This window comes from Macaca mulatta, chromosome 1, assembly GCF_049350105.2.
Source record: "Macaca mulatta isolate MMU2019108-1 chromosome 1, T2T-MMU8v2.0, whole genome shotgun sequence".
Classification (NCBI taxonomy): Eukaryota; Metazoa; Chordata; class Mammalia; order Primates; family Cercopithecidae; genus Macaca; species Macaca mulatta.
The window spans coordinates 228,770,734-228,834,020 of record NC_133406.1 but is presented as its reverse complement, the minus strand read 5'-3'; the positions used below and the strand labels follow the sequence as shown (position 1 = coordinate 228,834,020).

The window sequence follows — 63,287 nt, the reverse complement described above, 5'->3', positions numbered from 1 at the left end:
CACAAGGACAGCACGGGAAAGACATGCTTCCATGATTCAATCATCTCCCAGCAGGTCCCTCCCACAACATGTGGGAATTATGGGAGCTACAAGATGAGATTTGGGTGGGGACACAGAGCCAAACCATATCATTCGGCTCCTGGCCCCTCCCAAATCTCTTATCTTCACATTTCAAAACCAATCATGCCTTCCCCACAGTCCCCCAAAGTTTCAACTCGTTTCAGCATTAACTCAAAAGTCAACAGTCCAAAGTCTCATCTGAGATGAGGCAAGTCCCTTCCACCTATAAGCCTGTAAAATCAAAAGCAAGTTAGTTACTTCCTAGATACAATGGGGGTATGGGCATTGGATAAATACAGCTGTTCCAAATGGGAGAAACTGGCCAAAATGAAGGGGCTAAAGGCCCCAAGCAAGTTTGAAATCCAGCAAGTCAGTCAAATCTTAAAGCTCCAAAATGATCTCCTTTGACTCTATGTCTCACATTCAGGTCACAGTGATGCAACAGGTAGGTTCCCATAGTCTTGGGCAGCTCCTCCCCTGGGACTTTGCAGGGCACAGCCTCCCTGGTGGCTGCTTTCACTGGGACTTATGGGCTGGCATTCAGTATCTGTGGCTTTTCCAGGTGCACTGTGCAAGCTGTTGGTGGATCTACCATTCTGGGGTCTGGAGGACGGTGGCCCTCTTCTCACAGCTCCCCTAGGCAGTGCCACAGTGGGGACTCTGTGTAGGGGCTCCCACCCCACATTTCCCTACCACACTGCCCTAGCAGAGATTCTCCATGAGGACCCCACCCCTACAGCAAACTTCTGCCTGGGCATCCAGGCATTTCCACACATCTTCTGAAATCTAGGCAGAGGTTCCCAAACCTCAATTCTTGACTTCTGTGCACTCCCAGGCTCAATGCCACATGGAAGCTACCAAGGCTTGAGGGTTGCACCCTCTGAAGCCACAGCCCAAGCTCTATGTTGGCCCCTTTCAATCATGGCTGGAGCAGCAGGGACACAGGGCACCAAATCTCTAGGCTGCACACAGCACAGGGACCCTGGGCCCAGCCCACAAAACCACTTTTTTCTTCTAGGCCTCCGGGCCTGTAATGGGAGACGCTGCCATGAAGACCTCTGACATGCCCTGGAGACATTTTCCCCATCGTCTTGGGGATTAACATTCTGCTCCTCGTTACTTATACACATTTCTGCAGCCAGCTTGAATTTCTCCTCAGAAAATGGGATTTTATTTTCTATCATGTTATCAGGCAACAAATTTTCTGAACTCTTATGCTCCTTCTCCCTTATAAAACTGAATACCTTGGCCAGATGCAGTGGCTCACACGTATAATCCCAGCACTTTGGGATCCCAAGGGGGATAGATCACCTGAGGTCAGAAGTTAGAGATCAGCCTGACCAACATGGTGAAATCCCATCTCCACTAAAAATACAAAATTAGCTGGGGGTGGTGGTGCATGCCTATAATCCCAGCAACTTGGGAGGCTGAGGCAGGAGAATCACTTGAACCCGGGAAGCAGAGGTTGCAGTGAGCCGAGATCATACCACTGTACTCCTGCCTGGGTGACAGAGCAAGACTCCATCTCAAAAAAAAAAAAGCCAGTAAACTGAATGCCCTTAACACTTTAACAGCACCCAAGTCACCTCTTGAATTCTTTGCTGCTTAGAAATTTCTTCTGCCAGATGCCCTAAATCATCTCTGTCAAGTTCAAAGTTCCACAAATTTCTAGGGCAGAGGCAAAATGCCACCAGTCTCTTTGCTGAAACATAACAAGAGTCACCTTTGCTCTAGTTCCCAATAAGTTCGTTCCTCATCTCCATCTAAGACCACCTCAGCCTGGATTTCATTGTCCATTTCATTAACACCATTTTAATCAAAGCCATCAGCAAGTCTCTAGGAAGTTCCCAACTTTCCCACATCGTCCTGTCTCCTTCTGAGCCCTCCAAACTGTTCCAATCTCTGCCTGTCACCTAGTTCCAAAGTCGCTTCCACATTTTCGGGCATCTTTTCAGCACAGCCCCCACTCTATTGGTACCAATTTACTGTATTAGTCCATTTTCACTCTGCTGATAAAGACATACCTGAGACTAGGCAATCTACAAAAGAAAGAGTTTATTGGACTTACAGTTCCACATGGCTGGGAGGCCTCACAATCATGGCAGAAGGAGGAGCAAGCCACATCTTACCCACATAAGACGACAGCAGGCAAAAAAAAAAAAAAAAAAAAAGCTTGTGGAGAGAAACTCTCATTTTTTTTTTGGCGGGGCGGGGCAGGGGTGGTGGTGGTTGTTTTGGAGACAGAGTCTTGCTCTGTCGCCCAGGCTGGAATGCAGTGGCATGATCTCAGCTCACTGCAGCCTCTGCCTCCAGTGTTCAAGCAATTCCCCTGCCTCAGCCTCCCAAGTAGCTGGGACTACAGGTCCGTGCTATCACACCCTGTTAATTTTTGTATTTTTAGTAGAGACGGGGTTTCACCATGTTGGCCAGGCTGGTCTCAAACGAAACTCCTCTTTTTAAAACCATCAGGTCTCGTGAGAACCGTTCACTGTCACAAGGACAACAGGGGAAAGATGCACCCCCATAATTCAATCATCTCCCACCAGGTCCCTCCCACAACATGTGGGAATTGGGGGAGCTACAATATGAGATGTGGGTGGGGACACAGAGCCAAATCATATCAAAAGCCCTTGGCCCATGGGAGGACCTCAGTAAATGGGAATCTTTAGATTATGAATAATGGAGGGTAATGTCATGGTTAAGGGCATGAACTCTGGAGAGAGACTTCCTGGGTTCAAATCTAGATTCTGGCATTTACTAACTGTGTGTCTTCACCAATCTGTGCCTCATTTCTTTGTCTGTAAAGTGGGATGGTAATAATAGAGCCTAACTCCTAGGGTCTTTTTGAGGATTAAAAGGAGTAAAAAATAGTTAACATTGATGTAGTAATCCCAGTATTAGCTTTTTTTTTTTCTTTTTTTTAAGATGGAGTCTCGCTCTGTCACCCAGGCAATGACACAATCTCAGCTCACTGCAACCTCTGCCTCCGAGGTTCAAACAATTCTCCTGCCTCAGCCTTGAGTAGCTGGGATTACAGGTGCCCGCCATCATGCCTGGCTAATTTTTGTATTTTTGTAGAGACAGGGTTTCACCATGTTGGCCAGGTTGGTCTCAAACTCCTGACCTCAGGTGATCCGCCCACCTCAGCCTCCCAAAGTGCTGGGATCACAGGCGTGAGCCACTGTGCCCAGCCTTTTTCATTCGCTTTTGATCTGGGGGTGGCTACCAGTAGCACAAGGCCTCCCCATAAGCACCTCTTTTTTTTTTTTTTTCCACATGCCATGTTTTTGTCAACCTTTCCCTCTCTTGAAGCGTCTTCTGAGAAATGCAGACTAGTTTTCTATGGCTAAACCAAATATAAATAGGAAAGTGCAGGGCATGGTGGTTCATGCCGGCAATCACAGCACTTTGGGAGGTGAGGCAGGAGGATCACTTGAGCCCAGGAGTTCAAGACCAGCCTGGGCAACATGGTGAAACCTCCTGTCTACTAAAAACACAAAACTTAGCAGGGCACCATGGTGCAGCTATTCAGGAAGCTAAGATCCCTTGAGCCCAGGCAGCGGAGGTCGCAGTGAGTCATGATCCCTCCAGTACACTCCAGCCTGAGTGACAGAGCCAGACCCTGTCTCAAAAAAAAAAAAAAAAAAAAAAAGGAAAAAAAGAAAGAAAAAAGGAACGTAAATCTATCGCGGAGTCACATGTGCACTCCCAAGCCAAGGGGAAAATGATGTAAATCATGCAGAAGCTTCCATGGAGCGGCGGGAGGGCCGAGTCCCAGCCGGGCACAGTTCAGGCCAGAGACGAATTCTGCCGGCGATTTAGAGGTCGCCTGGGGTGGGGGGCTGTATCGAATTTTCTGGAGCCGCTGGGCCATGGGAGGGCTGACTCGGGGATCTAGGCTGCCCTGGCTCATGTTCTGGCTCCCAGCGCCCTGGGGCGATGGAAGCTGGTCGGTTCGGGGCGTGGGGAGGGGTGGAGAGAGGCTGGTCCGGGCTGCGCTTGAGAAGGGGGTTGTCTCCGGAAGGGCCGGCCGTGCGCTTAGCGGGCGCGCAGGGACAACGTCCCGCACCTGTGCTGGCCCCGGCTTCTCCTTAGGGTGCCTCTGGCCTCCTCCCTGCTCTCACCTCGGCATTTTCCTCTTTGCACCATCCCCAGAGGGCAACACTCTGTCCAAGCTGAGCCAAGCGGGGGGACCTGGGGGGAGACTGGATACTCTCCTGCCCCTAACCCAGAGCGCAGACCCCTTCTTGGCTGCCGGGACCTGAGGGCGCTCTAGGTTGGCTCCCCCGGTCGCATCACCCGCCAAGTGCACGGGAGCTGCAGCACGGGCACCAGGGGGTCCAGGATGGAGGGGCCACGGAGGTCTTCAAGGGAACCGCCGGGGCTGAGATTGGCCAGGGAGGGGGCCAGGGACTAGCGGGGCCGTGGAACCGCCAGTGATCTGAGGACCCACCTGGATCCGAGGTTGGCCCCTGTCCCCTGTGCTGAAACGCGGGCGCCCGCGGGGTTCACGGCCAGGATTCAGCCATGGACTCCCTGAGACTTCCAGCCCCGCAACAATCCCCTACGTAGGATTTGTTTCAAGGGCTCAGATCGGCACAGAGCCCCCGAGCTCTTCCTTCCCTCAGTCTCTGTCCTTGGGTGATCAAATCCTGCTTTCTGTCTCCTAAAAATGTCTCTAGCACTTTCTCTAGGACCACTCTAGTGCCTCTGAGCAGGCATCACAGGCGGACCCATCTAATCACTATTTGTACTTTGGTCTTATGCTTTATCCCCTCCAACCCAACAGGTTCCCGATCTCAGCTGGGCTGCAGAATTTCCTATCCCCCTGCCTCTAACATTCCTAGGGGACTCTGTTCCTTTCCTCCCTCCTACCCCTTGCTTTCAAGTTAGTTAAAGCTAGACAATGAGGTCGGTGCAACGCGTCTGCATCTGGCAGGGGCAGCCACCTTCCTTGGAAATGGGAAGAGATGGCACAAGAGAGAAGAGAGCTGGGAGAATAGGGGTGGAGCCCCAGGGTTGAAGCATGCTGCAAACTGCAGCCCCAAAGACTCAGGTGACGTCATGAAGGGACCTTAGCAAGACCCCCTTCCACTTCTGGGCCCTTACCTTCCCCTCTCAGCTCCTGACCCCTCCCCAGTCGGATGCCCTTGTTTGTGAGCTCTTTCTGATCTCCGCATCTCTCCCCTTCCCTCTCTCTCTTTTCCTCCCTTTTCAATATCATTGTTCTTTTTACTCTTCTGATTATAAAAATTACTGTTGGCCGGGCGCTGTGGTTCACACCTATAATCCCAGCACTTTGGGAGGCCGAGGTGGGCGGATCATGGGGTCAGGAGATCAAGACCATACTGGCTAACACAGTGAAACCCCGTCTCTACTAAAAATACAAAAAAATGAGCTGGGCACGGTTCCTTGCGCTTGTAGTCCCAGCTACTCAGGAGGCTGAGGCAAGAGAATCGCTTGAACCCGGGAGGTGGAGGTTGCACTGAGCCGAGATGGCGCCACTGCACTCTAGTCTGGGCAACAGAGCAAGACTTCATCTCAAAAAACTCCTGGGCTCAAGTTATCTGCCCTCCTCAGCCTCCCAAAATTCTAGGATTACAAGCATGAGCCATCGCACCCAGCTTTATCTCATTAACTTGTAAGGCCTTTTGAGATAGTATAATTGTTAACCCTTTGGTGTATTGCAAGTATTATTCTGGTGGGAGGCTCACCTTTTTGCTTGATTATTTTTGACACACAGAATTTCAAAATGTCAAATATATTTACAGTAACTTTTTAAAGGCTCGGCAGGGTGGCTCATACCTGTAATCCCAGCACTTTAGGAGGCCGAGGCTAGCGGATGGCTTGAGCCCAGGAGTTCAAGACCAGCCTGAGCAACATGGAAAAACCCTGTCTCTGCAAAAAATACAAAAAATTAGCCAGTGTGGTGGCATGAGTGCCTGTAGTCCCAGCTACTCAGGAGGCTGTGGTGGGAGAATCACCTGAGCCAGCGAAGTTGAGGCTCCAGTGCGCTGTGATCACACCACTGCACTCCAGCCTGGGTGACAGAGCAAGACTCCATCTGAAAAAAAAAAAAAAAAAAAAAAAGGCTGGCCACAGTGACTCATGCCTATAATTGTACTGGAAGGCCAAGGCGGGAGGATCACCGGGGATCAGGAATTCGAGACCAGCCTGGCCAACATGGTGAAACCCCATCTCTACTAAAAATACAAAACTGAGCCGGGCGTGGTGGCTACTCAAGAGGCTGAGGCAGGAGAATCTCTTGAACCCGGGAGATGGAGGTTGCAGTGAGCCGAGATCACACCACTGCACTCCAACCTGGGCAATAGAGTGAGACTCCGTCTGAAAAAAAAAAAAAAAGGGCTGGGCACAACGGCTCACACCTGTAATCCCAGTACTTTGGGAGGCCGAGGTGGGCAGATCACAAGGTTAGGAGTTTGAGACCAGCCTGGTTAATATGGTGAAACCCCACCTCTATTAAAAATACAAAAATTAGCCAGACGTAGTGGCGGGTGCCTGTAGTCCGAGCTACTTGGGAGGGTAAGGCAGGAGAATCACTTGAACCTGGGAGGCGGAAGTTGCAGTGAGCCGAGATCACACCACTGCACTTCAGCCTGGGCGACAGAGCAAGACTCCATCTCAAAAAAAAAAAAAGAAAAAGGAAAAGAAAAATGCTATAATCCTGCAAAAAACTCCCCTGTCTCTGTCTACTGTGGAAGACTGACCATTCCTTTGGAGTTGGTATTTCCAGGTTGTCCATCCTCATGCTTTGTGCTTGAATAAACACTCTTTACATTAGATTCTAACCCTTTTGATGATTTTAGGTTGACATTTTGGCAACCCACAGATGGGACCCGAGGCAAGCCTCCCACAATCCATGCTGCTTTGCTGACATTCTGAGCTTTGGTACCCACAGGAACAGATTTCACTCATCCGACCTCATCAGAGCTGGCGGGGCTTCCTGGCATTTTCTCTTGGGTTTCAGATCTCCCTGGCTTTGGTTGAGATTCAGACTTTACTCAAGTACCCTGATTCCACAATTCCATGCTCTATGGAGCTAGAATTGAAGGTCTACTTTTAAAAGTAGAAGTTTCAGGCCAGGCACGGTGGCTTATGCCTATAAACCCAGCACTTTGGGAGGCTGAGGCAGGCAGATCACTTGTGGTCAGGAGTTTGAGAATAGCCTGGCCAACATGGTGAAACCCTGTCTCTCCTAAAAATACAAAAATTCGGCCGGGCGCGGTGGCTCAAGCCTGTAATCCCAGCACTTTGGTAGGCCGAGACGGGCAGATCATGAGGTCAGGAGATCGAAATCATCCTGGCTAACACGGTGAAACACCGTCTCTACTAAAAAATACGAAAAACTAGCCGGCGGGGTGGCGGGCGCCTGTAGTCCCAGCTACTCCGGAGGCTGAGGCAGGAGAATGGCGTAAACCCGGGAGGTGGAGCTTGCAGTGAGCCGAGATCGCGCCCCTGCACTCCAGGCTGGGTGACAGAGCGAGACTCCATCTCAAAAAAAAAAAAAAAAAAAAAAAATTCTCCAGGCGTGATGGCACACACCTGTAATCCTAGCTACTCAGCAGGCTGAGGCAGGAGAATCACTTGAACCTAGGGTGTTGGAGGTTGCAGTAACCCAAGATCTTGCCAATGCACCCCAGCCTGGGGAACAGAGTGAGACTCCATCTCAAAAAAAAAAAGTGTGGGCCTGGCGTGGTGGCTCACGCCTGTAATCCCAGCACTCTGGGAGGCCGAGGCAGGTGGATCACCTGAGGTCAGGAGCTCGAGACCAGTCTGGCCAACATGGCAAAACCCTGCCTCTACTAAAAATACAAAAATTAGCCACGTGTGGTGGCGGGTGCCTATAATCCCAGCTACTCAGGAGGCTGAGGCAGGAGAAATGCTTGAACCCAGGAGGCGGAGGTTGCAGTGAGCCGAGATCACACCACTGTACTCCTGCCTGGGCAACAGAGTGAGACTCTATCTAAAAAAAAAAAAAAAAAAAAAAGAAGAGGAAACAAACTGTGTGTGTGTGGTTATTGTTACAAAACACACACACACACACACACACACACGAAAATTTAAACTAGAAACTATTGAAAATGGGCTGGGTGCAGTGGTTCATGTCTGAAATCCCAGCACTTTGGGAGTTCGGAGGATCACTTAAGCCCAGGAGTTAGAGATCAGCCTGGGCAACATAGTGAGACCCCATCTCTATTACAAATAACAAAATGTAAACAAATTTTCTTAAAGAAACTATTGACAATGGGGATGAGTGGAAACTGGGTGAAGGGGCTAGGGACAAGAGTGGACTTCTCTGAGTATATGTTTTTACATAGTTTTGATCTTTGAGTCTTGCATTTTTCATTTTCAAAAAGAAAAAATCTTAGCCTGTATTCCCAGTGACTTGGGGGGCTGAGGGGGAAGGATTGCTTGAGTCTGGGAGGTTGAGGCTGCAGTGAGCTGAGATTGAGTCACTGCACTCCGGCCTTGGCGATGGAACAAGACACTGTCTCAAAAAAAGAAAAAGAAAGAATCAAATTATAAGGAAAAATGTGTTATGACTTAAATGGGCCTTATCTCAGGAATGCAAAAGTAATTAAAATTCAAAAATCTAGCAATGGCCCAGGAGCAGTGGCTCACGCCTGTAATCCCAGCACTTTGGGAGGCCAAGGTGGGTGGATCATCTGAGGTCAGGAGTTTGAAACCAGCCTGACCAACATGACGAAACCCCATCTCTACTAAAAACAGAAAAACTAGCCAGGCATGGTGGTGCACACCTGTAATCCCAGCTACTTAGGAAGCTGAGGCACAAGAATTGCATGAACCTGGGAGGCAGAGGTTATAGTGAGCCGAGATCCTGCCACTATACTACATCCTGGGCAACAGAGTGAGACTCTGTCTCAAACAAAACAAAACAGAACAGAACAAAAGTCTAGCAAGGTAATTCACCATATCGCTGAATTCAAAGGAGAAAATGTATACAACTATCTCAATAGATTCTGAAAAGCATTTGATAAAAAAAACTCAGCACAGAGAAAACTGATGATAGAAGGAAATTTCCCTAACATAACTAATACAGGCTATATGCTAAAATCTTACACCAGGCCAGGCGCAGTGACTCATGCCTGTAATCCCAGCACTTTGGGAGGCTAAGGCAGGCAGATCATGAGGTCAGGAGATCGAGACCATCCTGGCCAACATGGTGAAACCCCGTCTCTACTAAAAAAAATACAAAAAAACTAGCCGGGCAAGGTGGCGGGCGCCTGTAGTCCCAGCTACTCGGGAGGCTGAGGCAGGAGAATGGCGTAAACCTGGGAGGCGGAGCTTGCAGTGAGCTGAGATCCGGCCACTGCACTCCAGCCTGGGTGACAGAGCGAGACTCCGTCTCAACAACAACAACAACAAAAATTAGCTGAGCATGGTGGCGTGTGCCTGTAATTCCAACTACTTGGGAGACTGAGACAGGATAATCACTTGAACCAGGGAGTTGGAAGTTGCAGTGAGCTGAGACCACACCACTGCACTCCAGAGTCTGGCGACAGAGCGAGACTCCACCTAAAACAAACAAACAAACAAACAAACAAATCACACAAAATATCACACATAACAACGCATTGTCCCTGATCAGGGAAAATGGACCAGGCGTGGTGGCTCACACCTGTAATCCCAACACCTTGGGTGGCTGAGACAGGAGGATCACTTGAGGCCAGAAGTTTGAGACCAGCTTGAGCAACATAGCAAGATTCCAGGTCCACAAAAAATAAAAATAAACAAATTAAGCCTGGTCAATATAGTGAGATCTTGTTTCTATAAAAAATAAAAAATAAAAATTAACTGGGCAACAGAGCAAGACCTCATCTCTAAAAACTAAAAATAAATTAAACATTCACAATGTCATAATACCATCACTGCCATCCATTTCCAAAATTTTTCATCACCCCAAACAGAAACTCTATGCAATACCCAAGAACTCCTATTATCCCCTCTTCTGGATATTTCACCGAAGTACAGTCATACAATCTATGCCTTTTTGTGGCTGGCTTCTTTCATTTAGCATACATCCTCAGTTGATCTACAATGTAGTGTGTACCAGAATTTCCCTCTGTTTTACAGCTGAATAGTATTCCATTGTATGGATAAACCACATTTCGTTTATCCACTAATCAGCTGATAGACACTGGGATTGTTATCATCTTTGGGCTGTTATGAACAATGCTCATGTAGAGGCATCTGTTTGAGTCCCTGTTTGGAAATCTTTTTTTTTTTTTTTTTTTTTTTTTTTTGAGACGGAGTCTTGCTCTGTCCCCCAGGCTGGAATGCAGTGGCACAATCTCGGCTCATTGCAACCTCTGCCTCCTGGGTTCAAGCGATTCTTCTGCCTCAGCCTCCCAAGTAACCGGGACTATAGGCGCCCACCATGCCCAGGTAATTTTTGTGTTTTTAGTAGAGACGGGGTTTCACCATGTTGGCCAGGCTGGTCTCAAACTCCTGACCTCAGGGGATCCGCCCGCCTTGGCCTCCCAAAGTGCTGGGATTACAGGTCTGAGCCACTGCGCCCAGCCCCAAGTTTCTTTTTACTAAAGAGATTTCCACCAGATTTTTTTTTTTTAATAGAAATACAAAGTAAAAGTGCTTTGCTTTGTTGTGGCTGATGGTGATGAGGTTTAGGAAGTCTTTCTTCCTTCCCCACTTCCTCCTTCACCCCTCTCTCTCTCTCTCTCTCTCAGGTTAGGAGATAAGGAAGCCTACTTATCTGTCTAGAAGATGAGCCAGTGGGGGGGTGTCCTAGTTCAGGTGCTATGACAAAATACCTTAAACTGGGTAATTTATAAACAGCAGAAATTTATTTGTTGCTCACAGTTCTGGAGGCTGGGAAGTCCAATATCAAAGGCACCAGCAGATTTGTGGTCTAGTGAAGGCCTGTTCCTCATGGATGGCACCTTCCCTGTGTCCCCATTTGATGGGAGGGTAAAAGGCACAAACTTGCTCCCTCAAACCCTTTTATAAGGACACTGATCCCATCCATGACCCAATCACCTCCCAGAGGCCCCACATATCAATACCATCATCTTGGAGATTACATTTCAGCCTGTGGATGTGTGAGGGGCCACAACATTCAGACGACCACAGCGGGAGGGACACGGAGGGTGCTGCTGGGGGACTGCATGGAAGGGGCACCATCTTTGTGGAGTTGGGGTTCAAAGCCCAGGAGGAGGCAGAAGATGAGGCAGATGCGGCTGCTGCGGGCTGGGAAGATGAGGGTGTCTGGCCTCTCAAGGAAGCCCCTGGGATGTTGTGGGCTGACACAGTGAGTTGCAGAGCAGGAAGATAAGGGGAGAGAAGAGTTAAAAGGGGTGTTTGTGTGTTTGTTTTTTTGTTTGTTTTTTGAGACGGAGTTTTGCTCTTGTCCCCCAGGCTTGAGTGCAATGGTGCGATCTCGGCTCACTGCAACCTCCGCCTCCTGGGTTCAAGTGATTCTTGTGCCTCAGCCTCCCAAGTAGCTGGGATTACAGGCACACACCAACACATCAAGCTAATTTTTGTATGTTTAGTAGAGACAGGGTTTTGCCATGTTGGCCAGGCTGGTCTCGAACTCCTGACCTCAGGTGATCCGCCCGCCTCCGCCTCCCAAAGTGCTGGGATTACAGGCATGAGCCACCGCACTCAGCCTAAAAGGGACATCTTGAGTGGGGAAGTGGAGCCAATGAGAGAAACAGGTGAAGTGGAGGCCTGTATCCGAGGTTCCCTTGCTGTGGGATTTTTCCAGCAGTTCAGTTGCTACAGAGCAGAGGCTGGAAAGATGGGGTGCTGGGATCTTCCCAGGTGAGAAGATGGAGGGAAATAGGGGCCAGCAAAGGAGGGGCTGCAGGGGAGTGAGAGAATGGGGGTTGGGGGTGGGCCCGGGCTCCATGGACCAGGATCACTGCAGGGAGACCCCTGCACCGCTCCTCCTTCCCTTCTGCAACCAGGAGCCACCTACCGCCCCCTCCCCATCTCCTGCCCCTCCTCACCTACTGTTTCCTTCCTCTCTCCCAAAGTGTTGGGATTACAGGCGTGGGCCGCCGCGCCCAGCCAGGGAACTTCTTCTCTGCCCTCGGTTTCTCTACGGCTCCCAGTCCAGGTTTTCCTTCTTCCTCCCTGAATTTCTCTAGTCCCTTTCACAGGCTCCTGCACTGCCCCCTCCTTTTATGCCACCATCCCCCAGGTGGGAAGGTGGTGGGAAAAGGCTGCCTTCCCTGGCCTTTTCTCTCCTCATTTCACAGCCTTTCCCAGGCCTTCCCCTGCTCAGTCAGTAATGTGTCTCCCAAACTCCTCACTCTCCGTATTTCAGGCAGAACAGTTGCCCAACAGAGGTTCTCAATGTAGCCTCCGTCAGAATCACACGGAGGATGAGTTCAGACTCAGGGGGCTGGGCCCAATCCCCAGGGCTTCAGTAGGCCTGGAGTGGCTATAAGTGTAAGAATTTTTTTTTTTTTTTCTTTTGGAGACAGGCTCTCCTTATGTTGCCCAGGCTGGTCTCAAACCCCTAGTTCAGTCGATCAGCCCGCCTCAGCCACCCAAAGTGCTGGGATTACAAGAGTGAGCCACGGAGTCCAGCCAAGATAATTTTTTTTTTACTTTTTTTTTTTACGTTCAAAAAAATTGTTTACTTAGGTTAATTTTGCAATTAAATTGCAAAAACCGCAATTACTTTTGCACCGACCTAATAGCTCGGCCGCTGTAAGTAAAGCAGATAAAGTCAGCCTTTGTCTTCTGGGACCAGACTCTGCTCTGCCCCCGCGTGGTGGCCTCAGGCGCAGCGCTAAAACGCATGAACCATTTAAGGTATTTCCTGAAACTGGAGCGTGATTGGAGAGGCTTTATTTGCATACCCACAATGCATTGTGCACCAAATAATGTTCGTCTTTAAAATTACTATCCCCTTTTTCCTTCAACCTATCTTTCCCGACACCTAGATTGCTGTTCAGAATTGTCTGAAGAAAAAGGGAGAAGTCAATAGCTCTTTTGGACGGAGAGAAAGTTACCATTAGCCAGTTGGGAGTAGTCGTTACGTGAGAACTGAGTGCCGCCACTTGCGATTATACTCTGGTTTCTCTTCAGATCGTATAAATCTTTCGCCTTTTACTAAAGATTTCCGTGGAGAGGAACAACTCTGAGTTTTAAACCAATTTTTTGAGGCCTTGCTTTTTCAGCAGGGCTTATTTGAGTGGTACCAAAAACAGACGTATGCTCATAAATCTGTAAGCTCTGAAACGTGGGTTCATCAGCCATTGGAAGTGCGTTTAATACAAACGCGAATTTTTGGGCTTTTCTAGAGGTTCACCTTTTTATGGTAGGCGTTAGTTCTACTGCATCTCTGGGGAGTTGCTACCGTGACACGTTGGGGTGGCTTACTGCTTTTGACCAAGGAACGGGGATTGGCTTGTTTAATTACACCAGGGGTAAAACCCCGGCCACTGACCGACAGAGGGTTACCGGCTGGCAAGCGAGCACTACCGCCTGACCTCCCCATCGTGTCAGGTCAGTAGGGCATCAGATTCTCCTAGGAGCAGGAACCCTACTGCGAACTGCGCATACGAGGGATCTAGGTAAGTACTCCTTATGAGAATCTAATGGCTGATGACTTGAGGGGGACAGTTTCAACCTGAAACTGTCCACATCCCGTACCCACCCTTCCCCCGCCCTTGGAAAAACTGTCTTCCACGAACCGGGTCCTTTGTGCCAGAAAGGTTGGGGACCAATGGACTATCCAATTAAATGAAGCAGGGGCTCTGGGCGAGCTCCCCCGCTGCTCCCACCGGCGTCTCCGTGTAGAAGAAGGCAGCCCCGAACTCTTCTACCCAGTATCCCCGCCTAAGGAGCGGTGCCTAGCGCGCAGCTAGTCCTCCCGAGACCCAATCGGTTTGATGAAACGCAAGAGAAAGTGAATTTTCCAGCCAGTCCCATTGGCCAGAATTCATCTCAACCGCAAGGGAGGCTGGGAAATGTAGTCATGCCTCCAGGTAGCCGTGAGCCCTGCTAGTGATGGGAGATTCTAGGGAGAGGTTGAGTACTGGGGAGGGAAAACTAGCAGGGTCTGTCCCAGTAAAGGAGGGAGGAAATCCATCGCAAAAAATCCTGGTCCCCAGGCCGGGAGCGGTGGCTCACGCCTGTAATCCCTGCATTTTGGGAGGCCGAGGCAGGCGGATCACCTGAGGTCAGGAGTTCGAGACTGGCCCGGCCAACATGGAGAAACCCCGTCTCTACTAAAAATACAAAAATTAGCCGGGAAATTAGCTGTAATCCCAGCTACTCGGGAGGCTGAGAATCGCTTGAACCTGGAAGGCGGAGGTTGCAGTGAACCGAAGTCGCGCCATTGCCTGAGCGACAGAGCGAGACTCTGTCTCAAAAAAACAAAACAAATTCTGACCCCAGGCTCAGGCCCTTAAGCAACCGCCCACAGCCCCCCCCACGCCCCCCCACGCCCCCCACGCCCCCCACGCCTCCCACGCCTCCCCACGCCTCCCCACGCCTCCCCACGCCTCCCCACGCCTCCCCACTGGCTCCAAGCCCCATTCAAGCTACATAGGAGGGTAATTGTCCTTTTCCCCCAACATCAGCTGCTCCTCCAAAAGCTAGCTCTGGTCCTCCAAAATTAAACACTGGAGTTTTGAGTTTGTTTTATGTTTCAGAATATAGAAAAACCGTCATAACAGCTTTTCTAGTGTGTCTACTTTTAAGACTGCTCAAAGAAGCCGCGTTAAGAAATGCAGAGTGTTAAAAAAAAAATTAGCTTAAAACTCACAGTTGTTTCCTCTCCACAGATATCTTTAGTAAAAGGCAAAAGATTCATGCAATTTGAATGAAAACTAGTGCATATCTGTGATAGGCAGCACTCACTTCTCATGTAAGGACTACTCCCAACGGGCTAATGGTAACTTTCTTTCTGCCCAAAAGAGCTATTGACTTCTGCCTTTTTCTTCAGACAATTCTGGAACAGCAGTCTCAGTTTCGGGAAAGATAGATTGAAGGAAAAAAGGGATCTAGTAATTTTAAAGATGAAAATTATTTGGTGCACAATGCATTGTGGGTATGCAAATAAAGTCTCAGCAATCAAGCTCCAGTTTTGACAAACTGGTGAAGCCTAGGGACTCCTCAAAAAAAGGTTTTCCGTTGTTTTCGTTTTGTCTTAAATTTTTGATTTTTAATGTTTGTGGGTACATAGTATGTGTATGTATGGGTTACATGACAAGAGAAAGGTTTTGTTTGTTTGTTTTGAGATGGAGTCTTGCTCTTGTCGCCCAGGCTGGAGTGCTGTGGTATGATCTTGGCTCACTGCAACCTCTGCCTTCCCGGTTCAAGCAATTCTCCTGTCTCAGCCTTCCAAGTAGCTGGGATTAGAGGCACCCGCCACCACGCCTGGCTAATTTTTGTATTTTTAGTAGAGATGGGGTTTCGCCATGATGGCCAGGCTGGCCTCAAACTCCTGACCTCAGGTGATCCGCCCGCCTTGGCCTCCCAAAGTGCTGGGATTACAGGCGTGAGCCACTGCGCCGGCCCCTGGGAATGCTGTATAGTTGTCTCTTCCCAAGGTTTTATTCTGAGAGAAGCCTCAGCCTTTCTCACGAGCAAACTTGCCCAGCGTTGCTGTCTCTTGGGACAGCCACAGAGCAGTCACGCTGGTCCCTGGCCCGGGTTTTCAGAGCTCTCCTCCACGTGTGTGTTAGTCAGGGTTCTCTAGAGGGACAGGACTAATAGGATCTACGTATATATGAGAGGGGCTTTATTAAGGAGAATTGACTCACGTGATCACAAGGTCAAGTCCCATGATAGGCCGTCTGCAAGCTGAGGAGCAAGGAAGCCAGCAGTGGCTCAGTTCAGTCCCAAAACCTTAAAAGTAGGGAGCTGACAGTGCAGGCTTCAATCTGTGGCCGAAGGCCTGAGAGCCCCCAGCAAACCACTGGTGTAAGTCCAAGAGTCCAAAAGCCAAAGAACTTGAGGAGTCTGATGTTCAAGGGCAGGAAGCCTCCAGCACGGGAGAAAGATAAAGCCCAGAGGACCCAGTGAATCGGCTTTTTCCACCTTCTTCTGCCTGCTTTTTCTAGCTGTGCTGGCAGCTGACTGGATGGTGTCCCCCACACTGTGAGTGGGTCTTCCTGTCCCAGTCCACTGACTCAAATGTTAATCTATTCTGGCCACACTCAGAAACACCCAGATACACCCAGAAACAATACTTTGCATCCTTCCATGCAATCAAGTTGACACTTTTTTTTTTTTTTTGAGATGAAGTTTCTTTCTGTCACCCCAGGCCGCAGTGCAATGGCACGATCTCAGCTCACTGCAACCTCTGTCTCCTAGGTTCAAGCGATTCTCTTGCCTCAGCTTCCCAAGTAGCTGGGATTACAGGCGCCTGCCACCACACCCGGCTAATGTTTTGTATTTTTAGTAGAGACGGGGTTCACCATGTTGGCCAGGCCAGTCTCAGGCTCCTGACCTCAAGGGATCCACCTGCCTCGGCTTCCCAAAGTGCTGGGATTACAGGCGTGGGCTACTGCACCTGACCAAGTTGACACTTAATGTTAACCATCACAAGCTGTTAGCAGAGGTAATGATTAACCCACCAGTGGCTGGGGGTACATCCTGCAAGGGTGCCACCACCCAACTCCATGAATGACCTCTCTTTGACCTTTAGCCAGTCACTGTTTTTCACCAGGTCTCAATTTGCACTTTGTAAAACATGGTGATAAAACCGTTCTTCGGTTTTCAGCGTAACTGTAGACTGGCTAAAATTAGGACGTAATAAGGAGAAGGGATACGTCCATGGAAGGAATGATGATCTCTAATGTCACTGTTGCCGTGAATTAGGGCCGGAGCCCACCCTTTGTCCCTAGAAGTCAGTGATGTGGGCAAAGAAATCCAATTCTTGGGTGGGTGCAGTGGCTTACACCTATAATCCAACACTTTGGGAGGCCAAGGCGGGAGGATTGCTTGAGCCCAGGAGTTTGAGGCCAGCCCGGGCAACATGGCGAGGCCCCATCTCTACAGAACATTTTTTTAAAATTAGCTGGGTGTGGTAGCATGCACTTGTGGTCCCAGCTACTCAGGAGGCTGAGGTGGGAGGATGACTTGAGCCCAAGAGCTCGAGGCTGCAGTGAGCCATGATTGTACCACTGCACTCCAGCCTGGGAGACAAAGGGAGACCCTGTTTCAAAATAAAGGCTCCCTGGCTTCCCTACACCCACCCACCTCTGTGCATGCATTCACTCAGGCTCTCCACTGCTTAGCTTGGCTGACTCCCATCATCTTTCAGTTTCCAGATTGGAGGTTTCACTTTCCTTCAGGAAGACCTCCCTGACTTTCAAGGACAGGTTAGATGTCCCTGCCCCACAGTCCCACAGCCCTGACTGCAGTATCATCATTCAATTTCTCATCTGTAGGGTCCAGCCCTACGGGGCTTGGCGGGTGTTCTCCCCGTGTGCAGAGACGAGAGATCGTAAGAAATAAAGACACAAGACAAAGAAATAAATAGAAAACAGCTGGGCCCGGGAGACCACTGCCACTAAGACAGGGAGACCGGTAGTGGCCCCGAATGGCTGGGCGCGCTGATATTTATTGTATACAAGACAAGGGGCAGGCAGGGTAAGGAGGGTGAGTCGTCCAAGTGATTGATAAGGTCAAGCAAGTCACGTGATCATGGGGCAGTGGGCCCTTCCCTTTTAGATAGCCGAAGCAGAAAGGGAAGGCAGCATATGTCAGCGTTTTCTTCTATGCACTTACCAGAAAGATCAAAGACTTTAAGACTTTCACTATTTCTTCTACCGCTATCTTCTAAGAACTTCAAAGAGGAACCAGGAGTACGGGAGGAACATGGAAGTGGACAAGGAGCACGACCATTGAAGCACAGCACCACAGGGAGGGGTTTAGGCCTCCGGATGACTGCGGGCGGGCCTGGATAATATCCAGCCTCCCACAAGAAGCTGGTGGAGCAGAGTGTTCCCTGACTCCTCCAAGGAAAGGAGACTCCCTTTCCCGGTCTGCTAAGTAACGGGTGTCTTCCCAGACACTGGCGTTACTGCTTGACCAAGGAGCCCTCAAGCGGCCCTTATGCGGGCGTGACAGAGGGCTCACCTCTTGCCTTCTTGGTCACTTCTCACGATGTCCCTTCAGCACCTGACCCTATACCCACCGGTTATTCCTTGGTTATACAACAAAGAGTAATATTAAAAGCTAATGATTAATATTGTTCATACTAATGATTTATAATGTCCATGATCATCTCTATATCTAATTTGTATTATAACTATTCTTAGTCTAACTATTTTCTTTACTATCCTGAAACAGTTTGTGCCTTCAGTCTCTTGCCTCGGCACCTGGGTAATCCTCCGTCGACACTCGTCTGTCTCTCCTGCAGGCTGCATTCGCTGAGGTGTGTCTGTGTTGCTCCCCTTTGTGTTCCAGTCAAAAAAGATTCCTAGAGAGGATTTGCTCTCACACCAAGGCTAAGCTCCCCACACCAGTTTAACGAGCCTGGAAGTAAGTGCCGTCCACCAATGTCCCACCTGCTCTTCGGATGCTCCTCAAGCCGTCCCTGCCCAGAGAGATTCTGGGATGAAAAGGAAAAATTGTCCCTGCCTGGCAGAAATTGATGCTGCTTCTGGAGAGGTAAGCCTCAGCTCTTTGGGTAGGAAAGCTGAGGTTTTGTGTTTTTTCTGTTTTTGTTTTGTTTTGTTTTGATATAGGATCTTACTCTGTCACAAAGGCTGGAGTACAGTGGTGTGATCTTGACTCACTGCAACCTCCACCTCCTGGACTCAAGTGATCCTCCCACCTTAGCCTCCCAAGTAACTGGAATCACAGGTGCTCGCCACCATCATGCTCAGCTAATTTTTAAAATTTTCTGTAGAGACAAGGTCTCACTATATCACTCAGGCTGGTCTGGAAGTTTTGGGCTCAAGAGATCCTCCTGTCTCGGCCTCCCGAAGTGCTGGGATTATAGATGTGAGCCACTGTGCTCGGTCAGAAGCTGGTTACTCCTCACCAGAAATACCCTAAGATTTATTTGGCCAGGCACGGTGGCTCATGCCTGTAATCCCAGCACTTTGGGAGGCTGAGGTGGGCGGATCGCTTGAGCTCAGGAGTTTGAGACCAGCCTGGGCAACATGGTGAAACCCTGTCTCTACAAAATATACATAAAAAAATTAGCCAGGCGTGGTGGCTTGTGCCTATAGTCCCAACTGCTCAGGAGGCTGAGGTGGGAGGGTTTCTTGAGCCCATGAGGTTGAGGCCGCAGTGAGCTGTGATTACACCACTGCACTCCAGCCTGGGTGACAGAGCGAGACCTTGACTAAAGAAAAAAAAAAAAGCATCTGCGGTCCTATGACTCTCTGTATTCTTGGTTTGTTATCACCAGAGAAGAGTTCCATTTCTCCGCTGGAAAGATATGCCCGTATTGGTCTATTCCGGCTGCTCTAACAATATACCATAGTCTGGGCAGCTTCAAAACAGCAGAAATTGATTTCTCCCAGTTCCAGAGACTGAAGTTCGAAATCACAGTGCCAGCATGGTTGGGTTCTAGTGAGGCCCCTCTTTCCGGTTGCAGACTGCTGTCTTCTCGTTGCATTCTCACATGGCAGAAAGAGGGTGAGGCAGCTCTGTGAGGCCCCCTTAGAAGGGTCCTAATGCCATTCATGAGGACTCTACCCTCATGAACTAAGAACCCCTCCGAAAGTGCTGCCTCCTAATCCTATCACATTGGAAGTTAGAACATCAATGCAGGGGCCTGGTATGGTGGCTCATGTCTGTCATCCCAGCACTCTGGGAGGCTGAGGCAGGTGGATCATTTGAGCTCAGGAGTTTGAAACCAGCCTGGGCAACATGGCAAAGCCCCATCTCTACAAAAAAATACAAAAACTGGCCAGGTGTGGTGGTGCACACCTGTAGTCCCAGGTACTTGGGGGAGCTGAGATAGGAGGATTGCCTGGGCCCAGGAGGTTGAGGCTGCAGTGAGCCATGTTCACGACACTGCAATCCCGCCTGGGTGCACTCACAGTTCTCAAAAAAAAAAAAAGATTTCAACATAGACATTTAAGGAGGGGACACAATTCAGCCCATGTCAGTGGACATGGAGAATCCCACATCCTCCTGGAAAAATCGTCCAGAGGAGCCACAGGCTTCTTGATTAGTGCCTTAGCCTGGGTCTCTTACCCAGGGCTTGATCTTGTGGGGACCTTCTGTTTTAGTCCATGTCATGTTGTTATAACAGAATACTTAGGGCTGGGTAATTTATAAAGAAAATAGGTTTTTTTGGTTTTGTTTTTGTTTTTTGAGACGGAGTGTCGTTCTGTTGCCAGGCTGGAGTACAGTGGCATGATCTTGGCTCACTGCAACCTTCGACTCCCTGGTTCAAGCAATTCTCCTGCCTCCGTCTCCCATGTAGCTGGGATTACAGGCACGCACCACCATACCCAGCTAATTTTTTTTTTTTTTTTTTTTTTTTTGAGACGGAGTCTCACGCTGTTGCCCAGGCTGGAGTGCAGTGGCGCGATCTCGGCTCACTGCAAGCTCCGCCTCCTGGGTTCACGCCATTCTCCTGCCTCAGCCTCCTGAGTAGCTAGGACTACAGGCGCCCGCCACCGCGCCCGGCTAATTTTTTTGTATTTTTAGTAGAGACGGGGTTTCACTGTGGTCTCGATCTCCTGACCTTGTGATCCGCCCGCCTCGGCCTCCCAAAGTGCTGGGATTACAGGCTTGAGCCACCACGCCCGGCCAATTTTTTTTTTTTTTTTTGAGACGGAGTCTCGCTCTGTTGCCCAGGCTGGAGTGCAGTGGCGCAATCTCAGCTCACTGCAAGCTCTGCCTCCTGGGTTCACGCCATTCTCCTGCCTCAGCCTCCCAAGTAGCTGGGACTACAGGTGGCCGCCACCACGCCCGGCTAATTTTTTTTTTTTTTTTTTTTTTTGAGACAGAGTCTCACTGTGTCACCCAGGCTGGAGTGCAGTGGCCGGATCTCAACTCACTGCAAGCTCCACCTCCCGGGTTTATGCCATTCTCCTGCCTCAGCCTCCTGAGTAGCTGGGACTACAGGTGCCCGCCACCATGCCCAGCCAGTTTTTTTTTGTATTTTTTAGTAGAGATGGGTTTTCACTGTTAGCCAGGATGGTCTCGATCTCCTGACCTCGTGATCCGCCCGTCTCGGCCTCCCAAAGTGCTGGGATTACAGGCTTGAGCCACTGCGCCCGGCCTTTTTTTGTATTTTTAGTAGAGACAGGGTTTCACTGAGTTAGCCAGGATGGTCTCGATCTCCTGACCTCATGATCTGCCCGCCTCGGCCTCCCAAAGTGCTGGGATTACAGGCATGAGCCACTGCACTCGGCCAATTTTTGTATTTTCAGTAGAGACAGGGTTTCACCATGTTGGCCAGGATGGTCTCAATCTCCTGATCTCGTGATCCACCTGCCTTCGCCTCCCAAAGTCCTGGGATTACAGGCGTGAGCCACTGCGCCAGTCAAGAAAAGAGTTTATGTAGCTCAGGGCTCTGCAGGCTGAGAAGTTCGAGGGCATGGTGCCAGCATCTGCCTGGCTTCTTTGCTGCCTCATAGCATGGTGGAGAAGGTTGAAGGGGAAGCAGACACATGTAAAGAAGCAAACCCGAGGGGCTTCCTGGTTTTATAACAACCTGCTCTCCTGGGAACTAATCCATTCCCACAAGAGGAAGAACTCACTCACTCCGGAGAGAGGTGCCAAGCCCTCCGGGAGGGATCCACTCGTGTGACCCAAACACCTCCCACAAAGCCCCGCCTCCCAACACTGCCACACTGAGGGCCAAATGTCAACAAACCATATCCAAACCGTAGCACCTTCTGAGAAGCCAAATAAAGTATGCCTCAGAACTGTCCACGCCAGGGACAGAAGAGGACAGCTTGTGTCTACTGGCTCCATGTCCCACGGGTGAAGCGTGGCCCCAAATGGTGTTACCATTCACATGCTTCAAGGCTACATATGCCTGAGTGCCTCGCAGCTTCCTAAAGATGACAGAGGCTGATGCTGGGTGCTGCCAGGACACTCATACCTGTGCAGAGCTGGCTGCCGCCACAATGGCAGGAGTCAAGGTGGCTGAGAGAGGCCGGGTGCGGTGGCTCGAGCCTGTAATCCCAGCACTTTGGGAGGCAGAGAAAGGTGGATCACCTGAGGTCAGGAGTTCGAGACCAGCCTGGCCAACGTGGTAAAACCCCCATCTCTTCCAAAAATACAAAAATTAGCCAGGTGTGGTGGCACATGCCTGTAATCCCTGCTGCTCAGGAGGCTGAGTGAGGCAGGAGAATCGCTTGAACCTGAGGAAGCTGCAGTGAGCTGAGATTACCATACGGCACTCCAGCCTGGGCAACAGAATGAGACCCCGTCTCAAAAAAAAAAAAAAAAACGTGGCTGAGAATATGTGAGATGGGACAGATATATGGGGTGCAAGTAGATTTTCAGGGAGTGAACACATTTCCAAACCAATGTTTCAGCTGTTGGGAAGTTTCAGATAGTATGCAATTAAATTTTCCACACCAGATTTCAGGCCCTGAAAAAGCAACTTTAAAAAGGCTCTCTGTGGCCGGGCGTGGTGGCTCACGCCTGTAATCCCAGTGCTTTGGGAGGCTGAGGCGGGTGGATCACAAGGTCAGGAGATCAAGACCATCCTGGCTAACACGGTGAAACCCCATCTCTACTAAAAATACAAAAAAAATTAGCTGGGCGTGGTAGCGGGCGCCTGTAGTCCCAGCTACTTGGGAGGCTGAGGCAGGAGAATGGCGTGAACCCGGGAGGTGGAGCTTGCAGTGAGCTGAGATCGTACCACTGCACTGCAGCCTGGGCAACAGCGAGACTCTGTCTCAAAAAAAAAAAGAAAAAGAAAAAGGCTCTCGGCCGGGCGCGGTGGCTCAAGCCTGTAATCCCAGCACTTTGGGAGGCCGAGACGGGCGGATCACGAGGTCAGGAGATCGAAACCATCCTGGCTAACACGGTGAAACCCCGTCTCTATTAAGAAATACAAAAAACTAGCCGGGCGAGGTGGCGGGCGCCTGTAGTCCCAGCTACTCGGGAGGCTGAGGCCGGAGAATGGCGTGAACCCGGGAGGCGGAGCTTGCAGTGAGCTGAGATCCGGCCACTGCACTCCAGCCTGGGTGACAGAGCGAGACTCCGTCTCAAAAAAAAAAAAAAAAAAAAAAGAAAAAGGCTCTCTGTGTGCAGCCAGCCTTCACTGGACCACGCAGATGGGACCCTCTAGGGTTACTGCTTGGCCTGCTCCACTGTGGACCACCAGCATCTCCTCTCTACCATGGTGGCCAACTGGAAGCCCTGTGGATACTGAGCCATGCCACAGAAGCCATCAGACGCATGCCATGGGGAGAAATGGCAGGGTGGGGACTCCGAGCAAGCCTGCACCAGCATCGAGGCAGAGTTTGCACTCCAGTCACTTGATGGTCACGTGGCCTTGGACAAATGATTCACTGTGTGAGGTCCAGGTTCCACATCTCTCAAACTGGGATCTTAACCCCCAGCAACCTCTTCACCCCAAAAGGCTGTGCTGATGTGAAATATCTAACATGTATGGTGAGCACTTAATCAGAGCTGTACTTTACAAACCTCAGTTTATCGACATTCTAATCATTCAATTGGTATTTCTTAGGCACCACATACATAGGTTTTACCATTTATTTGAGACAGAGTTTCGCTCTTGTTGCCCAGGCTGGAGTGCAATGGCATGATCTCGGCTCACCACAACCTCCGCCTCCCAGGTTCAAGCGATTCTCCTGCCTCAGCCTCCCGAGTAGCTGGGATTACAGGCATGCACCACCACGCCCAGCTAATTTTGTATTTTTAGTAGAGACGGTGTTTCTCCATGTTGGTCAAGCTGGTCTCGAACTCCCAACCTCAGGTGATCCACCTGCCTCAGCCTCCCAAAGTGCTGGGATTACAGGCGTGAGCCACCACGCCCGGCCTTGTTTTACATTTATGGGAGCCTACAACATGCCCAGTTCCAAGTTCAAGAAGGAATGAGAGCTGCAGTTCTTGTGGTCCAACAGTTTTCCATTTAATGTCACACTGTAAATGACACCAATTGCACCCCAAGAGGCTCCCACTCTGCAATATGTGAGCCAGCCGTGGCCCACGGCTGGAAGATCACATGTCATAGCTCTGCACGATCCAGGGGAGAAGATCACATGTCATAGCTCTGCACGATCCAGGGGAGAAGGTGCTGCATGGACAGAACGAACTGGGGAACCAGTGCCACTAAGAGCAGAGCTTGAGCCCCCTGTTTACTCTCATAACCATCGGCTGTGGGCCAGACATTTGGCTCCTTTGCAGGCAGACCAGGCTTCCCGGTGAGTCATGCCGCTTAAAATGCTGTCTGGGAACGCAGAGAAACAGTCTAAACGCCGAGACGCTGAGGACAGCCCCGCAGGTGGACTGCCACGCCCGGCTCAGCCCCTTTTTGGTCCCCGGAGTGGACAGTTCCCTTCTCCCCACAGAGGGGAGGCATCTGATGGTGGCTTCAGCAGACAATCTGGAGAAGGACCACTCAGGGTTTGTCTTGCTGACATCCTATAGCCAGCAAAACCAGGGCAGGAGAACCCTGGCTCTTTAGGGCAGGTGGGGGAGAGGGCACCTGAGCAGGGAAGGAGCCAGGGTAATGCGAGAAGCAACCCCCTGGCGAGCAGAAAGGCGGCCCCCAACACACCTTCCGGGCGGACTCCTTTGAAGAGACGTAGAACATGAGGGAAAGGAACGGCGTTTTGGCAGCGGGGCTGGGTGGGCGTCCTGCTTCTGACAGATCTAGTGCTGAGGGCAGACGTGGTGCATGTCTCCAGGTTTTAACCACACACAAACCGGTCATGGAAATTTGAAAGATATTTATTTAAAAACAGAACAAAAAAGCTTTGGTATTTCAAAACCTGACAATCATCAATCACTAGAAAGTTAAACACCTCCCCTGAAGCCCCAAAGTACAAAACCACAGGTGTCCACAGGCTCATAAGAAAGGGCGTGCAAACCCGAGGATGACAGCGCAACCCGCACCCTCCTACAGGCAGCAGCACAGCCACCCTGGGGACCCCAGCCCAGCCTCGGGACCGTGGGGCCTCCAAAGGCTGAGATGGATATCACTGCCAGCACTCACCATCTACAGGGGATGCAAAAGCCATCTAGCAAAATCTCAACAAAAATAAATTAAAACTTCATCAAGAAAGAACACGATAAATTCGGAAAAGGACAGAACGTTCCCTAGACAAGAGTCTTTTCAAAAGACGGTCTATTTCCTGGGACAGAACAAAGGGGGAAAGTGGAAGGAGTGAGTTCCATTTCAAGTATTTGCCATACAGGTTCGTTTTATTGAGTGGAAAGCTTACAAAAGGTCCACTGGCCCCTTCCCTCCCCACGTGACACTCGTTCCTTCCAATGCAAACTCTGGTGTATCCACATTCGCTTCTGCGTCACTGGTTTCCCCCAACAAGGCACAAAGGGCGGGTGCTTCCAAAGGATCCCTGGCAGCAGGACTTTCAGTGCTGGGTGTCTTGTGCAAATGGTGGCTGAAAGCAGGACTGTTAGTTCACTCAGACACTGGGATCTTCCTGTTCAATTCACAAAACAAGTGTGATTATTGTTCACTGCCAACCCCAGTGGCCAGCTACAGAAATAGCCTACGGAGACAACCCTAGTGGCACCACACCCTGGCTCTGACCCAGCCTTGCAGAATGACCATGGACTCAGTGGCCTGGGGCCTTCTGGAGCTGAGTGTTCACTGGCTCCGCTCTGGCATGGCCCAGCTTGAGCCTGCGTCTGTTGAGAGATCGCTCAGTACCCCACGAAGGTAGTCTGGCTCATTTCCCCAACTGTGGGGGGAACCGAAGGTGCCCTCAAGAGTGAGGGCAGAGAAGCCACCGAGCAGCAGGGAAAAGCAGCCGCCTGCCAAACAGACAGCAAAACCCACACGATGCACATTTGGCGCCTGTCCTAGTGCAGCTAGTCCAGAGGCAGCTCACAAGGAAGGCCTCTGTGCGGTCCTTTTTGATCTGACTTTTGATCTGTTCTTCGAACTTGAGGAACTCAGCCCTGTCTCCCACTCTTCTGCTCTTTCAGGTCAAGTTCTGCTTCCTTTTCCAAGTCCTGGTCTTGGGCCAGAAACTAGAAGCCGCAGGCATCCCTGTGGATGTGAGGGGGCACTTCCCATTTCTCCAGGGTGGGATCTGGGCTCTTTGACTACTTGGGAACATAGATGCAGAGCCTAATATACCTCTCTACTATCACTACAGTTTAAAAAGAGAAGACAATGGAGCAAAGAAGAGAAGAGAGGGGAGGGGAGGAAGAGTAGAGGGGAGGAGACAGGGGGATGAGGGAGGAGAGAAGAGGAAGGGAAAAAGCTCAGCTCTTTGGGAAACATTTTCTTCTACAACTGCTAACAAAGGCCTCCCCCTAGAATCCCTGCTGGTCTTTCTCCGGAGAAAGCACCGAAGGCCGGGCGGCAGGGCACAGTAAGCAGCCTCACCCCGTGACAGCAATGCTGATCCCAAGATGCTGCCCCGATGACAGTCTTGCAGCAATGACAGCCAAAATCACCGCTTCCAGGGGCAAACATGTCTCAGGAAACTGGAGGGGAATGCTTCTGTCCTGTGTCCTATGCTAAGGAGATGGCCACTCTGGTCCAAGGCCTGGAACAAGGGGCTGACCTCTGCATGCCATGAACAGGCACATGGGGGGAAGCTGGGGATCCCGCCAGCAGTTCAGACAGAGGTTTCAAGTCAATCTAGGGGCCTGTTGCAGTTATTTTTATTTTATTATTACTATTATTATTTTATTTTTTTTGAGACAGAGTCTCACTCTGTCGCCCAGGTTGGAGTGCACTGGCATGATCTCGGGTCACTGCAACCTCTGCCTCCTGGGTTCAAGAAATTCTCCTGCCTCAGCCTCCCGAGTAGCTGGAATTACAGGCGTGCACCACCATGCCTGGCTAATTTTTGTTATTTTTAGTACAGACAGGGTTTCAACATGTTGGCCAGGCTTGAACTCCTGACCTCAGGTGATCCGCCTGCCTCAGCCTCCCCAAGTACTGGGATTATAGGCATGAGCCACTGCACCCAGCCTCGTTATTATTTTTACATGGGGTCTCACTCTGTCACCTGGGATGGAGTGCAATGGTGTAATCACAGCTCACTGCAGCCTCAAACTCCAGGGCTCAAGTGATCCTCCCACCTCAGCCTCCTGAGTAGCTGAGACTACAAGTGTGCACCACCACACCTGGCTAATGTTTAAATTTTTTGTAGAGACAAGTCCTCGTTTTCCTGCCCAGGCTGGTCTCAAACTCCTGGGCTCAAAGGATCCTCCCACCTTGGCCTCCCAAAGTGTTGAAATTACAGGCATGAGCCACCAGGCCCTGCCTCTTAATTTTTTTTTTTACTTTTATTTGCTTTTTTGTTTTGTTTTTTGCTTTTTTGAGACAGGGTCTTGCTTTGTTGCCCAAGCTAGAGTGCAGTGGCACAATCACAGTTCACTGCAGCCTCAAACTCCTGGGCTCAAGTGATCCTCCCATCTCAGCCTCCCAAGTAGCTGGGACTACAGGCACAAGCCACCACACCCGGCTTGCAGTTATTTTTAAATGCTGACATTTATGATGGGGGAGGAGGGGAGGGCTGCCCTGGGAAGCCAGAAGACCATCAATTCACACCTGGATTTCCACAGCTTTCCCTTCCTTGTCGTCTCCTCTCAAAACACTTGCACTCTCTCTCTGGTGTCAAAGGCTGAGGGCATCAGGACACCCATTCCTGCCCAGGCCTCACCCCCCCTCGCCAGGCCAGCCCCTTCCGAGACACAGGGCTGAGAGCAAGGCCGAGGTCTCGGGTTTCGACCAGACAGCGGCTTCCTACCTTACTCCTGAAGAGGGGCTTGGCTCCAGGCCCACAGTACTCGTTGTAGATGAGCTTGAAGAGGAAGAGGTGGAAGAGGGTGATGAGGGAGGCCACGCTGAACCAGAAGAGGAAGGGCAGCCCGGGGTCCTGCTGGGCCATGTGCTCATCATGGGCCAGAATGGCCTTGAGGTGCAGCGTGTGCCGCAGGTCCTGCAGGTGTGTGAGGTCGGTGGAGATGTAGAGCAGCGGCGTGATGGGCTGTGTCACCATGACCGAGAAGGTGTGGCCCGTGGGCGCCGAGGTCAGCTCCACTGGCTCGTCCAGGCAGCCTGCCTCGCAGGCATAGATCTTGACAGGCTGGCCGCGGGACTCCACGGACACATGTAGGTAGGGCTTGCCCTCGGCGTCCGCCAGTACGGCCAGGTTGATATGGTCGTTCTTGTAGCGGATGCCATGCAATGCATAGCTGTTGTGCAGCACGTCGGGGTCGGCCTGGAACTGGAGGTGGTTCTCCGTGAACTGCAGCCCCCCAAAGCTGAGCACCATGCCCTGCAGGATGCCTGGGGCGCCCACCTTCACCAGCCCCTTGCAGCCACGCTTCTGGAGGGTCAGCCTCCACAGGTCGGAGAGCTGCAGGATCTGCTGGACAGAGGACAGCCGTCCCGGCCACAGGTTCTCGGCATGCATGGTGGCGTGGCCGCTGAAGCAGTGATCTTCATAGTTGAGCGTCGACTCCATCTGGTCTCGCTCCCTGTGGCTCAGGGAGGGGCTGAGCAGCGGGGCCGGTGAGCAGGAGAGCATGTAGTAGAGTGTCAGGTTCACGGTCAGGCCAGACGGCGTGTGGGTATCAGTGATCTTCTTCATTTCCACTCCTGCAACACCATGAAAGCTGCACGTTAAGGGGGAAGGACAGCTGGGAGGCAGAGCATATGAAATAAAGACCAAGGGCAGCAGAGGAGTGAGGTGTGCCTTAGTGATAAAGACAGCGGTGCCTGTCTCCCTAAAGTATGGGAGAAAGTCACCTGTCTTGTTTACATGACCAACTTGAGCCTGTGGGCCTGAAATCTAGAATCCTGTTAAAAAGCAGTGGGGTCAGGCCGGGCGCGGTGGCTCAAGCCTGTAATCCCAGCACTTTGGGAGGCCGAGACGGGCGGATCACGAGGTCAGGAGATCGAGACCATCCTGGGTAACACAGTGAAACCCCGTCTCTACTAAAAATACAAAAACTTAGCCGGGCGAGGTGGCAGGCGCCTGTAGTCCCAGCTACTCGGGAGGCTGAGGCAGGAGAATGGCGTGAACCCGGGAGGCGGAGCTTGCAGTGAGCTGAGATCCGGCCACTGCACTCCAGCCTGGGTGACAGAGCGAGACTCCGTCTCAAAAAAAAAAAAAAAAAAAAAAAAAGCAGTGGGGTCTGGTGCCAGAGCCCAGAGGAACACAGATTTAGCCAGGACTTGGTGCCAACCCTATGATCAGACCTCCTGCGCCAGATCAGTCACCAGTGCTGAGGCCAGTCTCAGGCCACTTCTCCTTCTGTCCTTTCTCTCTCCAGTCCTGTAGCTTTATGTATGTATTTAGTTATTTACTGAGACAGAGTCTTACTCTGTCGCCCAGGCTTGAGTGCAGTGGCACGATCTCAGCTTACTACAGCCTCCGCCTCCCAGGTTCAAGTGATTCTCCTGTCTCAGCCTCTGAGTAGCTGGGACTACAGGTGTAGGCCACCACCCATGCATAAAACAGCCCTGGCAGAAGCATTCAATAGATACTTGCTGAATAAACATGTGTTGGGCCCCTTTGCTACTGATGGATTCAACAGCCCTAAGATTTAAAAACATATACACACAAAACATTGTTTTGTAAAGATGACTATCCTCCTGCCCGGAGCAGTGGCTCACACCTGTAATCCCAGCACTTTGGGAGGCCAAGGTGGACGGATCGTGCGAGGTCAGGCTAAGTTCTGTATTTTTAGTAGAGACAAGGTTTCGCCACATTGGCCAGGTTGGTCTTGAACTCCTGACCTCAGGTGATCCACCTGCCTCAGCCTCCCAAAGTGCTGGGATTACAGGTGTGAGCCACCGCGCCCAGCCAGCACGTTCTAGCCTAAAAAACTGTCTTATTTTAATTTTCACTTTTCTAATGTCTGCCTTCCTCCCAACCAGAATTTAAGCAAGCACCATGAGAACAGGAACTCTGGTTCCCATCTGCACCCCCCATGCATAGAACAGCCCTGGCAGAAGCATTCAGTAGATACTTGCTGAATGAACTCAACTCTTTGAGCAACCAAACACAAGGGTTCAGACAATAGGAGCCCTGGAAACCAGAACTCCTCTCTCATCCAGAACAGGATTTTCTTTTCTTTAACAGTCAACAGAGAGGAGAGTTTTCATTGGGCGGGAGCATCTCAACCTGCTGAAAGAAGGCATTCTCCAACCTCCCTGTGAACCAGTTGCAGCCACAAATGCCAGGACGCACTTCAGCCCAGCAGGGGTTATGTCAAGAAGTCCCCATCTGTCACCAGGCCGACTGCAGAGCTGAGCAAAGAATCAGGGGATCCACCTGCTGGTTTCACCTCTGCAAACTGACTCTAAAACACTTCACTCTGCTCAAATCAGGCCCCACCTCCCAGAACAAATAACAGAAAGACCTGACCTTTACACTCAAATTTCCACTACAGTCTCATAAAAACCTTCTGAGGTAGGCGTTATTGTTATTAAATACAGGCCCAGAGAGATTAGGCGACGAATCCCAAAGTCGCACAGACACTAGGCAGTTGAGCAGAGATTCAACCTCTGGTGAAACGCCAAGCCCAAGTTTTAACCACCCCATCATCACCTTCAGTGTTACCTCTGCAGATTTTGGAGGGACATAACTAGGGTGGACCAAGTGCTGACCAGGACTCACCTGGGCTGAAGAGCTGAGCCCAGAGGAGCTGGTGGTCTTGAAGAAGCTCCGCGGCTGGCATCTCCAAGAGCTCCAGCATTTCCTTCCGGGCCAAGTCCTGCAGTGCCTTGAGTTCCTTGGCTGCTTTGCTTTTGAGCACCTGGGAGTTAATGGGGCCAGAGACGTGCACCACCCACAGCACCGTCTCATCCAGCTGCGTCTTGGGAGCCACTTGGAGGCGGTCCACTAGCTTCTTGGCGGCCACCACCACCAGGTGCACCAACCCAGTGGGCGTAGGCGGGGACCGGCCTGAGTAGAGGAGGAATTGATGGTCTCCGACCTTCTCTAGGGTACTGGTGAAGGCCTTGGGGGCTGGGCCGGCAGTGGGCCCCACAGTCTGCAACGCGGCCACGCGCTCCGTGGGGTTGTTGAGCTGGATGCGCTGCAGGTAGACGTGGGGTCGGCCCCGGTGCACCAGAAAGTCCTCTTGCAGCAGCACGCAGTCGCGGCCAGACCCCGCGGCAAGGCCAGAGACGGAGGCGGGCCCGGGGCCGGCGGCCACGGGGCCAGGACCTGGGGACCCGAGCTGCAGGCAACGCACGCGGCGCAGCAGCCCCTCCCGCAACAGCAGCACCGCCTCTCCAGCTTCAGCCAGGGCGCTCAGCGGGCGCAGCTGCACAAAGGGCACGAAGTCCGGCGCCACGGCGGGCTCTCGCTCCCCGGGGGTCACCCACAACCGGTTGGCGGCCACGTCCAGAGCCAGGAAGCCGTTAGCCACCAGGGCTGGCACTCCAGGGCCCAGCGGTACCGCCTCGCCGCGCTCCCGCAGGCCGCGCCAGGCGCGGGTGGCCGCCTCCAGGCAGGCAGACGGCTCGGCGGCGCCCGGTTCACCGCGGGACCAGGGAAGCAGGTGCAGGCCGCCCGCCGCCCGCCGCGCGCCGGACCCCCCAAACCACAAAAGCAGCAGCAGGAGGCCGAGCAGGCAGAGGAGGCGGCGGGCCCAGCTGCTCGACAGCAGTCCCGGCAGCCCCTTGAGCCGCTGCTGCAGCCACATCGGGCCGCCAGGCGCGGGCAAGGGCGCGGGGGCGGCCGCTGGGCCCGCCGCCCAGCCCACCGGCCCGGCCGCCCGCGCCTCACTGCCGGGCCCGGACCGCGGCGCCCACCCCGGCCCCCGCTGCAACCGCCGCAGCAGCCGCCACCGCTGCTTCCTCCTTCTTCTCGGTGGCCTCCAGCCGTCAAACGCCGCCGGCCGTCAAGCGTCGCCGTGTCTTTTACGACAGATGGAAAACGGGAGGGCGGAGGGAGGAGAGAGAGGCGGGCCGGAGAGAAGGGGGCGGAGCCACGGCGGGGGCGGGACAGAAGCTGCCGGGGGCCGGACCACCGGTTCCCAGGCCCGAAGAGTGAAGTCCAGTAGAGTTAAGTGCAGGGGTCTGGGGAGGACTGGAAGCATCCAATTCACTCGTGAAAAAAACATCGACCCTGCCAAACCAAACACGTGTTGGGCCCCTTTGCTACTGATGGATTCAACAGCCCCAAGATTTAAAAAAACACACACACAACTTTGTTGCTGTAAAAATGACTATTCTCTCGCGGGGCGCAGTGACTCACTACTGTAATCCCAGCACTTTGGGAGGCCAAGGCGGGCGGATCACGAGGTCAGGGGTTCGAGACCAGCCTGACCAACATGGTGAAACCCCGTCTCTACTAAAAATACAAAAACTAGCCGGGGGTGGTGGCGCATGCCTGTAATCCCTGCTCCTCAGGAGGCTGAGGTAGGAGAACTGCTTGTACCCGGAAGGCGGAAGTTGCAAGGTTGCAGTGAGCCGAGATCATGCCACTGCACTCCAGCCTGGGCGACTGAGTGAGACTCCGTCTCAAAAAAAAAAAAAAAAAAAAAGGCCGGGCGCGGTGGCTCAAGCCTGTAATCCCAGCACTTTGGGAGGCCGAGACGGGCGGATCACAAGGTCAGGAGATCGAGACCATCCTGGCGAACCCGGTGAAACCCCGTCTCTACTAAAAAATACAAAAAACTAGCCGGGTGAAGTGGCGGGCGCCTGTAGTCCCAGCTACCCGGGAGGCTGAGGCAGGAGAATGGCGTGAACCCGGGAGGCGGAGCTTGCAGTGAGCTGAGATCCGGCCACTGCACTCCAGCCTGGGTGACAGAGCAAGACCCTGTCTCAAAAAAAACAAAAACTAAAACTAACAAAAAAAAAAAGACTATCCTCGCCGCAAAAACACTTGGAACAATACGAAAAAGTGGGGGAAAAAAAGAGAGAGAGAGAAGAAAGAAGAGGAAGAAGAAGAAATGAAGAGGAGGAGGGGAAGGGGAGCCATCAGAGGCCAGGAGTGGTGGCTCACGTCTGTAATTCGAGCACTTTCGGACGCCGAGAGGTCAGGAGTTCGAAACCAGCCTGACCAACATGGTGAAAACCTGTCTCTACTAAAAATACAAAAATTAGGCTGGGCGCGGTGGCTCACGCCTGTAATCCCAGCACTTTGGGAGGCTGAGGCAGGAGGATCACGAGGTCAGGAGATCGAGACCATCCTGGCTAACACAATGAAATCCTGTCTCTACTAAAAATACAGGCAGGAGCCTGTAGTCCCAGATACTGGGGAGGCTGAGGCAGGAGAATGGCCTGAACCCAGGAGGTGGAGCTTGCAGTGAGCCGAGATCGCGCCACCGCACTCCAGCCTGGGCGACAGAGCGAGACTCCATCTCTAAAAATAAAAATAAAAAAATAAAAATGCAAAAATTAGCTGGGTATGGTGGCAGGCACCTGTTATCCCAGCTACTTGAGAGACTGAGGCACGAGAATCGCCTGAACCAGGGAGGCAGAGGTTGCAGTGAACTGAGATCGTGCCACTGCACTCCAGCCTGGGCAACTAAGAGAGGCTCAGTCTCAAAAAAACACCAAAAAACAAACCCCCAAAAACCAAACAAACAACAAAAAAACCCTCACCACTAGAAACTAGACTTCCCAAAAAATATTTTGTTAACGGACCTGTCTAGCTGCATGTACACCATATGCGGACACAAATCCAGCCAAGGGCTGTCAATGTCTCCACCACACCAAATTGTCTTCTTGATGTCAGCCCTAAGTTTTAACTTATTAAATAACATAAGACACTAAAGTCTCATACTTTGAAAATACCTTTAAATTGTGAATCATCGATGCAAAAGAGAAATTTTGCTTTGTATCCTGGGGAAAAAATTCAACATAAGCACAGAGGCAGACAATGGGTGATTGTTTCCACTTTGGTTTCAGTACATTCCAAAGCCAGACAGTGCTTCCCAGTTGTTGGAAATTAAACGGTCATTTGAGGTGGCCTCTGGTGGGTTGTGAGCAGACGCAGAAATGTTTGCTGAGGCCAGTGCCCTTTAGAAGGAGCTGTCCAGGTGATCCTACAGTCTGCCTACCATTTTTATTTTATTTATTTTTATTTATTTTTTTTTTGAGACAAGAGTCGCACTCTGTCCCCCCGGCTAGAGTGCAGTGGTGCGATCTCAGTTCACTGCAACCTCTGCCTCCTAGGTTCAAGCATTTCTCATGCCTCAGCCTCCCAAGTAGCTGGTATTACAGGCACGTGCCACTATGCCTGGCTAATTTTTGTATTTTTAGTAGAGATGGAGTTTCACAACGTTGGCCATGCTGGTCTTGAACTCTTTACTTGTGATCCGCCCACTGTGGCCTCCCAAAGTTCCGGGATTACAGGTGTGAGCCACCGCACCCAGCCCTATTTATTTATTTATTTATTTATTTATTTAGAGAGAGGGTCTCACTCTGTTGCCCATGCTGGAGTGCAGTGGCGCAATCACAGCTCACTGCAACCTCCATCTCCCAGGCTTACGTGATCCTCCCACCTCAGCCTCCCGAGTAGCTAGAACTATAGGCCCTCACCATTATGCCCAGCTAACTTTTTTTTTTTTTTTTTTTTTTTGGTATTTTTTGGAGAGGCAGGTTTTTGCCATGTTGCCCAGGCTGGTCTTGAGCTTCTGAACTCAAGCAATCCTCCCACCTTGGCCTCCCAGAGTGCTGGGATTACAGGTGTGGGCCACCACACTCAGCCTTCTTTATTTATTTTTTATCAATTTTTATTTTAGGTTCAGGGGGTACATGTGCAGGTTTATTACAAGGGGATATTGTGTGATGCTGAGGTTTAGGCTTTTTTTTTTTTTTTTTTTTTTGAGATGGAGTTTCGCTCTTGTTGCCCAGGCTAGAGTGAAATAGCACGATCTCGGTTCACCACAACCTCCGCCTCCCAGGTTCAAGTGATTCTCCTGCCTCAGCCTCCCGAGTAGCTGGGATTACAGGCATGCGCCACCACGCCTGGCTAATTTTTTTGTATTTTTAGTAGAGACGGGGTTTTTCCATATTGGTCAGGCTGGTCTCGAACTCCTGACCTCAGATGATCCACCTGCCTCAGGCTTCCAAAGTGCTGCGATTACAGGCGTGAGCCACCGTGCCCAGCCTTGAGGTACTGCACTCCAGCCTGGGTGACAGAGTGAGAGACTGTCTCAAAAAAAAAAAAAAAAGACATTTTATTATTATTTATTTTTACTATTATTATTACTAGGGAGGCTAAGTGCTAGTGAGAGGTGATCGCCCATCTAGCAGCACAGAATATGGCCATCCTACTGAGGCCCTTGCTCTTCCTGGGGCCAAAAAAGGAAATGAGTAAAAGAAAAGGATGAAAATGAGAAAAGCCCCTCATGGCACCAGGCAGCTGCCCTCCAGGCCAGCTATCCTTTCTACACCTTCCCTAGAAAGCTGAGGCCTGCGCCTTTAATTGTCCACAGCACGTGCAGCACGTACCAGAAGTAACATCTGGACGGCAGCCACCACTGGTTAAAGAGACAGGTCCTCTTTCTCCATGAAGCTTGGGAAAGGTTCAAGTTTCAGCAATTTGGTGAAGGGAACAGGAAATAGATACCAAAGGAGGGGAGGGCAGGCTTTGCCAGAGTGAATCCTTTCGCCCAGAGAGGCCAGCAGCCTCCAAGATTGATTCCCCCTCCTGACTTAAAATGACTTTGGGCCGTGGGACTCCCACTGTCCAATGGTTTTTTCTTTTCCTTTTTTTTTGAGACAGAACTCAGGCAGAAGTACAGTGGTACAATCACGGCTCACTGCAGCCTCAACCTCTTAGGCTCAAGTGATCCTCCCACTTCAGCCTCCTGAGAAGCTGAGATTACAGGCACATGCCACCACGCCCTCCTAATGTTTTTCGTGGAGACAGGAGGTGGGTGGGGGTGGGGCAACGGGTCTTACTATGTTGCCCAGACTGGTCTTGAACTCCTGGTCTCAAAGGATCCTCCCACTTCGGCCTCCCAAAGTGTTGGGATTACAGGCGTGAGTCATGGCACCCGGCCTCAAGCGGTTTTTTTTTTTTTTTTTTCTATTTATAGTACATTACCATTGAGGTTCTCCTTGGACTACAGCAAATGGAGAGTTAGAGCTGGGTTCCAATGCTGCCTCCCTTGCTGTAGTTCTGCATCAGTTGTGTGGCGTCGAGCAGATTGCTTCACATCTCTGGGTCTGTTTTCTCATTTTGCAGATGGGACAATACTGCTTAATTAGCAAGGCTGCTGTGAGCAGGGAATGAGGGAGAGTTTTGAAAATGGAAACAGGGCCAGGTGCATTGGCTCACATGTGTAATCCCAGCACTTCGGGAGGCTGAGGAAGGAGGATGTCTTAAGCTCAGGAGTTTGAGACCAGTCTGGCCAACATGGTGAAACCTTGCCTCAAAAAAAAAAAAAAAATTAGCCAGGCAAGGTGCACGCCTGTAGTCCCAGCTACTCAGGAGGCTAAGGTGGGAGAATCACCTGAGCCCAGGAAGTTGAGGCTGCAGCAGGCCATAATCACATCACTGCACTCCAGCCTGGGCAACAAAGTGAGACCCTGTCTCAAAAAAAAAAAAAAAGAGAAAATTGAACCAGCCAATACATGCTCCTTCTCCTCCCTCTGCTCCTCCTGGCATTTCCTCTTCCTCCAGGGGTCTGGAGTCTGAGTCTGCATCCTCCTGAATCCAAAACATCCGGTGGATTCTGGCACCAAGTCCTGTCTCCAGATGCTGAAACTCCCAGTCCTGGGTCCCAGCTGGGAGGTAGAGGCCCTGGATTCCGCTCACGCCTCTTCCTTTTACTTGCCTTGTGACTTTGAGCTTGCTGCCCGGTGTGTCTGGATATCTCTTGTACTATCTGTACAATGAGCACATCTCCATACAATGAGATGATTTCCACGGTTCCCTGTGACTGACTCTATCTTTTTTTTTAATAGAGATGGGGGAGGGGTCTTGCTATTGCCCAGGCTGGTCTGGAACTCCTGGGGCTAAGCAGTCCTCCCGCCTTGGCCTCCCAAAGTGCTGGGATTACAGGCATGAGTCTCTGTGCCGGCCTGTACCTATATTCTAAAAACAGCATGTATTGATTTTGTTTGAATGTTTTTTTTTTCAAGATGTAGTTTTGCTCTTCTTGCCCAGGCTAGAGTGCAGTGCAATGGGGCGATCTCAGCTCACCACAACCTCCGCCTCCCAGGTTCACGAAATTCTCCGGGCCAGGCACAGTGGCTCAAGCCTGTAATCCCAGCACTCTGGGAGGCCAAGACGGGCAGATCACGAGGTCAGGAGATCGAGACCATCCTGGCTAACATGGTGAAACCCCGTCTCTACTAAAAAAAAAAAAAAAAAAAAAAAATCTAGCTGGGGGAGGTGGCGGGCGCCTGTAGTCCCAGCTACTTGGGAGGCTGAGGCAGGAAAATGGCATAAACCTGGGAGGCGGAGCTTGCAGTGAGCTGAGATCCGGCCACTGCACTCCAGCCTGGGTGACAGAGCAAGACTCCGTCTCAAAAAAAAAAAAAAAAGAAATTCTCCTGCCTCAGCCTCCCAAGTAGCTGAGATTACAGGCACACACCACCATGCCTGGAGAATTTTGTATTTTTAGTAGAGACAAGGCTTCTCCATGTTGATCAGGCTGGTCTCGAACTCCCAACCTCAGGTGATCTGCCTGCCACTGCCTCCCAAAGTGCTGGTATTACAGGCATAAGCCACCGTGCCCGGCCAATTTTGTTTGAATTTTACAAATAGTATATGTTTATTGAAAAAAAAATGAAAAATATGAATAACAAAATAACTACCTAGAAATAATATAAAACATGAAAAATTATATAAATATGAAATAATCCCACAACCTGGAAATAATCACAGTAAACACTTGGCTATAATTTTCTTCTAGCATTGTCTCTATGCATGTATACATTGATAAGAATATATATTTGGCCAGGCACGATGGCTCACGCCTATAATCCCAACACTTTGAGAGGCCGAGGCGGGTGGATCACGAGGTCAGGAGTTCCAGACCAGCCTGGCCAAGATGGTGAAACCCCATCTCAACTAAAAATACAAAAATGAGCTGGGCATGGTGGCAGGCACCTGTAATCCCAGCTACTCGGGAGGCTGAGGCAAAGAATTGCTTGAACCCGGGAAGCAGAGGTTGCAGTGAGCCGAGATCGCGCCACTGCACTCCAGCCTGGGCTACAGAGCAAGACTCCATCTCAAAAAAAAAAGAAAAAAAAAAAAAGAATGTATTTTTACTGAGTGGAACCATACTGTATATTCTGCTTTTCCACTTAACATCATACGGGTAGTGTATTTCCCTGGCTGCAGTATCTGCATGCTGTTTTGTTTTTATTTTTATTTTTTGGTTTGTTTGTTTTTTTGAGACAGGGTCTGACTCACTTGCCCAGGCTGGAGTGCAGTGGTGCGATCATGGCTCACTACAACCTCCACCTCCCAGGCTCAAGTGATCCTCCCCACTCAGCCTCCTGAGTAGCTGGGACTATGGGCACATGCCACCATGCCCAGCTAATTTTTGTATTTTTAGTAGAGAAGGGGGTTTCACCACATTGCCCAGGCTGGTCTTGAATTCCTGGGCTCAAGCAATCCACCTGTCTTGGCCTCCCAAAGTACTGGGATTACAGGCATGAACCACCGCACCCAGCCCATCTGAATGCTGTTGATTTAAATCTTTTCCCAGCACTGATGCATAGCCTGCTCTATGTCGTCCATTGACATTCGTGACATTCCTTCTCTCCCACCCCTTTGCCCCCTGCCAGCCTTGGGTTGCACCTGCCACCCACTCCTCTGGAGCCTAATTAGCTGGGAAAAGGGCTCCTGGGTCCCTGTCTGAGGTTTTTTTTTTTTTAGACAGAGTCTTGCTCTATCGCCCAGGCTGGAGTGCAGTGGTGCAATCTTGGCTCACTGCAAACTCTGCCTCCTGGGTTCAAGCGATTCTACTGCCTCAGCCTCCTGAGTATCTGGGATTACAGGCACGCACCACCAGTCTGGCTAATTTTTGTATTTTAGTAAAGACAGGGTTTCAACCATGTTGGTCAAACAGGTCTTGAACTCCTGACCTTGTGATCCACTCGCTTTGGCCTCCCAAAGTGCTGGGATTACAGGCGTGAGCCACCGTGCCTGGCCTCTGTCTGAGGTTTCTTCCAAGGAAGGAAGGATTTTTGTTCAGAGGTGGCGGCCCCTGTCTGACATCTGGTCCAGAAGCCCTTACTCTAGAGACTATTGAGTTGTTTGTTGGGCTTTGGGCATCTGTGAAGAGGCCCTAAAAACTTTCACTGATTCGTTTATTCATTTAACAATTAATCTCTGTAGGGTGTGGTGGCTCAGCCTGTAACCCAGCACTTTGGGAGGCAGGAAGATCCCTTGAGTCCAGGAGTTCGAGACCAGCCTGGGTAACATAGGGAGACCCTTGTCTCTACAAAAAGTAGAATAATTGGCCAGGTGCAGTGGTTTATGCCTGTAATCCCAGCACTTTGGGAGGTCAAGGCAGGCAGATCACCTGAGGTCGGGAGTTCAAGACCAGTCTGATCAACATAGAGAAACCCCGCCTCTACTAAAAATACAAAATTAGCTGGGCATGGTGGCTCATGCCTGTAATCCCAGCTACTCGGGAGGCTGAAGCAGGAGAATCGCTTGAACCCGGGAGGCAAAGGTTGCAGTGAGCGGAGATCTCGCCATTGCACTCCAGCCTGGGCTAACAAGAGTGAAACTCCGTCTCAAAAAAAAAAAAAAAAAAAAAAAAAGTAGAAAAATTAGCCAGGGATGGTGGCTCAGGCCTGTGATCCCATCTACTCGGGAGGCTGAGATGGGAAGATCACTTGAGCCCGGGAGGTTGAGGCTGCAGTGAGTGGTGATCATGCCACTGCACTCCAGCCTGCGCAACTGAACGCAACTTTGCCTGAAAAAAATGGAACAAAACAAAACAACAACAAAAAAACCTCAGAAGCGAGACTTTCCTTGGCTCAGAGGTTTGCCTCCCAGGGACACAAAGGTAGATCAAGTGATAGCCTTTTGGTGAGAATGGAGACGGGCTTCCTGCATTTCCAGTGCCTGGGTGGGCCACGTAGGAGTGTCTGTGTCTCTGAACGCATCCCTGCCCACCCTCACCTCTTGGGTTTGGGGAAGGTCTAATGAAATCATGAAAACTGACTTCCTTGGAGCTTGACCTGGGGTTGCTCTAAGTGCGCTACAGGTATCGCCATTAACCCGTGCAGGACCCAATGAACAGACGCTATCATAAGCCCCACTTTTCAGGCGAGCAAACAGGGGCTCACGGTTATCGATGCCATGGAGCGTCGGCCCAGAACCTGGGGTCTAGAAATCGTGGCCTCGCCCTCCTCTCACCGCCCTCTTCCTAGTCGGAGTGAACCCCCCAGAGAAGGGAAGGAGGAGGCAGGGCCTGGCAGAAGTCCCGGGAGCTGCACAGACAGGCGGTGGGAGCTGCCCCGACAGGGAGAGGCCAGGGCTTGGGCACATCTGCAGAAAAACCCTCCCCCCGGGGAAGGCGGTGGGGAGGGCGTGGAGGGGCGGGGCGTTGCCGCCCCCGGGGCGGGCCCAGTGCGTGGCAGCGGGACCTGCGGCCCCGTCGCAAAGTTTCCAGCCCTGCGAGCGCCGCCGGGGTCGGCCGATCATCCTCATACCTCGGCCATGCGGCCCCTGCTGCTCCTGGCCCCGCTGGGCTGGCTGCTGCTGGCTGAAGCGAAGGGCGACGCCAAGCCGGAGGGTGAGGGAGCGAAGGCCGGGGGCGGGAGCGCGGATCCGGGCGGGAGGTCTGGTCCCGGGCTGCCTCCCTGGGAACGACCTGAATGGGAGGCCTGGGCTGGAGAGGGAGTCTGGGTTCCGGTTCCTCGTCCACTTACTCCCTGGTGACTTGAACAAATCACTTCCCCTCTTGGGGCTGCGGTTCCTCCTTCGGGAAAGAAAGGGTGACAGCTGAGTTCCATTCAGCACAGAAAGGCTCAAATAATAATAGTTCTCATAATAATAACCGGCAATGGCTATTCTGCGGAGTGCTCACTATGGGCAAGGCATCAGTTAGGCATGATTGCTACCCTGGTAAGTGTTTCCTTCTATTATCCCCGTTTTCCAGCTGGGCAAACTGAGGCTCCAGAGTTCATTCACTTGCCCAAGATCATACAACTTGTGGGCCTTGGAACCAGGATTTACCCCACCCACCCAGGTGTCTGGTTCCAGAGCCAGGAGGCCTCATGACCATGGGAGTGAGGGGTCTTGAGGGGGACAGGGGAGGGATGGGGGTAGAAGGTGTGGCTCACTTTGTGGAGCAGTTTGTGCTTTCACCCATGTCCCCTGTGGTCTGCTGAGCCCCTGCCAGGGTGGTCTTCCTCTCTGCAGTTTATTTTTTTATTTTATTTAATTAATTTATTTATTTTTGAGACGGAGTCTTGCTCTGTCGCCCAGGCTGGAATGCAGTGTGTGATCTCGCCTTACTGCAACCTCTGCCTCCCAGGTAGAGGCGATTTTTTTTTTTTTTTTTTGAGATGGAGTCTTGCTCTGTCGCCCAGGCTGGAGTGCAGTGGTGCAATCTCAGCTCACTGCAACCTCTACCTCTCGGGTTCAAGTGTTTCCCCTGCCTCAGCCTCCCAAGTAGCTGGGATTACAGGCACACGCCACCATGCCTAGCTAATTTTTGTATTTTTAGTTGAAATGGAGTTTCACCATGCTGGCCAGGCTGATCTTGAACTTCTGACCTCGTGATCCGCCTGCCTTGGCCTCCCAAAGTCTTTGGATTACAGGCGTGAGCCATCACACCCAGCCGGTTCAAGCAATTCCTGTACCTCAGCCTCCCAGGTAGCTGGGATCACAGACATGTGCCACCATGCCGGCTAATTTTTGTATTTTTAGTAGAGATGGGGTTTCACCATGTTGACCAGGCTGGTCTTGAACTCTTGACCTCAGGTGATCTGCCCACCTTGGTCTCCCAAAGTGCTGGGATTACAGGTGTGAGTCACCGCGCCTGGCCCTCTCTGCAGTTTATACTTGAGGAAACTGAGGCCCAGACAGATGAAGTGACTGTCCAGGGTGGTCCAGACAGAGGTGGCTGGTCCGAGGTCAGCTGGGCACCAGTCTAGCACTCCTTCTACTTCCTCAAGGCCGATTGGATTGCAGTGTGTGTCCCACTGTCCTGAGTGGGTGCTTCCCTCCTCCCCAGCCCTCCCTGGCATGGGCCCTCTGCAGGGCTGTCCCGAGAAGGGCATAGACTGCAGACAGTCCCAGCAAAGCCAAGCAGAACTGACGGTAGCTTCCGTGGCGTTCTCCTCCTTCAGCCTACCCTCTTGGAGAACCTGAAACTGTACCACTAGAAGGATCCTGGGTTCTGGGACCCTTGGGTCTTTGGGTCAGGGATGGGAACCACCATTTCTTTCTTTTTTTGTTGTTGTTGGTTTTTTTTTGTTTTTTGAGACAGAGTTTTGCTGTGTCTCCCAGGCTAGAGTACAGTGGTGTGACCTCGGCTCACTGCAACCTCTGCCTCCTGGGTTCAAGCAATTATCGTGTGTCAGCCTCCAGACTAGTTTGGGATTACACGCCTGCACCATCATGCCCAGCTAATTTTTGTATTTTTAGAAGAGACGAGGTTTTACCATGTTGGCCAGGCTGGTTTCAAACTCCTGACCTCACGTGATCCTCCTGCCTCGGCTTCCCAAAGTGCTGGGATTACAGGCGGGAGCCACTGCACCCAGCCAGGAACCACCATTTCTTTCTTTTTTTTTTTTTTTTTGTGAGACAGAGTTTCACTCTTGTTGCCCAGGCTAGAGTCCAATGGTGCGATCTCGGCTCACTGCAACCTCCGCCTCCCAGGTTCAAGCGATTCTTCTGCCTCAGTCTCCCTAGTGGTTGGTATTACAGGCAGATACCACGACGCTCAGCTAATTTTTGTATCTTTAGTAGAGACGGGGTTTTACCATGTTGGTCAGGCTGGTTTCAAACTCCTGATCTCAGGTGATCCACCTGCCTCGGCCTCCCAAAGTGCTGGGATTACAGGCGTGAGCAACCGCGCCCGGCCAGGAACTGCCATTTCTTGAGTACCTCCCTTGGGCCAGGTTGTGCCCAAGGCCCCACGTCTCCCAGTGGTAAAGCCGGCGCTGCTTGCTCTCTGTGAGGTTTGGTGTTCTAGCCTGCAAGACCTGGTGATACTACCTCACGCCTGGAGTTCTAACAAGGATTTCAGGGGATGAAGCTGGGGAGAGTTCAGCTCAATGCCTGGCCCATGAAAGGCCCTCGGCAAAGGGCATTTTCTCTCCCGGGCCCAGGGCTGCTGGCTTACAGCAGGGCAGTAAAACAGCTCAGAAAGTCCAGTGACGGAAACGCTGACCACCGGGCCGTGCAAAGGGCTCTCGGCCTGGGTCCCCTCACTGGCCAGGAGCCCTGTTGTGGCCTTGTTTTCTGGGCCTTTGATACCCCTGCTTCTGCTGACATGGGCTGCCTGCATCCCAGACCATCCCAGGAGAGAAACCTTAGCTGCCCACGATGAAGCCCGGGAAGTTGAATTGTAGAGGGACCAGACTGATGACAGGGCGTTAGGCACCCTGATCCCCAGCAAGTGACAGGAGGAGGGCAGAGCAGATCTGAGGAAGCCTTCACGGAGGGTGCTGCTGTGGGCGGAGGACAGGATTAGTGTGCTGCTGATGTAACCCAGGTAGAGCACCTGGTAGATAGTAAGCACATCTGTGCTCACTGATGCACGAGAGAGCGGATCCCCAGGCCTGGGGCTAATGTCAGGCCAGTCTGAGTTGCGCCTTTGCTTCCCTTCTCCATTTGAATCCTTACCTGTTTTCCTTTTTTTTTTCAATTTTTCATTTTCTTTCCTTCTTTTTTTTTTTCTTTTTTTTTGAGACAGAGTCTCACTTTGTTGCCCAGGCTAGAGTGCAATGACACGATCTCAGCTCACTGCAGCCTCCGCCTCCAGGGTTCAAGCGATTCTCCTGTCTCAGCCTCCCAAGTAGCTGGGATCACAGGCATGTGCCACCATGCCTGTCTAATTTTTGTATTTTTAGTAGAGACGGGTTTTGCAGTGTTGGCCAGGCTGGTCTCAAACTCCTGACCTCAAGCAATCTGCCCACCTCGGCTTCCCAAAGTGCTGGGATTACAGGCGTGAGCCACCATGCCTGGCCAGGATCCCTTTGATGAGTAAGGAATCATCAACCCCATTTTGGAGATGGGAAGACTGAGGCCCTGGAAGGTTAAACATCTGGTCTCTCGTTGCCAGAGCTGGTTGGGGGTGGGGTTGTTGTCTGGAACTCAGATCTACTGTTCATTTCTGCACCTCTGGATGGGAAGGGGGTGCTATTGCCTGGAAATGCTGCCTGGGGGAGCCTGCTCAGCTCCCCCAGACCCAGCTGAGGCGTGACCTTCAGCCAGCTGGACAGGACAGAGTGGATTGCTCATCTTCCCTGCAGGCATTGCCTAAGCAGCCCACTGACTAGTGTATGTGTTTGGTGGGGGGCACCCCAGCAGCCCCCCAGAGAGGCCAGCTCTTTCCTTTCCCTGGCAGGTGGATGGGAGGGTCAGCTACTGAGGTGGATTCAGCCAGAGTAGGGGAGGGGATTTGTTGTGGAGTCTTGGGGAGTGAGGTGGGTGGGGTGCTGTCGGCAGCTTGTCTGTCCCCTCACCCAAAACCCATGGCCTTGGTGCATGGAGAGAAACATGGACTGTTTTCACTTTTAGGGGGCTCCCAGTCGGAGGGGGGTATAGAGCACCTCGCCTCAGTAGACACCCCGTGTCTGAGGGAAGAGATATTGTGCCATCCTGTGGAGGCTTCCAGAACAAGATGGGAGACACAAGGAGGCTTCAGCAAAGCAACATCTTCCATCACAGGGAACTGGGGGAATAAAAGGCAACATCCAAACAGGCAGATGTCCCTAGAGCCGAGGCCAGATGTACCACGGCCCTTCCTCCCGTTTGCAGAAACTTTTAGCAGATCTCCAGCTCCTGCCTTTCCCTGTAGGCCTTGGTTTGGCCACAGTGAGGGAAGGACAGCTGCAGAGATCAGAGGCTCAGCTGGGCGTTCAGGTCATGCTGTTCCCTACTAGAGAACGGAAGGGTCCCGGGAGTCAGGCAGGCTGCACTGGATGGTGTGGGGGTGGGGCCGGGTCTGGGGAGACCTAAGTGGGCAGCTGGCCCGGGGGAGGCCAAGGTTGGCTCCCAGGTGCTGGGCATCCCTAGTTCCTGCCAGACCCTGTTCCTGGCTTCCGTTCAAGCCTGGGGTGGGGATGAAGGATGGGGGAGGGGGGAGGGCGGAAGGTCTTCATTCATTCCCGCCTCCCCAGAGAGCAGACTGGGTGTGTCATGACTGTGCTTTGACTCAGGCCACACAGTGACCACCCACGCCTTGGGCTGGGACTGCTTGGGGAGGAGGGGGCATCTGCTGGCACAGTCAAACCAGGGGTGCCCAGAAGGTCCCATTCTTCCAGGAGCTCATCACATAGGCACGTCCCAACCAAGCACTCACCCTCAGTCCACATATTCTTTTCTTTTTCTTTCTCTTTTTTTTTTTGAAACGGAGTCTCGCTCACCCAGGCTGGAGTGAAATGGTACCATCTCAGCTCACTGCAACCTCTGCCCCCTGGGTTCAGGCAATTCTCCTGCCTTAGCCTCCCGAGTAGCTGGGATTATAGGTGCCCGCCACCATGCCCGGCTAATTTTTGTATTTTCAGTAGAGACAGGGTTTCTCCATGTTGGCCAGGCTGTTCTCAAACTCCTGACCTCAGGTGATCCACCCTCCTTGGCCTCCCAAAGTGCTAGGATTACAGGCGTGAGCTACCGCCCACATCATTCTTTTCTTAAAAGTTTTTCTAAATTTTATTTTTTTGTACAGACAGGGTCTCACTGTGTTGCCTGGGCTGGTCTTGAACACTCAGGCTCAAGTGATCATACCCACCTTGGCCTCCCAAAGGCTGGGATTATAGGTGTGAGCCACTGCACCTGGCTAATTCCTGTGGCCCAGTGGCATGATTATAGCTCACTGCAGCCTTCACCTCCTGGGCTTAAGCAATCCTCCCGCCTTAGCTTCCTGAGTAGCTGGGACTACAGGTGCGTGCCACCACGCCTGGCTTATTTTTTAATTTTTCATAGAGACAGGGTTTCACTTTGTTGCCCAGGTTGGTCTTGAACTCAGGGCCTCAATTAAGCCTTCTGCCTTGGTCTCCCTAAGTGCTGGCATTACAGGCATGAGCCACCCTGCCCTCTGCATCATTCTTGCTCTCAGGAAGGCAGCTCCCCTTTATTCCTGACCCCCAGGGCAGCACCTACCAAGACACAGCTCCCCTTTTTAGGGGAGGCACCCTGTCGCCAGAACCCCCACAACTACCAAGGCAGGCACTGTGCCAAGCGCTTTACGACATCAGCTCATTGAATCCTCATGAAAGTCTCTGGAGGGAGGTACTATCATCTGTATTATTCCCATTTTACAGATGAGGAAACTGAGGCACAGAGAGGCTAAGTTCCCTGCCCAGCAATCTGTCTTTAGCACCCCCGCTATTGTCTCTCATTGATTTCTGCTGATCCTGGATCACGGGTTCATCTGGGGAAGTCATTGCTGGACTTTGGGCAGAAGAAGGTGGGGAGGGCTGAGAGCTCTGGGTGCCAGGCCTTGGCCTTAGCCCAAGGCAGCTGGCTGGACCAGACAGAAAGCAGGTGGGAGGGGCCTTGGTGCTTGAAAATGAATCTTCCACATCCATGCCTTAAGGGTTTCTCTGGCCTGGCCTAACAGTGAGCTGGGAAAAGACCTCACCATGTGACTGGAGTTGAGTGCTCCTGCTGCAGAGGCCAGAGGGAAGGTGGCTGGAAGCCCTGGCTTCTATCTGCCGCCAGGAGTCTCTGTCATTTTAGGATGTTGGGCTCTTGGACAGGGAAATGAAGACAAGAGGACGGGCATTTAGAATGCCAATTCATTCCCATTTCACCTAAAGATTCTGTGACTTTGGGCCAGGTATTTAGCCTCTCTGTGCCTCAGTTTCCTCACCTGAAGAAGCAGGGATAAAAATATCACCTTCCTCATATAGTGTTGACCGTTAAATAAGATAATGAATATAACATGCCACATACAGCACACAGTATCTCACAGGGGTTCAGTGGTGGTGGCTCTTCCTGAAATCACCTTCCCATGTTGCTGCTTTTTTTTTTTTTTTTTTTTTTTTGAGACAGAGTTTCACTCTGTCTCCTGGGCTGGAGTGCTGTGGCATGATCTTGGCTCACTGCAACCTCTGCCTCCTGGGTTCAAGTGATTCTCCTGCCTTAGCCTCCCAAGTAGCTGGGATTACAGGCACCATGGTATAACTTGCACCATGTAAAATGCACCACTGCCTGGCTAATTTTTATATTTTTAGTAGAGACAGGGTTTTGCCATGTTGGCCAGGTGGGACTTGAATTCCTGACCTCAGGTGATCCGCCCTCCTTGGCCTCCCAAAGTGCTGGGATTACAGGTGTGAGCCACTGTGCCTGGCCTTTTTTTTTTTTTTTTTTTTTTTTTTTTGAGACAGAGCCTCACCATGTTGCCTAGACTGGAGTACGGTGGCGTGACCCTGGCTCACTGCAACCTCTGCCTCCTGGGTTCAAGCAATTCTCGTGCCTCAGCCTTACTAGTAGCTGGGATTACAGGCTCTTGCCACCAAGCCTAGCTAATTTTTATAGTTTTGATAGAGACAGGGTTTCACCATGTTGGCTAGGCTGGTCTCAAATTTCTGATCTCAACTGATCTGCCTGCCTCAGCTTCCCAAAGTGCTGGGATTACAGATGTGAGCCACGGTGTCACGCCTCACGTTGCTGCTTAGGGCCAGAATGTACACTGTGTCTTGGTCAGGCCCAGTCCCAGCCATGGTGAGGGAGAGGGAGACCAAGGAAATAAAGATGTGGCTCTGGCCTGGCAGAGGGAGAAGGAGCAGGTTTGTACCAATACGTCAACTACTGGGCAAACCAAGACTGCATGTGCAAAGGAGTGACCACATGGGATGAGATGAAGGAGGGCTTCCAGGAGGAGGTAGACTGGAGGCCTCTTTAGGGGAAGGAATGTGTGTTGCCAACAGGTCAAGGGAACGGGGTGCAGGCTGGGTTTACCGAGGCTGTTTTCTTGGGGATGTTAGGACGTCATGCCAGGGTCTCTTGTTGGAGGGACTGTCTTCAGTTCTCTTGTGAACCGCCTCCCAGACAGACCCCTGCATTGCAGCCTAGTGTCAGGGGACCAAGGGGATGGACTGGACCAGTGATTCCCAAATGTGGCTTGATATCAGAAATCACCTGGGAAAGGTAGGAAAAATCCAGACTCCTGGGCCCATCTCAGACCCCTAGCCCCAGGGCCTAGAAGCCTGGATTCCACAACTTCTCTTGTGATGCTGATGTGTGGGCAGGTTTGGGACCCTCTGAACTGGACAATCACATGGGTTCCTCAACCAGAGAGGCAGGCTCTGCGTGGCCCAAGGAACCCGGGAGTTTTTTTGTTTGTTTTGTTTTTTGTTTTTGTTTTTGAGACAGAGTCTCACTCTGTCGCCCAGGCTGGAGTGTAGTGGCGCGATCTTGGCTCACTGCAACCTCTACCTCCTGGGTTCAAGCAGTTCTCTGCCTCAGCCTCCCGAGTAGCTGGGATTACAGGCTCCCGCCACCACCATGCCCAGCTAAGTTTTGTATTTTTAGTAGAGATAGGGTTTCACCATCTGGGCCAGGCTGGTCTTGAACTCTTGACCTCGTGATCCACCTGCCTCGGCCTCCCAAAGTGCTAGTATTATAGGCGTGAGCCACCGTGCCTGGCTTTTTTTTTTTTTTTTTTTTTTTTTTCTGAGACGGAGTCTCGCTCTGTCGTCCAGGCTGGAGTGTGGTGACATGATCTTGGCTCACTGCAAGCTCCGCCTCCCAGGTTCATGCCATTCTCCTGCCTCAGCCTCCTGAGTGGCTGGGACTACAGGCGCCCGCCATTATGCCCGGCTAATTTTTTTTTTTTTTTGTATTTTTAGTAGCGATGGGGTTTCACCGTGTTAGCTAGGATGATCTCTATCTCCTGACCTCATGATCCGCCCGCCTCGGCCTCCCAAAGTGCTGGGATTACAGGCGTGAGCCACCGCGCCCAGCCTTTTTTTTTTTGAGACAGGATTTTGCTCTTGTCGCCCAGGCCAGAGTGCAATGGCACAGTCTCTGCTCACTGCAGCCTCTGCCTGCTGGGTTCAAACGATTCTCTTGCCTCAGCCTCACGAGTAGTTGGGATTAGAGGCATGTGCCACTACGCCCGGCTAATTTTTATATTCTTAGTAGAGACAGGGTTTCACCAGGTTGACCAGGCTGCACTCAAACTCCTGACCTCAGGTGATCCCCCTGCCTCAACCTCTCAAAGTGCTGCTATTACAGGCGTGAGCCACTGCGCCCAGCCACGGAACCTGGGGATTGTTAAGGCCCCAGTGTGGGCTCTCAGCAGCACTGTTTCCCTGGAAAACAGGGAAGAGACAGGTTATGCGGAGGAAAGTGGGCATGTGGGAAGGGCACAGCTAGACAGCTCCCTTACATAGATAGAGGGACAGGGCCCTCTCAACAGATGGCCTGGCCACTGTCCCTGGCTGGGCAGTGCATGCATTTAGGTTAAGAGAGGAGACTCCGGGTTCAGGCTTGTGTCCAAGTCCTGGTGCTGCTGCTTCCTAGCTCCCTTGGGCACATTACTCGCCAGTTCTAGCCTTGGTTTCCTAACTGGAAAGTGGGGGGTTAGTATGTGTGAAGTGCTTCGAACAGCGTTGGCTGGGCACGGTGGCTCATGCCTGTAATTCCAGCACTTTGGGAGGCTGAGGCAGGCAGATCACCTGAGGTCAGGAGTTCGAGACCAGTCTGGCCAACATAGTGAAACCCCGTGTCTATTAAATATACAAAAATTAGCGGCGTGTGGCAGCGTGCACCTGTAATCCCAGCTACTTGGGAGACTGAGGTAGGAGAATTGCTTGAACTCGGGAGGCGGAGGTTGCAGTGAGCCAAGATCACACCACTGTACTCCAGCCCAGGGACAGAGCCAGAGTCTGTATCAAAAAAAAAAAAGTTGGGCACAGTGGCTCATGCCTCTAATCCCAGCACTTTGCGAGGCCGAGGCAGGTTGATCACTTGAGGTCAGGAGGAGTTTGAGACCAGCCTGGCCAACATGGTGAAACCCCATCTCTACTAAAAATACAAAAAATTAACTGGGCATGGTGGCTGGCACCTGTAATCCCAGCTACTTGGGAGGCTGAGGCATGAGAAACGCTTGAACCCAGGAGGTAGAGATTGCAGTGGGCCAAGATCTAGCCACTGCACTCCAGCCTGGGTGACAAAGCGAGACTCTGTCTCAAAGAAAAAAAAAAAATGTGTCTGGCACACAGAAAATGCTTGATGAAGGTAAAGCCGTTATTGTTGCTGTTATTGAGAAGCAGGAACTTGAGAAAGGGGCTTTGAGCTACGCTGCCCCATCCCCTTCCCCAACCCCTGCTGCTGGAGTTCCAAGAGCCTGTTCCATCAAGAATCCTGAATTGCGCATGCGCGCGCGCGCACACACACACACACACACACACACACACACACACACACACACACACAGATACACGCTCACTCACTCACATGCTCTCACGCTGGCTTTTTCCATCCATGAAATGTGACACTCTTCCTGTCCCCAGCAGCCCCATGGTGACAAGAGGGCCTCAGAGCTGGTGGCTCTGGTTCTCTTTTCCTGGGGGAGACTTCACCATCCTGGCAGGAGTTGGGGGGAGCCCTTCCCCAAGTATAAGCAGCACCCCTTGTTTCTGGATCCCAGGTTCAGGTGGTGAGGCCTCTCCTTCCCACACGTGCCTGGTGTATCCACCCCCTCCTCCCCCAGGACCCCAGCTGATCCCTGCCAATCTCTTCTGGGCCGCCTGGCGCCCGCCCCCTGCCCTGGGGCCAGATCCCTTCCCCGGCTACCCCTGCCTCACCGGCTCTGGCAAGCCAGGCCCCTTTGTTCCTGCAGTCTAGGTTCTTCCTGACTTCCTGAGGTGGTGGGAGGGGAGGGCCTTACCTGCCTGCTGTCAGTCTGGCCACCAGGTGAAAAGTGTAAGCTGCAGACCCTCAGGGAGCTAAAACTCACCCTAAGTGAGCTAAGACGATGAGCACCGCGGTGTGGGTCTTGCCTCTGTGGCTCGGAGGCCAGAGAGGAAAGGAGAAATCAGAGAAAGCTTTGTAGAGGTGGAAGGGACGTCATTGTCACTGGCCCTGGGACCTGGAGGAAGGTTAGAGAAAGGAGACATATGCTGGGTGTGGTGGCTCATGCCTGTAATCCCAGCACTTTGGGAGGCCGAGGTGGGCAGATCGGTTGAGGCCAGGAGTTCCAGACCAGCCTGAGCAACATGGCAAAACCTCGTCTCCACTAAAAAATTTAGCTGGGCATGGTGGTGTGCACCTGTAGTCCCTCCTAGCTACTCGGGAGGCTGAGGTGGGAGGATCACCTGAGTGCAGGAAGTTGAGGCTGCAGTGAGCCATGATTGTGCCTCTGCACTCCAGCCTGGGCAACAGGAGTGAAATTGGGTTCCCCTGCCCAAAACAAAAAACAAAAACAAGAAAGAGGACACAGAGGGAGCCATGGTAGGATGGGAGGAACCCAGCAAGGAGAGACCCCCCCAGTTGGAGGAGGGCCCCCATGATGGAGAGGGATGAGTATATCACCCGCCAGATCAGAGAGGGCCTTGAATGCCAGGCCAAGGCATTTGCTTCTCGTTAATCAGCACCAGTAATACCTCTTTTTTGTTGTTGTTGTTTTTTTAAGAGAGTCTCACTCTGTCACCCAGGCTGGAGTGCGGTGGTGCAATCTTGGCTTACTGCAACCTCCACCTTCTGGGTTCAAGCAATTCTCCTGTCTCAGCCTCCCGAGTAGCTGGGACTACAGGCACATGCCACCACGCCCAGCTAATTTTTGTATTTTTAGTAGAAATGGGGTTTCACCATGATGGCCAGGCTGTTCTTGAACTCCTGATTTCAGGAGATCCGCCCTCCTCAGCCTCCCAAAGTGCTGGGATTATGGGTGTGAGCCACTGTGCCTGGCCTTCAGTAATACCTCTTCATGTGTGCCGAGTATCCCAATAAGGATTTTACATGCCTGATCTCATTTAATTACTCCAGCAGCCCTGAGAAGTACTGTTATTATCCCTGCTTTCCAAGGGGGAAACTGAGCCTCAGAAGGGATAGGGACTTGCCCCAGGTCACATGGCTATGAAGGAGCAGAGCTAGGATTCTAACCAAGCAGGCTAGCTCCAGACTCCTCAATTCTCAGAGAACACAGCTTCAAAGTGTGCTCTGGGAGGGTCTTCCCCAGGGCTCCCTGAGATGCTCTCTGGGGAGTTATTTCCAGAAGGTTCTGTTGCAGAGGCAGGCCACACTGCAGAGCATGAGAGAGGTTCCTTGTTAAAAATGGAGGAATGGCTGCCCTGGCCAAAGATCGGGAGTGGAGCAGTGGATTTCAAGTGAGTTTCCACTCTGGGCTGACTCATTGGTTGTAACAGCCTCAAGCATGGTGTTGGGAGAATCTAGAACCATGTGATACTCAGCAGGAAAGACTGGGATAGATTAGCAATGTCTGTCCTGGGTTAGGCATGGAGAGCAGGGACCTGTGAGCCATGTATTTGCTGTCCCTGGGCTAATGTGCATCATTGGCCAGAGAGATCTTCCTGGTGGTCAACATTCAGAGTAAATTCTTCCTTCCATGCCCTCTAAAGCCAGAAACTCAGTCCTATAATTCAGGGTGTAGACACCTCTCCTGTCTACAGCACATGCTTCATGACACGTTGGTCAGTGTATTTGTCTGTTTCATGTTGCTGTAAAGAAGTACCCATGGCTGGGTAATTTCTCAAGAAAACAGGTTTATCTGGCTCACAGTTCTGTAGGCTGTACAAGCATACCACCAGCATCTGTTCTGCTTCCAGTGAGGCCTCAGAAAGCTTTGATTCATGGCAGGCATGTCATATGGTGAGAGCTGGAGCAAGAGAGAGGAAGAAATACAAGGCTCTTTTAAACAACCAGCTCTCCGCTGGGCACAGTGGCTCATGCCTGTAATCCCAGCACTTTGGGAGGCCGAGGCATGTAGATCATTTGAGGTCAGGAGTTTGAGACCAGCCTGGCCCAACATGGTGAAACCCCGCCTCTATTAAAAATACAAAAATTAGCTGGGTGTGGTGGCGAGTGCCTGTAGTCCCAGCTACTCAGGAGGCAGAGGTTGCAGTGAGTTGAGATCGTGGCACTGAAACAAACAAAACAAACAAACAAACAAAAAAAAAAAACAGCTCTTTTGGCCAGGACGGTAACTCTTGCCTGTAATCCCAGCACTTTGGGAGGCCTAAGCAGATCACCAGAGGTCAGTGGTTCAAGACCAGCCTGGCCAACGTGGTGAAGCACCATCTCTACTAAAAATACAAAAATTAGCCAGGTGTGGTGGCACCTGCCTGTAGTCCCAGCTACTTGGGAGGCTGAGGCAGGAGAATAGCTTGAACCCAGGAGGTGGAGGTTGCAGTGAGACAAGATCATGCCACTGCACTCCAGCCTGGGTGACAGAGTGAGACTGTCTCAAAAAAATAAAAACCAACCACCTCTCACATGAACTCAGAGCAAGAACTCGCTCATTACCAAGGAGATAGCACCAAGCCATTTGTGAGGGATCTGCCTCTGTGACCCAAACACCTCCCACTGGGCCCCACCTTCAACACTGGGGATCACATTTCAACGTGCAATTTGAAGGGGACAAATATCCAACTATATCAGTCAGTTACTGGGTGGAGGGAGCCCTGGAGGAGACTCAGGAAACCTGGGTTATTTCCTGCTCTATCATTCCTTCCTCCCTGGGCCCTGTTCTGTGATGGGCCCAAGAAGACACTTTCTGAAAGAATTTGACAGGTCACTGGGAACAAAGACCTCCCTGTGACCTCCCTCATCCATTCCCATTCACCATACCCTCCCCTGTCTGCAGACAACCTTTTAGTCCTCACGGTGGCCACTAAGGAGACCGAGGGATTCCGTCGCTTCAAGCGCTCAGCTCAGTTCTTCAACTACAAGATCCAGGTAAGGGGTTTCCTGGGCGAGGCAGAGATAGTGAGGGGTAGGCAGGAGGATCTAGGAGTTAGTGCCGTTTCCAAACTACCACAGCTCTTGAGATAGACGTGGGGTCACAGGGGAGGCTTCTGGAAGCCTGAAGGATGAAAATGAGTCGGGAATGGGAAGACACAGCAGAGGACACAGCATGAGTCTACGGGGTGAGGGAGAGGTGGAGAGTTGGCTAGAGAAATGCTCAGATGTTAGTGTGCAGGAGTCTCACCTGAGGGTAGTTTAGGGGACAGGGCCTCGGGATCAGCATTTCCACAAGTTCCTCCAGGTAATTTGGGGATGGGCGTGCTCTAGACATCTTCCCTGTATTATAAACACTGCTCTAAAGAAACAGGAGTGGTCCGGCGCTGGGGCTCACACCTGTATTCCCAGCACTTTGGGAGGCCGATGATCCACTTTGGATCATCACCTGAGGTCAGGAGTTTGAGACCAGCCTGGCCAACCATGGCGAAACCCCGTCTCTACTAAAAATACCAAAAAAATTAGCTGGGCATGATGGCACACACCGGTAATCCCAGCTGCTTGGGAGGCTGAGGCAGGAGAATCACTTGAACCCGGGAGGTGGAGGTTGCAGTGAGCCGAGATGGTGTCACTGCACTCCAGCCTGGGCAACAGAGTGAAACTGTCACAAAAAAAAAGGAAAAAGAAACATGAGCTAATGCCCAGTCGACCACTGGCATGGGCTTGGTGTCCTCTGTGTACAGTCCATGGGGCTGAGCCCTGCAGGGCGACGAGTATCCTGAGTGCTTCCTTATGTCAGGCACAAGGTTGGGCACTGGCAATAGGGTGATGGACAATACAGAACATGTTATTGCCTACACAGAGCTTGCAATCTACTGGCATTAAGTCAGCAAGCAAGTGTATTAGCTCACATGAATGAGGGTTGCAGGAGAGGGTTGCTTCAGGCATGACTGGATCCAGGGATTCAAGCAGCAAAGTGAGGGCCTTGTCTTTCCATCTCTAGGCCCTGTTTGTTTTCATTGTGGTGGCAAGATGACCACCAGCCACAGATTCATGTGCCCCAGTTTCTCAACTTCAGCAGAAGGAGGCAGCCTTTCCTTTTTGTGAAAGGTCTGCGGACTTTTCTGTTTTTGATAGAACACTCCCAGGGAAGATGCTGATAGGCCATGCTGGGGTCACATGCTCAAATCTCGGTGTGGGAGGGGTAGGAAGGGTGGGACATTCTGATTGGACAGGCATGGTCACATGACCACCAGGAGCCAGGTAAGCGTCACACAGGTGGAGAATGGTTTCCTTACAGGGGAGGGTCAGAGTTGCTGGACCCACAGAAGCAAAAAAAATATTTCTTTCTTTTTTTCTTTTTTTGAGACAGAGTCTTGCTCTGTCTCCCAGGCTGAAGTGCAATGGTGCGGTTTCTGCTCACTGGAACCCTCACCTCCCGGGTTCAAGCAATTCTCCTGCCTCAGCCTCCCAAGTAGCTGGAATTAGAGGCATGTGCCACCACACCTGGCTAATTTTTGTGTTTTTAGTAGAGACAGGGTTTCGCCATGTTGGCCAGTCTAGTCTTTAATTCCTGACTTCAGTTGATCCACACGTCTCGGCCTCCCAAACTGCTGGGATTACCGGCATGAGCCACCCCGCCCGGCCCTGTGAAAATATTTCTTTACCAAAAGTCAATGTTAAGGGGTGTTTCACTCCAGGCGCTCGGCCTAGGGGAGGACTGGAATGTGGAGAAGGGGACGTCGGCAGGTGGAGGGCAGAAGGTCCGGCTGCTGAAGAAAGCTCTGGAGAAGCACGCAGACAAGGAGGATCTGGTCATTCTCTTCACAGACAGGTAGGTGGGTCAGGGCTTCCTGGCCCGAGCCCCTCAGAGGAAGATAGAATATTCTAAAATGAGCCCCTCCCAGAACATCGGGGAAGAAGGGGGACCACTCTAGCTACGATTGCCTAGTTTTAGGGTGTCCATTCCCGGTCTTAGTGAAGCCCATTCCCAAGCTTGGTGAAAAGATAAAGAGGAGGTGGCCCATGAGTGTGATGGGCCCACTTTAAGTAAGAGAAGAATGACATGCTATGGGGACCGTCTCTCTGCCCAGGGTTGGGGTGGGAACATGGCAGGCAGGGCTGCAGACAGAGACAGGTCCGTTTCCCAGATGGTGGCCCAGGCTGGCGTGGGCAGAGGGCCATTTGTGGAGCACTTGATCCCTGGTCCCTCCTGTCTGTGCCCTCACTGGGCCCCTGCTCACCCCTGCCCTGCTCCGTCTTCTTGCTGCTCTGGCCACAGCTACGACGTGCTGTTCGCATCGGGGCCCCGGGAGCTCCTGAAGAAGTTCCGGCAGGCCAGGAGCCAGGTGGTCTTCTCTGCTGAGGAGCTCATCTACCCAGACCGCAGGCTGGAGGCCAAGTATCCGGTGGTCTCCGATGGCAAGAGGTTCCTGGGCTCTGGAGGTGAGAGGCCTGGGTACAGGGTGCTTGGCCCAGCAGAGGGGTCGATCCCCTGCCTTTGTGAGGACCCCCCTTGTTTGACGTGCAATGTGGGTGTCTCACAGGTCTCCAGTGCAGAATGTCCTGAATAGAGCTCCTGAATTTTCAACCCCAAATGTGTTCTCCTGCAGTTCTCCTCATCTCATTCAACAGACACGCAGCCCCACGGACAGACCCAGGAGTCACTCCTGACTCCTCCCTTGCCCTCCTCCAATGCCAGTCTACTGTCCAATGCCAGTCACCTGTCTGCTACTTTTTAAATTTTGAGATGGCATCTCAATCTGTTGCCCAGGCTGGAGTGCAGTGGTGCAATCTCGGCTCACTGCAACCTCCGCCTCTTGGGCTCAAGCAATCCTCCTGCCTCAGCCATCCAAGTAGCTGGGATTACAGGCATGCACCACTATGCCCAGCTAATTTTTGTATATTTAGTAGAGATGGGGTTTTGCCATGTTGGCCAGGTGGGTCTTGAACTCCTGGCCTTAAGTGATCTACCTGCCTCGGCCTCCCAAAGTGCTGGGATTACAGGCGTGAGTCACCACACCTGGCCACCTGCCTCCTACTTCTTAAAGATCTCTGGAATCTGCTCTCTCCGGCCCACAGTTCACTGCCGCTATTCTCACTGGGCTCCTGGCTCTCGGTAGGAGCCTCCTTACTGCTCTGCCAATCCCTACCTTCATGCCCTTCCAGGCCATTCTCCATCCAGCAGCCAGAGGGGTCTTTAAACGATGCAAATCCAAGGCCAGGCGTGGTGGCTCACACCTGTAATCTCAGCGATTTGGGAGGCCGAGGTGGGCGGATCACGAGGTCAGGAGATCGAGACCATCCTGGCTAACATGATGAAAACCTGTCTCTACTAAAAATACAAAAAATTAGCCAGGCGTGGTGGCAGGTGCCTGTAGTCCCAGCTACTCAGGAGGCTGAGGCAGGAGAATGGCGTGAACCCGGGAGGCGGAGCTTACAGTGAGCCAAGATTGTGCCACTGTACTCCAGCCTGGGCAACAGAGCGAGATTCCGTCTTATAAATAGATAGATAAATAAATAAGATGTAAATTCACACACATCACTTAATGACTTTCCACTGCATGGAGAATAAAATCCACAGGCCTCTTTTCAACCTCAGATGGGGATCTGCCATCTGCCCTGAACAGACACTTTTTTCCACTGGTCCAGAGTAAGCACAGTCCAGATGGCCTTGCCCTGGCGCAGGCCCAGGAGTAGGGGTGTCCCATTACTCTTGTGGTTGCCTGTCACCAGTCTGTACTGTAGCTAGGAGCCCATGTGGGCTTTCCCACCATGCCAGGTCTCAGCCCCCAAGGCGCTGTGTGAGCTTGGCCCAGCCTTGCCCTTCTCTGGGCCAAGTTTCCCAGATAACTGTAAGAAGGGGCACGAGGCCTGTATCCTCCCAGCCCTGCTCTCCGGGGGCTCCTCGCCCAATCCGTTTCTTCACCACCTATGTGGTGCCCAGCACCGAACAGTACAGGTTAGTGGGCACCATTATCCTTGGGGTCAGTAGGAACTCACAAGTGGCATTCACTGGCAGGCCCATTTCCAACATGCAGCCCCACCTCCTGTCAATTCAGGACTTCTGAGAGGTGGCAGGGTTTGTGAGCATATGAGTGGAGGTGGATGAGAGGGAAGGGTGGGAGGAGGCCCCTGGGTTACAGGCTGGAAGCTAAGGGTCTGTCTTGGTGTCCCCACGCACCAACCTTCAGGCTTCATCGGTTATGCCCCCAACCTCAGCAAACTGGTGGCCGAGTGGGAGGGCCAGGACAGCGACAGCGACCAGCTGTTTTACACCAAGATCTTCTTGGACCCAGAGAAGAGGGTAAGAGGCAGGGGGTGGGCCAAAGGAGAGGGGTCTGGGGATCCACTGGCCAGGCTGCATGGGAACAGCTCCTCTCAGGCCTGAACCTCCGGGTTGGTGTCTTAGAGGCAGCATTGTTCAGTGGTTCAGAATAAGGACTTCAGGGCCAAGGTGCCTGGGTTCTAATCCCAGCTCACTGTTTACTAGTTGTGTGACATCGGGCAGCTTCTCTGTGCCTTGTTTTTTCCGTTATAAAATGCAATAATGGGCCAGAGGCGGTGGCTCACACCTGTAATCCCAGCACTTTTGGAGGCCGAGGTGGGTGGATCACCTGAGGTCAGGAGTTTGAGACCAGCCTGGCTAACATAATGAAACCCTGTCTCTACTAAAAATACAAAAATTAGCCGGGTGTGGTGGCGGGTGCCTGTAATCCCAGCTACTCAGGAGGCTGAGGCAGGAGAACTGCTTGAACCTGGGAGGTGGAGGTTGCAGTGAGCCGAGATCATGCCATTGCACTCCAGCCTGGGCAACAAGAGCAAGACTCTGTCTCAAAAAAAATTAATTAATTAATTAAATAAATAAAAAAATTAAAATTAAAATAATGCAATAATGATAGTACTTTCTCACAGAGATGTTGTCAGGATTAAATTGATTAATATATGTAGAATATTTTATTTATTTATTTGAGATAGGGTCTCACTGTCACCCAGGCTGATGTGCAGTGGCAGAAACATAGCTCACTGCAGCCTCAGCCTCCCGGACTCAAGCGATCCTCCCACCTCAGCCTCCTGAGTAGCTGGGACTATAGGCATGCGCCCCCTTAAAATTTTTTTATAGAGATGAAATTTCGCTGTGTTACCCAGGCTGGTCTCAAACTCCTAGGTTCAAGTGATCCTTCTGCCTCAGCCTCCCAAAGTGCTGGAATGACAGGTGTGAGTCACCGCACCCGACCCACGTGTAGAATATTTGGAGTAGTGGCCAGGCGCAGTGGCTCATGCCTGTCGTCCCAGCACTTTGGGAGGCCGAGGCGGGTGGATCACCTGAGGACAGGAGTTCGAGACCAGCCTGCCCAACATTGCAAAACCCCATCTCTACTAAAAATACAACAACAACAAAAATTAGGCATGGTGGTGCACACCTGTAGTCCCAGCTACTCGGGAGGCTGAGGCAGGAGAATTGCTCGAACCCGGGAGGCAGAGGTTGCAGTGAGCCAAGGTCATGCCACTGCATTCCAGCCTGGGTGACAAGAGGGAAACTCTGTCTCAAAAAACAGAATATTTGGAGTAGCTATGTGCTTGGCAGGCGCTGGTTACTCTTACGGCCGTCGTTGTTGTAGGTGAGCCGGCTGCATTCTTAGATTCCTTCCAGTTCAGAGTCCCTGGTTTTCTGTGAATGGAGCCACTAGACTGTAGACCCCAGGAGCTTGGCTGCTGGCCTTCTCTGGGCACCCAACTGCCCTGATGTGATATGGCAGAGTAGGTGTGGGGAGAAAGGGCCGAGGCTGGGGGACAGATTCCCCCCACTGGGTGAGACTATGAGGGGAATTCCCCCCACTGGGTGAGACCCCCCAGGGCCTGTCCCTGCTGCAGCCTGGTACCCTCTTTCGTGCAGGAACAGATCAATATCACCCTGGACCACCGCTGCCGTATCTTCCAGAACCTGGATGGAGCTTTGGGTGAGCAGCCCCCATGGGGAGGGGTGGATCCTGAGAGGGGTGATAGGAAGGATTCCTGGCAGAGCCTGCGCCCAAGGAAGAGAACTGGGCTGCTTCTTTCTGGCCATTGTGCTGGGAGGTCACTGGGTTCATCCCTAGGTCCCCAGGGACCACTTGGATGTCCCGGCGCAGAGCCGTGTCTCTCTTGGGGGCCTGGGACAGGTGAGCATTCAGTCTGGGAGGAGTTGGGGGATGTGCACAGCAGGTGCTGGACCCCCTGCCCTGCATACGAGGTCCTTGCAGGTGGGCGCTCCTTCCCTGCTTTCCCGGCCCTCCCACCTTCCAGGTGAAGCAGTCCTAGGCTGGGGGCAGGAACCCAGCTGGTGGCATAGGCAGCTTGGGAAGCAAAAGGCTACTTGACCCTTGATGCCACAAACATCCCTGGGTCTGGCCTCATGTCTGTGGCTGGTGATGACATTGCTTTGCCATAGGTCTTCCTGAGTGATCTCAAGCAAGTCACACCTCCTCCCCACAGGGGACTCAGTTTTCTTATCTTTCCAAAAGGGAAGTGAACCAGATCCACTCATTGCTGACTTTGTGGCTAAATGGCCCTTTTGAGAATCTGATGAAAGCTACGGCTCTGCTCCCAGAAAGATGCAGAAACAGTGTGCCCTTTGCCTGTGGTTTCTGGGGGTTAAGAAGCACTAAGTTCAGATCCAGGCCAGTCAGGAGCTATCTGTTTTCCTTTTTTTTTTTTGTCTTAAGATGGAGTCTTGCGCTGTCGTCCAGGCTGGAATGCAGTGGCGAATTCTCAGCTCACTGCAACCTCTGCCTCCCAGCCTCCCAGGTTCAAGCAATTCTCCTGCCTTAGCCTCCCAAGTAGCTGGGATTACAGGCGCACGCCACCATGCCCGACTAATTTTTGTATTTTTTTAGTAGAGATGGGGTTTCACCATGTTGGCCAGGCTGGTCTCGAACTCCTGACCTCAGGTGATCTGCCTGCCTCGGCTTCCCAAAGTGCTGAGATTACAGGCGTGAGCCATCATGCCCAGCCCTGTTTTAATTTTTAAAATAGAGACAGGGTGTCACTATGTTGCGCAGGCTTGTCTCAAACTCCTGGGCTCAAGTGATCCTCCCACTTCGCCTCCCAAAGTACTGGGATTACAGGTGTGAGCCAGCGTGCCCAGCTGAAATACCCATTTTCCTATGTGTAGACTAATAGGGTCAAACATGGGTATTGGGGGCTGGGCACAGTGGCTCATGCCTGTAATCCCAGCACTTTGGGAGGCCAAGGCGGGTGGATCACCAGAGATCAGGAGTTCGAGACCAGCGTGACCAACATGGCGAAACCCTGTTTCTCCTAAAAATACAAAAATTTGCTGGGCATGGTGGCATGTGCCTGTAATCCCAGCTACTCGGGAGGCTGAGGCAGGAAAATCACTTGAACCTGGGAGGTGGAGGTTGCAGTGAGCCAAGATCATGCCACTACACTCCAGACTGGGCAATAGAATGAGACTCTGTCTCAAAAAAAAAAAAAAAAAAAAAAAAAAAAAAAAAAGGGCCGGGTGTGGTGGCTCACGCATGTAATCCCAGCACTTTGGGAGGCTGAGGCGGGCGGATCACAAGGTCGGGAGATCAAGACCATCCTGGCTAACATAGTGAAACTCCGTCTCTACTAAAAATGCAAAAATTAGCTGGGCATGGTGGCGGGTGCCTGTAAGCTGTAATCCCAGCTACTCGGGAGGCTGAGGCAGGAGAGTCACTTGAACTTGGGAGGTGGAGGTTGCAGTGAGCCGAGATTGTGCCACTGCGCACTCCAGCCTGGGTGACAGAGCGAGACTCTGTCTCAAAACACACACACACACACACACACACACACACACACACACAACATGGGTATTGGGGCCCTGCTAAAGGGGCTTCCTCCACTGGGACAAGATCTGTCCTGATCATGCCCAGGCCTCCCCTTTGTGTGGCTCTGGCATTTTCTCAGTGCTGCTCTGCCTACTCAGAGAAGGCGCCTCCCAGACCCTTTCTCTTGGGGCTTCTCTGAGGTGCCTGGAGCTGGGATGTTCCACGTCTTTGTTCTTCTCCCAGTCCCTGCTTCTGGCTGTAAGTAACCACAACAAGTACAGGGGTTGCCATGGATTCTGTGCTCATCATGGGCCAGGCTTGGTGCCCCACGCTTGCCCAACACAAATCCTCCCCCTCACCCTATGAAGAAGGGATTATTCCTGAAACTGAGGCATAGAGAGAAGTGACTTGCCCAAGGACATAATCTACCCACTGCAGAGCTGGGATTTGAGCCCACTGGTTGGACCCTGAGCCTGACTTCTGGGTCTGATGCTGGGTGGGGCTGTGCTTTCTGACCCCCAGATGAGGTCGTGCTCAAGTTTGAAATGGGCCATGTGAGAGCGAGGAACCTGGCCTATGACACCCTCCCAGTCCTGATCCATGGCAACGGGCCAACCAAGGTAGGGGGGGCCCCAGCCCCTGGGGAGTGTGCGAGGGGGGCCAGAGCCCCAATTTCTTTCTCATCGTGACCCCACAGTATCCCCCTGGGGCCAGGAACACCTACCTGGGGGCCTGCTATGAACTCACTATTTCTGTCCTCACATCTGAGCTCAGCGTGGTGCCTTCTCTTCCTGCTGTGTTGGTCAGTGGTACTCCATCTATTCTTGCTGGGCACAGGACACATAGGAGGCTGCTGTCCCCATCCAGGCCTAGGCTGGGCTACCAGAGCCATCTGTACTCTGTCACCCCAGGGCAGAGTCATTTACTCACTCAGTAAACCTTTATTTCACATTTGCACTAGACCCAGGAATCTGCATTTTACAAGCTCTCAGGAGAAGCACTGGAGTGCCAAGCCCTCCCCCGCCCTCTCTCAGAGTGGCTTGGTGATCTCCTGGGGATGGAGCATTATCTCCAAGACCCCCTTAGGGAGTGAGAGAAGGCTGGATTCTGCTGACCCACCAGGGGCCCAGGGAGATGTGAGTCAGGGCTGTGGCGGGTAGGGCTGACCGGCTTCTCTGTGACCCCACGTTTCCCCAACAGCTGCAGCTGAACTACCTGGGCAACTACATCCCGCGCTTCTGGACGTTCGAGACGGGCTGCACCGTGTGTGACGAAGGCCTGCGCAGCCTCAAGGGCATTGGGGTGAGGC

General features: G+C 51.9%; 2 protein-coding genes, 3 long non-coding RNA genes and 2 other non-coding genes across 18 annotated transcripts in view; 3 read left to right on the top strand and 4 right to left on the bottom strand.

The window, feature by feature from the left end:
- Positions 1-13,144: 13,144 nt before the first annotated feature.
- LOC114674766 (U5 spliceosomal RNA) lies at positions 13,145-13,263 on the top strand. The gene has a single exon (XR_003725872.2). It is a non-coding gene; the product is annotated as a U5 spliceosomal RNA (small nuclear RNA).
- Positions 13,147-21,857, top strand: LOC144336280 (uncharacterized). Its single transcript, XR_013407911.1, has 3 exons — positions 13,147-13,652; positions 18,502-18,705; positions 21,642-21,857. It is a non-coding gene; the product is annotated as an uncharacterized LOC144336280 (long non-coding RNA).
- LOC114674785 (U5 spliceosomal RNA) lies at positions 14,804-14,921 on the bottom strand. The gene has a single exon (XR_013413304.1). It is a non-coding gene; the product is annotated as a U5 spliceosomal RNA (small nuclear RNA).
- Positions 16,337-19,350, bottom strand: LOC144336291 (uncharacterized). The gene is made up of 2 exons (XR_013407921.1): positions 17,128-19,350; positions 16,337-16,415 (listed from the first exon to the last, which is right to left on the bottom strand). It is a non-coding gene; the product is annotated as an uncharacterized LOC144336291 (long non-coding RNA).
- Positions 21,858-23,737: 1,880 nt separating the features above from the next.
- On the bottom strand, positions 23,738-24,904 carry LOC144336271 (uncharacterized). Its single transcript, XR_013407898.1, has 2 exons — positions 24,767-24,904; positions 23,738-24,592 (listed from the first exon to the last, which is right to left on the bottom strand). It is a non-coding gene; the product is annotated as an uncharacterized LOC144336271 (long non-coding RNA).
- A 19-nt stretch (positions 24,905-24,923) lies between these two features.
- Positions 24,924-32,047, bottom strand: KIAA2013. 4 transcript variants are annotated; one of them, XM_077973980.1, is made up of 4 exons: positions 31,955-32,047; positions 30,825-31,895; positions 27,945-28,798; positions 24,924-25,655 (listed from the first exon to the last, which is right to left on the bottom strand). In XM_077973980.1, the coding sequence occupies exons 2-4, from the start codon at positions 31,855-31,857 to the stop codon at positions 25,638-25,640; spliced, it is 1,905 nt and encodes a 634-aa protein (XP_077830106.1). In that variant the 5' UTR covers positions 31,858-31,895; positions 31,955-32,047; the 3' UTR covers positions 24,924-25,637. The 4 variants fall into 4 exon arrangements, with proteins under 4 accessions (XP_077830106.1, XP_077830107.1, XP_014967966.1 ...); XM_077973981.1 differs by having other exon boundaries at positions 31,967-32,047; XM_015112480.3 differs by having other exon boundaries at positions 30,825-32,047.
- Positions 32,048-40,742: 8,695 nt separating this feature from the next.
- Positions 40,743-63,287, top strand: part of PLOD1 (procollagen-lysine,2-oxoglutarate 5-dioxygenase 1) — a 158,144-nt gene continuing 135,599 nt past the window's right edge. For 8 of the 9 annotated variants that reach the window (XR_013407672.1, XR_013407671.1, XR_013407659.1 and 5 more), the window contains exons 1-8: positions 40,743-40,875; positions 54,091-54,182; positions 55,886-56,019; positions 56,467-56,630; positions 58,379-58,491; positions 60,082-60,145; positions 62,501-62,598; positions 63,179-63,280. Coding sequence is in view for 3 of the 9 variants with exons in the window: in XM_015112610.3 (XP_014968096.2) it covers positions 40,800-40,875; positions 54,091-54,182; positions 55,886-56,019; positions 56,467-56,630; positions 58,379-58,491; positions 60,082-60,145; positions 62,501-62,598; positions 63,179-63,280 (843 nt within the window). In the remaining 6 variants the exon portion in view is untranslated. Of the gene's footprint in view, positions 40,876-54,090; positions 54,183-55,885; positions 56,020-56,466; positions 56,631-58,378; positions 58,492-60,081; positions 60,146-62,500; positions 62,599-63,178 lie in introns of all 9 variants that reach the window. The other variant, XM_077973846.1, reaches the window with a different exon arrangement.

What these genes read in the sequence shown, in the direction of transcription:
- KIAA2013 (XM_015112545.3), bottom strand. Translation starts at nt 31,857, where the DNA reads ATGTGGCTGCAGCAGCGGCTCAAGGGGCTGCCGGGACTGCTGTCGAGC. An exon ending in GGCTCAGCTCTTCAGCCCAG is followed by an intron (nt 28,799 to 30,824) that starts GTGAGTCCTGGT and finishes ATGGTGTTGCAG; the next exon opens with GAGTGGAAATGAAGAAGATC.